Source organism: Paramormyrops kingsleyae, chromosome 25 (genome assembly GCF_048594095.1).
Source record: "Paramormyrops kingsleyae isolate MSU_618 chromosome 25, PKINGS_0.4, whole genome shotgun sequence".
Lineage (NCBI taxonomy): Eukaryota > Metazoa > Chordata > Actinopteri > Osteoglossiformes > Mormyridae > Paramormyrops > Paramormyrops kingsleyae.
Window position 1 is genome coordinate 17,584,249 of NC_132821.1, and position 72,089 is coordinate 17,656,337.

Here is a 72,089-nt window from a genome sequence, read left to right on the forward strand (position 1 = left end):
TCCGGACCGAATCCTAAAAAATTCGAGTTCTGATCGAATTTTTCCCATAAAAAATAATGCAAAACCAATTAATTGGTTCCCGGCCCCCCAAAATTACACCTAAATTTTTGTAAATTTTTTTTAGCATTTAAACACAAAATGAACAGGGTAAAACAATAAGAGCATTTTTTCTTAATGGCTTCCAAAACGATAAAGATCGTATCCCAACATTACCCCTCTCCTGCCCCGATCGTCCGCTCCTTCCGTGTGCCACGCCCCCTCGTTAACCTCGTGTGGGATCCCCTTGTGATCAGCTGTTTCTGTTTGTTGTCATTAGTCCTCATTATTAAGTCCGCGTTTCGGTTTGTTTCCCCAGTCCGGTGCGTTCGACTTGCTTACAGCGCTGGCTTAAAGCAACGCATTCTGATCCTGACGCAATGCATTACGGTTAGATGCATTGCGAGCTCTCACCCGGCTGCACAAACTGGAACCGCCTCCCTGACGACACACCTTTGCCCTTATTGCGAGAAGGGTCCAGCTGCAGACGCCTGTAGAGTGGAGCTCCACCAAGAAATACGTCACCTCCACAGGAAATACGTGATTTTAAGGGGCGTAAAGTGGATCTATCTTTACGGACGTAAAGTGGAGCTCCACAGGAAACACGTGACCAAACTGTGTGTTACAGCGGAATTTCAGTTGTAAAATTCTCAAAAAGTATGTTTTTGTTCATTTATACGCTAGAGAAATTATATATAGGCTATATATATACACACATATATATATATATATATATATATGGTCTGATCTAGTTTGTGGAATATATATATTGGTCATAAGATGAGCAGTTATAAACATACCATACATACGCAATTGCTATTATGTTACTTTCCATACACATTACTAATATATATATTGGTCTTGCCTTAACTGTTATAAACATATACTATATACGATTGCTGGAACAGCGCAAATGCGTACGTATTTTATGTGCATTTGCGCTGATATGACAAGAAATTATTGTGCATTTTAACCTGTATATGCTAATTCGTACTTCATTTGCGGTATATAGGTTGAAATGCATGGTATTTTCATGTCATATCAGCGCAAATGCACATAAAATACGTACGCATTTACACTGTCACAGCAATCGATTGGCGCACGTATCGCTTTTAAAGGTGAATGCGTACTTGCGTACCAGTTATCAATATGTAACAATTATATTCAATCAACTGCTAAATTTATTTAGACAGCAACAACAAACAGAATGAAATAAAAAAAAATAAATCAATCAACACACTCATATGCCAGTAATTTAATCTTTCTCATAACAGACAGCATTAACCCGGAAGCCCCGCTGGTCAACACAGGCCTGTAAAAATAATTCCATGTCCTCTTGGATCTGAAAACCAAAGAAGAATGGCTCCTTGGATTCTATCTTGTCTCTTTTCGCTAACAGAGTGGTACTTTCCGGTAGAGGTCACGTGTTTCCTGTGGAGCTCCACTTTACGTCCGTAAAGATGAGATCCACTTTACGCCCCTTAAAATCACGTATTTCCTGTGGAGATGACGTATTTCTGGTGGAGCTCCACTCTACAGGTGTCTGCAGCTGGACACTCTTGCTTATTGCCTGAAGAGTTTAGTTACACGCATGACATTTGTATCCCAGGAAGTTCCGATGCGTAATCTGCTACTTCTATCGAATATCACATAAAGCAGTGAGAACCGGTTTTCAGTTAATTTACCTGGTAAAATAAAATTTAAATAAATGACATAAATGCTCTAATAGTACACATAAGTTAGTGGTTTATTTATTGTTATTTACTGTAATGTTGCGCTGCTTTATTAGGTTAATTGTCCAGTCTGTGAAGAAGGCATTCAAGTAAGAATTGCATTGTAGTATGACTCATTTCCTTGCGTGTACAATTTATATTAGATCGGCGTTCACGGTTTGACTCTGATATTCAGATCTAGTTCTACGTAAAACTGGTTTGTTCGACTTTCAAGAAATTCGAGTTCTAGTGAGTTCGAGAACCGAGGTACCACTGTATTTATTTTTTTAAGTGTACCGGTGATTGACAGAAGTTATATGTCGTGTTGGGCTGCACAAAATGGGCTCTAACTGTTTGCGAAAGGGGAGAGGGAAGGAAATAACAAATGCTAAATACTCAGGGCAAACATCTGCTTATCAGCTCAGCTATGTGCAAGGTAAGTGGACGACGAAGCAGCATTATGATGGCCTTCCAAGCTGCTGGCCTGTGGGAATGTGCACTGTGTGTATGTATGGAAAACTTAGTGATAAAAATTTTGGAAAAAGATTTATTACATTTTTATAGCCAAAATGACACAAAACCTTTATTTGAAGTTCTAACTGTGGAAGTCAAAAAATTTGTCAAAGTTTCTCTATTAATATTATTACTAATAAACTGAGCTTTGTCCCTTTGTAGTCAAAGTTCCTGAAAATGACTTAAGTCAAGACCTGGTAAAGTTTCTTTAACAGGCAAAACAGCAGGTGAAATGATCAGAGTTTCCCCATCCCAAACACCCACAGAGTGAGTAAAAGCAGCGGTTTATATACTTTTTCCAAGCTTCCTCAAAAAACATGCTGATGTCATAATTGGCTATTCTGCTGAAAAGCAATTCTCTTATCAAAAAGCTTATTAATGATGATTGGTTAACTAAGTATTAATTGTATTTGGTTGCTACCCCAAAAAGCACATTTTTCTTGCACGTGTCTGCATCAATTATGCAATTGCCTTGGTTAACCCCTTAGATACTCCATCCCATAATTGTCACCCTCACCTGCTGACATATACCTTGTGTCAGAGTGTGTTTGCGCAGCTATTCCCTTCCATCCTTTAGCACAACGTGTATCACAAAGCCTTCTTTTGTTCAAACCATAGCTCCTTTGTTTAATACTACAAATTCTATTGTCATCATAAGTAAATATTTCCTCCTGAGACCCCACCCATTCATTTATGTCCGTTGTAGTGGACATTTTATTTTTGCATCTATCTTTTCACTGATGTAAGGAAACATATTTATTCCTGTTGTACACTAAAGAGGACATGCTGTGAAATTAAAAATAAAAATAAATTTCAAAAGAATTTAAATTGTAAGATGTCTTATTTCCTCCAAAGACAAATAACCGACAATTGAAGGACACTTTTTTCCTTGGCTCTCAGGAGGATATATCTTATGCATACTAAATCTTATGCATACTAAATCTTTTGCAGTTGCACAGCTTATAATATTGCAAATGCAATTACATATCATATTGTCAGTGCAAATAACAAGTGCTTCTCAGAGCTCTGGACCACCTTCTCAGAAGTCCTGCACCCTCTCTTCCACCTCAAGCAGCTTGACAGACTCCAGGCTCAACCGCAGGTTTCTCACTGTCTAATTTTGCTAGGCCACCTGCCTCAATGCAACCCAATGGCCTGCAGCTGAAGCCTAGAGTACATGCTGAGGAACAAAAGCCCATATATAGACACAGTTGTACATCCTCTTCATGCCTAAGATATTGACATCGATCCCATAACACCTCCCTCTGTCCTAACCCATCAATTTACCTTCCACATAACCATTTAAAGAATAAATCTCAGAGGAAGCAGGAAATTAACTACATAAATATCCTGTATATAATGAAAAACAAATTTGCATTTTTGTCCCTTATCGGATAACAAAACAAAATTGACCCCTAATATCTCCCACATTTCACTTAAAATGTAAATCATACATAAAATTGAGTAAAGATCAGCTCTAACTTTAATATGAATAGATTTTCTTCATTTCAGTAATATTTTTTGATTATTATCAGCAACATTTGAAGCATATATAGCACTTAAAATTTAGTTAATATACAACAATTTATAATTCTAATAATTATTGCATAGTGATAGATTATATTATAATTATATACAGCTGTGGAAAAAATTAAGAAGGCTATTCTGAGCTGCATCCAGGGTCAAAATAGAGTACACAAGAACGATGTAGAACGAGACACTGGGAATGACGAGAAACCATCCAGGTAAAGGCCATAAGCGACATTCTATTGCCATAGATCAACAGTTTCTTATGAATCGTAGGATGGCATCAAGTGGACCTGTAAAATGGGACATATTAAGTGCAGGTGTAAAGTGCACTACTCGGACAGTTCATATCAGGCCCTTAGAAGCAGGATTGAAGTCCCATAAAGCAACAAAGATACCCTTCATTAATGAGACGCGGAGAAGAACCAAGCAGCAAAAAAATATACATTATTCACAGTTGCACACCCATAAATTGAGAAATTAGTAAAAAAAATCTGCTATTGTCTCTTTATTTTGTCCACAGCTGTATATAATAAAGAACACCTGATGCTATTTATAAAAATGAATTGGTCTATCAGAAACCTGAGATACTATGTTGTGTAAAGGGCAATACCAGAATAATAATGCTTCACCATACATTTTCCTCAATGTGAGACTAATTAACAAGAAAACAATGGCCCTTTTCCTTCCCCTGCTCTAATATGCAAATGAGGGATCACCAATTAGTAGTTTACAGGCACTTGATCAATTTGTTATATCGGTAACTTGATGGGAAGAAATACTTAATAATATCATGAATAAATAAAATCATGAATAAATCCTGAACAAAGATAGTCACTACTTGAGATAAGATTCATCACAATTCATTAATGATGAACAAACATGTGATCAGCATTTCACTTGTGTTATTTAGTACTTGTTCCTTCAGTCGTTCCTTCAGTAGTTCACAAACGTTTACAGAATTAACTGATATAGTGTAACAAATATAGTAACTGCTTGAGAAGAAAGATGAATCATGATTCATTAATGATGAACAAACATGTGATCAGTATTTCACGTGTTATTTATGTGTCATGTCTTATGAGAGGTTCTCTGAGCTGAATCTGTTTCGTCTTCAGCAAAGAAGACTAAGGGGGGGACATGATCCAGATATGTAAGATTCTAACAGGTCTGGATGCTGTTCAGCCAAATGGCTACTTCAATATTAGTTCAAATATTAGAACTCGTGGCCATAAGTGTAAATTAGCGGGAGAACATTTCAAAAATATTAGTTAAGTTCTCGCCAAATGAGCTTGATGGGCCGAATGGCGTCTTCTCGTTTGTAAATTTCTTGTTTTTATGTTCCTTCATAGTTGCTTCAGTAGTTCAGAAAAGTTTACAGAATTAACAGATACATTAACAACTATAGTTACTGCTAGAGATTAAACATGCATTATTATTCATTAATGATGAATTAACATGAGATCAGTATGTAACTGACTTTGTGGTTAATTCATAAGTAATAGTATAATACTATTTTATTTGTGTTCCATATGGTAAAGGGTTGCTGTTATACCTTTAAAATAAATCTCAGAAGTTAAGGCATTGACTTCCCGAGTCAGAGCTTCTGGTTGGGGTACAGATTGAGAGAAGATTGGAAGAGCCTCTGGCCACAGAGTTTGTCTTGACTGATTGCAGTACTCATTTGTTGCACAGCGGCCATATTAAGGTGCTGAGCTTGGCTAAAGGACAGTGCTGACATGAGAAAGAATTCAATGCCGAAAGTCAATGTGATCGGGGAAGCTGCCGCCCTTTCTAGCAATCAGCCCATTCCTGTGGCAGAAATGAGCTAGAAAAGGGGTTTTATCTGAAACTGGGACGACGACTCTGTCAGACTGACATGCTGAAAAAGACGTGAAATCTGATAAGTGGGCTGTGGTGTTTCAATGCGCCTGGGAATCGGTTTGATATATTCTAATGGAAATGGGAGTGGGGGGCCCTTAGCCACATAAATGGGAGGTAAACTATCGGCCCCGCCGGAGCTGTGCTGTAGGAGTAGTGTCATTAAGGCTGTATCCTCATTTCCTCTCTTGTCAGAGACAACGACATGAGAAACAGAGTCTACCTTCTTGTTCAGTCAAAGAACAGAATGGTACATTCTTTTAAGCAGAAAAAATTACAGATAACAAGATCCCCATCAGAATATTAATGCATGAATATCGCTATTGATTTATGCTTATTTAGTAGATATAAATTTTCAAATATGTTGAGACATTTAATATTACAGGTCCATTCTGTGCGGCTCTGTGCAATAAAGGACATGAAAGAAGAAGCAAATTGTGGAGTTTTGATTTAGCTGATGGACTTGTAGTATGTAGTTCTGCTACAGTTGTACTGTCTGAGGCCTATTATACACTTTGGCCAGGCCTGATTTTAAAGGATCATTATACATAAAAAGGATGCTTATCACTGCTTATAATCAAATCATTTATGAGTGAAGCATACTTCTAAAAAATATATTTGTTACATGGATTCAAGCTTAAGGAGAAATCAGAGGCATACTGTATTAACAGCGGCAGCAGCCCCTGGGCTATGTGAGAAGGCCTCCTACCAATTTGTATGATGATGTAGCTGCTGACTGTGTGGGGGGTCCCAGCAATAACATTTTTGATAAGATTTCAAAAAATGTTAGGGGATCGGTTGAGTGGTCCAGATTTATTTTTTTCGCCACCCAAAATGGGATACAACATTTTATTTTTAAATATAGGACAGGTGTCAACTCTAGATTTCAAATTTTATTAAACATGCTTAGTTGAGGTTCCTATTTAGTGCAGGCCCCAGGGCTTTGGCCTGGGTAAGCCTGTCTCTTAAAGCATCCCAAGATGCAATGTGTGAAATCAAGACCATAGCCATGGAGACAATATTATGTAATAGAGAGAACACTCACACACGGACTGAGAGGATAAGAGGAGGGGGTCCAGACACTTCCGAGGGCGGTTGTGTCAGGCTGTAACAGACAGGCTTGAGAAGAGGCATATGGATAGACAGGGAGATACGATACATTCAAGGTAACTATAAATGGTAGATAGGCCCCAGTCGTTTCAGAACATGGAATGGGCCAATATACTGTACACTATATAGCCAAAAGTATTGGGACACTTGCCTTTACACACACATGAACTTTAATGACATCCCATTCTTAATATATAGGCTTTAATATGGAGTTGGCCCACACTTTGCAGCTAAAAATGCTTATACTCTTCTGGGAAGGCTGTCCGCAAGGTTTAGGAGTGTGTTTATGGGAGTGTGTGACCATTCTTCCAGGAGAGTATTTGTGAGGTCAGGCACTGATGTTGGATGAGAAGGCTTGGTTTGCAGTCTCTACTCTTATTCATCCCAAAGGTGTTCTATCAGGTTGAGGTCAGGGTTCTGTGCAGGCCAGTCAAGTTCCTCCACCCCAGACTCGCTCACCCATGTCCTTTTGGACCTTGCTTTGTGCACTGGTGAGCTATCATATTGGATAAGAAAGGGACCATCCCCAAACTGTTCCCACAAATTTGGCAGCATGAAATTGTCCAAAATGGCTTTGAATGCTGCAGCGTTAATGAATTGTGTGATCATGCCCCCGTCAGTGAAAGTGTGTTCCCTACCCCTAGACCCCAGAGGGTTAATTCCGCGTGGAAAAGTTGTGACATTGGCTGGAGGGGGCCCTACACCCCTTCCAAGTGCTTACCAATCACCGGAACCTGAAGTACTCTGCAGCACCAAAACGATGAATTCATGCTCTTCTTCCCTCGCTTTGACTTCCAAGTAAGTTATGTCCCTAAGAACCCAAAGGCTAATGCTCTCATATGCCTGTACAACACTCCCAGAGCTTCCAATAAACCCATTCCCATTTTTCCTCTGTTGTGTTTTGTATCACCTGGGCTCTGGAGGAGCAATTGATCAATTAACAATATCCTCCTCCTGCTGATTTGTTCCTCAGGGAGGATGTTCATCTCGTCCCAGCACAACAAGATGGTGCTCCAGTGGGTTCACACCTCCTTGGGGTCTGGGCATCCAAGGTATGGCCGCGACCACCTGACTGGTCTCCCAGAGATACAGGTGGTCTGGCTGGCGACACGAGGTGAAGCAATATGTCAGCTCTGCCCCGTGTGTGCTCATAACAAGGTACCTATTTGGCCTCTTTACCAGATAGCCTCCTGCAACCCCTTCCCACAGGGTACTGGTCCTAGACTTTATCATTGACCTGTCGCACTCCTAAGGTTGCACCACCATCTTCACGGTAGTAGATCATTTTTTAAAGTTGTGTAGACTAGTTGTCCTGTCCAAGTCTCCATCCACTTCTGATCTAGGTGACCTGTTGTTCACCTGGGTGTTTTCGTACTACAGGCCCCTGTGGATCGCGGACCTTCACTTCCAAGGTATTCTACTCTCTCTGTACCCGCTTGATAGTTACTCTGAGCCTTACCTTGGCATATCATCTCCAGTGCAATGGCCTCGCAGAAAGGACTAACCGGGAGTTTGGGAAGATGCTCCAGCTGATGTGCACCTCCCAACCTACTGAATGGTCTCAGTACTTACCGTAGACAGAGTACACCAGGAACTCCCTGTCCCAGCCCTTCATGAGCCTTTCTCCCTTTCAGTGCATACTTTGCTATCAGCCCCCACTCTAACCATAGGATTCCACCCCGGCTAACGGGTTTCGCTCTCCAAAACCTCCAACCTGCCCTTTGGCCCCGAAGTATACTATATTTTCAAAATTATTGGGACATCCCTCCAAATCATTGAATTCAGGTGTTCCAATCACTTCAGTAGTCACAGGTGTATAAAGTCAAACACCTATGGTAGGCATGCAGACTGCTTCTACAAACATTTGTGAAAGAATGGGTCGCTCTCAGGAGCTCAGTGAATTTAAGCGTGGTACTGTGATAGGGTGCCACCTGTGCAATAAGTCCATTCCTGAATTTTCCTCACTGGTAAATATTCCACGGTCAACTGTTAGTGGTATTATAACAAAGTGGAAGCAATTGGGAACAACAGCAAGGCCATGTAAAATCACAGACTGCGCACAACTCATGCTGAGGAGCACAGTGTGCAGAAGTCGCCAACTGTCTGCAGAGTCACTATAGACTTCAAAAGTTTGCGTGGCCTTCAGATTAGATCAAGAACAGTGTGTCTTACATCACCAAGTGCAATGCAAAGTGTTGAATGCAGTGGTGTAAATCACACTGCCACTGAACTCTAGAGCAGTGGAGACATGTTCTCTGGAGTGATGAATCATGCTTCTCTATCTGGCAATCCGATGGACCAGTCTGGGTTTGGCAGCTGCCAGGAGAACAGTACTTGCCTGACTGCATTATGCCAAGTGTAGTTTGGTGGAGGGGGTATTATGGTGTGGGGTTTTTCATGGGTTGCATTTGGCCCCTTAGTTCCAGTGGAAGGAACTCTTAAGAGCTCCCCCACGAAGGACTAGAATATGGAAGGACTATTTGCCAACCCGTATTGCATCACCAGGCACTCGTAATGACCAGTAACATAAGAAATATAAGAAATTTACAAATGAGAGGAGGCCATTCGGCCTATCAAGCTCATTTGGGGAGAACTTAATAGCTTAGAGTTGTTAAAATATTACCTAGCTCTGATTTAAAGGAACCCAAGGTTTTAACTTGCACTCCACTAACAGGAAGGCTATTCCATACTCTAAGTACACACTGTGTAAAGAAGTGCTTTCTCAAATCCATTTTAAAATGTTCTCCTGCTAATTTCTACTAATGGCCACGAGTTCTACTGATTAAACTAATATTGAAGTAGCCATTTGACTGAACAGCATCCAGACCAGTAAGAATCCTATATACCTGGATCATGTCCCCCCTTAGTCTCCTTTGATCGAGGCTGAACAGGTTCCTCATATGATATTCCTTATACCAGGAATCATTCTTGTAGCCCTACATTGAACCCTTTGGGCAGTGGTGTCTTAATAGCTAGGAAAGCGCACTTCTAATTGAAAGATTGCTGGTTCGAATCCCCGACTAGCAAGACACCACTGAGGTACCCTGAGCAAGGTACCGCCCCCAAGCATTTCTCCCCGGGCACTGAATTAGCTGCCCCCTGGTATGTCTCATTGTCACATACGGGTTAAATGCAGAGGTCACATTTCAATGTTGTGCATTATGTGCTGTGGTGTGTCAACAATGACCACTGATCACCAAATTCTAAAATTCTAAATTTCCAGGGCAGCCAGGGGCGGATTGGCCATCTGGCAATTCTGGCAAATGCCAGAAGGGCCGGACCATTTTTTCAATGTGGGCCGGTCAGTTTTTTAAAAGTTTTTATTTATTTATTTATTTTTATTATTTATTTATTTTTTATTTAATGTATTGTTTTTACATGCAGGCAGCTTTTATCTCTTGCAAGATGTGGTGATGATGATGATGATGATGATGATGATGATGATAATAGTAATAATAATAATAATAATAAATGTTAAGCATTTGGACCAATCGGCGACAGCCGGCTGGTTTCGAGATGGGCCGACCCAATCAGAGGTTACGCGGACGTAATCAAAATCTGGCAAGAATGTCAAACAGTAAGTGCAACACAAGCTAATTGTCAGAGATGGACCGTAAGAAAAGGAAAGGCGGTGCCGAAAAGCTCAGAGAAAGCAAAAAAAAGGCTCTAAAATCAGACGCTGCCAAATGCATAAAATTAACTGAAAAATTCTCCAAAGGTTTAAATTCGGCTGCTGCATCGGAGGACAGTAGCGCGGTAGAGGAGGTAAGAAGAAAACAGAAAATATACTTCTAAGTCATTATACTAAAATATACTAAGTCATTTTCACACCATTCACGCTACTTCTGACAGTTTTTGACAGTAACCTACACTGTGTTTAACAGTTGTAAGCTTAGCGTAGAACTCCCGTACATTTTAAAATGCCATTATAAGCAGATAACGTGGGATTTAGGGTATACAGACTGCTGTATGCTACTAGCAATATAGTCTAACATGCAAAAGAACCTATAGCTATAGCCATAGTACTGTAGGCATTTGTAGTGAACTCTGAATACATAGCTAGTCTTTAAAGTAAAACATTAAATACATGCATAGGTTACAGTATGTAATTAATCCTTAGGTAGGGTGGAACATAGACTTGTATTACAGGCATTAGTGTAATATATCTATGCAATAGTTAGACAATGTATTAAAATTGCAGAGTTACAGAGTTAAAATGGATGAGATGTAGAATCAGACAGACAATGTGTACAATGTCAACATAGAAACAAGGAGAAGCGAACATATAGACAGTGGCAATAAAGAATAACACTGCAGAGAATGACATATATAGTTATTTGTGAATAAAAGTATGCTGAAGTGTTGCTAGTGCTGCATGTCCATTTGTGTGTAAAGGTGTGTGTGTGTGTGTGTGTGTGTGTGTGTGTGATACACATTCACAGGTTACTCCTATCATAAGTAATAGCAGACAAACGGCATAAACAGACAGCACACGGACTCTACAAGATTCACAGATTGTTTTTTATTTAGTTTTTACTGTATGTATAAATTTGTTATAAACGGGTTATTTTTGTTCCAGTCACATACATTACATGTTTAAATATCTATTACATATGGTACTGCTTATATTATTTCACCATCTGTACACCAATATAAGTAGTGAATGTGCGTGTCCGTGGGTGGGGCTGTGTCAGTGTGGTAATGTGGGCTGGTGTGGCTACAGTGCCAGGGCTGAATTTTTGTCCCAGTCCGCCCCTGAGGGCAGCAATATCCTTTTTAAGGTATGGTGACCAAAGCTGCACCCAATATTCTAGGTGGGGTCGTATGTAGTAGATGCAATAAACAAAATTTTACATTCATCCCCCGGTCACATTATAGGCAGTTTGCCAGTCCAGCTTGGTGAAAATCCACACCGATAGAAGCTGCTCCAGGGCCGAGGGGATGAGTGGAAGCAGCTCTCGGTTCTTCTTTGTTATGGCATGCAGGGGTGTACTTCATAACGAAGAAGAAACCAGAGGTTACAGGAGAGCTTAATGGACAAATTATCCCTTGCTTCAGCGACTCTTGGACATAAAATCACATTGCCTCCTCCTCAGGACGGGAGAGGGAGTACAAGCTCCCCCTAGGGAGCACTGCTCCCTCCATCAGCTTGATGGAACAAGCTGAAGGACAGTGTGGAGGGAAGCCAAACAACTTCAACTTACAGACCACTAAGGCAGAATGGTAGACACATCCTCCATTTGGAGGCTCTCCACTGATGACACTCTGCATGGCAACACAAGACACTTCTCAAAACACTCATTGGACCAGGATCGAATCTCCCCTACCTTCCAGTCTAGGTGGGGATTGTGCTCCCGCAACCAAGGGTGTCCTAGGATGACCTGGATCTTCAAAGAGGTGGTTTGATGAGTGACCCAACCGGAGGTGAGCAGAGACCCATCAACATCTTGAACGGTAAAGGGGGCTGGCAACAGTTCGAGGGGGAACGCTGTGCTGGGCCGCAAACTTGGTGTCAATAAAGTTTCCAGCTGTTCCCAAGTTGAGCAGGGCACATTGCCTCACCAGCCCCCCTCCCAACCTAGAGAAACTGGCACTAACTGACTTTGGGTTATCATAGTAGAAGTGAGGGTTCCTACCAGGGTGGATATCAATATCAATATATAGCCCACACTGCATCGAAGGCCCGGCAGGTTTTGGGGTTGCCGTTGTACTGATTTGGTATCACCACCGAAATGGCAGAAGATTGTTGGTAGCAAAGCAGCGGCGGGAGCTGTCCAACCAGATCTGTGAGCTTAGTGATCTGGAACAGCACGGTAATTTGTAGCTGGGTCTGCATCTAGTGTTTTAGTACTCAAGACTGGTCTGGGTCTCGAGACCGGTCTTGATAACACTTTTTTTGCTGTCTTGCTCTCATCTCGGAATCGACTTTATTTATATATATATATATTGATGTAGACTGTAGAGGATGCAAGGTTTTATTTCAAGACTTGTCAAAGCTACTCATCAAAATGCCTCAATATTTATTACAATGGCTTAATATTCATCTGTTGGTTAACCATTAGAACCCGACAAATGCAAAGTGTGTTCATTTTCACACCCATTAATCTCTGGCTTGTGACTTTGTATAGGTATAACGCACAGATATGAATACTATATCTGCAATCAAGAGAACTTACTCAATCCGGTTGTCCAAGTTGCAGCATTGTGTGCTAAAATAATCCAGAATAACCCTGTGGACAATATATTTTAAACATTTTCAAAGAAAAATCACCCCTAAAAATCCATACAAAAACAATAAAAGTACATAAAGGCATAGAAAAACACTTAAAATGAGCTGAAGTTTTACTAGAAAAGACATCAAAATGTTGAATTCTATTTATTAGGAAGACAGTTTATTGATATTTTCACAATATTTATTCATAAGTATGTATATGTATTTTTAATGTTGAGCTCCGTTGACATAGAACGTGTAACTGGAACATCTCTCACTTGTAAAACCATGACGTGCTACAGCTCTCTGTCAGATAACTTCAACAAGTTACAAAATGGATGCAAAATCAAAGACATAGAATAGAATAGAATAGAATAGAAAGCCTTTATTCTCATTATACTGGAGCACGGTTGCTACATGTATAACGAAATTGCAGTAGCCACTTCTAAAGTGCAGACATATATGGACATTACGTTTACATACAAACAGCATTCTGAAATAGACTGTCATATAACAGACAAAGTAAGTAGTAAATAGTGATGCAATAACATGCAGTGTTAAGTATTATAGTATAGTATATTAGTATATAGTATACTATAGTGTAGTATAATAAAATATTCACATTGTCCTTGTGTGGACGTGTTGCGTGTTGTATGTGTGTGTTCAGTGCAGTGATGGCTTGTGGGAAAAACCTGTCTCTGAGCCTATTGGTCCTGGCCCTAATGGCCCTGTAGCGCCTGCCAGAAGACAACTGGCAAAACAGGTGATAAACAGGGTTTGTGCTGTCTCTGATGATTCCCTCAGCTCTGCTGAGGCAGCGGGATGCGTAAATGTCCTCTAGTGACAGGAGAGGGCAGGTGATGATTTTCTTTTAAGTCTTGACCACTCTCTGCGGTCTATCCAGTCTGCTTTAGTGCAGTGGGAAAACCATACTGTGATACAGTATGTTAGGATGATGTCAATGGTGAAGCAGTAGAAGATCACCAGCAGCTTCTCACTGATGTTGTTCTACCTGAGCACTCTCAGGAAATGCAGACGCTGCTGTGCCTTCTTGATGGCAGCTGTGGTGTTTGCAGTCCAGGAGAGGTCGGAAGAGATTGTGGTGCCCAGGAAGGTAGACGTGTCCACACAGTCAGCCTTGATGTAGAGGGGAAGTGAACCTGCCCTGTTTTTCCTGAAGTCCAGGATGATCTCCTTTGTCTTGGTGGTGTTCAGAGCTAGCTTGTTTGCTCAGCACCATTTGAACAATTCCTGGACCTCATCCCTGTAGGCAGACTCATCTCCACCTGAGATCAACCCCACCACCGTTGTGTTGTCAGCAAACTTCACAAGGATGTTACTGTTGTGGGCCGATCTGCAGTCAGAGGTGTACAGGATGTTGAGTACTGGGCTCAGCACTCAGCCTTTGGGGGAGCCTGTGCTCAGTGCCCGGGTGGAGGAGAGATTGGGTCCGAGTCTTACTGTCTGGGGCCAATTTGTGAAGAAGTCCATGATCCAGGAGCAGGTGAGTGGGGGGAGTCCCAGGTTATGCACTTTGGTGATCAAGAGGTCGGGGATGATGGTATTAAAGGCAGAGCTGAAGTCAATGATGAGCATTCTGACATAGCTCTCCCGACGCTCTAGGTGGCTCAGTGCGGTGTGGTGGGTGATCGCTATGATGTCCTCGGTTGACCTGTTCATTCTGTCTCTAAACACTTGGTGATGCTGAGAAGTCATTTAGACTGTTTGTGGCTGATTTTTTGGGTATCGGGATGATGGTGGCGGACTTGGGATGGTGGCCTGTTTCAGGCATACAGGTAGATTGAAAATGATGGTGAAGACCAGTGAGCTGGTCAGCACAGGCTCTGAGCACCTTCCCAGGAACACCGTCAGGTCAGGTAGCTTTCCTGGGGTTCACCCTGCTGAGCACCTGCTTCACTTCCTGTTCCTGTACAGTCCATGAATGAGAGCAGGGGACTAGTTGAGGCTGGGATGGAGTCGCTGGTGACTGTAGGGTTGGAGTATCGAAGCTGAGTCCATGGCTGCAGTGTTCTGTCCAGTGTTTATGGGAGTGTTTATGGGAGGTTTTCTATGTTTCTCCTGTAGTCAGACTTGGCTTTCCTGATTTCCCTCTTCAGGTCAGCTATAGCAGCATTTCTGCCTGGCACTAACCATACAGTATATTCCTTCACAATACTAAGCCATAGAAAGGTCCCCAATGAAGCCCCTGCATTTCCAACTCATAAAGATTCTAATCTCAACATTTATAAGATTATATTTGCAATACCTGCAAATTTGTATTAGATGTAACTAAAATTGAGAAATTTCAATAGGCTTGAGTAGTTTTTCCTTATAAAAAGGATGATAAAGAATGTTAGCATTTACACATCAAATTATGACATATCCAAGTAGCCCAGAAAATCTTGAAAACAAAACCATAAAGCATGTGTGGCTAACTTATGTACATACAATGTAATAAGGAAACTAACTGTAGGCAGAAAAAAAAGCAGGAATAAATCTTAAACCTACCAAAACTTGTAGCTACCGCTTAACCAACCGTAACAAAGGCACTGCATGGACAACACACCAACCCATGTTCAGCTATGAGCATACAAAGAAGGTGTTAAAGCTCAACACAAACTAAAAAAAAAAGAATACACCAAACACCAATGCCTACCTGTAACAAATGAGGGGCAAGTGCTACAATGTAGGCAGGAACAGCGAATAAGCGGCAAGCTTACAGCGAACTCGCGGACAGAGTAAGACTCCCCCTGAACCCTATACTGATGACCATCAGCCATTGGCACTGAATGACTGCGCTCCCTCACACCCCCAGGTATGCCCTCCCGCTCCCATCATAGAGCCCCACTATGTACCTCTAATAGGGTAGCTGCGGGCTGGCGCCGTACCAATTGCCTAAGCTCCCTGCAAAGGGACCCATCATAAACATGCTCAATAAATTGATCACGTAATATTACCTCTGCATTTGGTATAGCAGGCAGGGCAGCCTGCTTAACCCTCCCCATGAGATTCATCAAGGCTAGGGAAAACTCCAGAAGACCCTCACCATCCTGCTGCTTTCTTCAGAAAAGCGGGTTGCACAGGTGGAGCTGGTTCATCTGAAGAGGCAAAATCATTAGTTCCCATGACAGTCCTCTCTTGATGCAATTGTTCATTATCTGCCTTAAGTTGAACAAACTTTGCACTTTTTCCTCCATCTTGACCAAAACTTCCTTTTATCAAAGATGACGAAGAAAGGGCATGGTGAGAAGACTACCAGCCAGAAAACCCAGACTGCAGAAACTTCCTAAACTATTTTCAGGTCGACTGCTGTCTTATCTTTTGTCGTAACTACTAAATGCAAGCATAAAAATAAAATGCACAAAATAAATATTCTGTTCCCCAAGAAACCCCCCCAAAAATGCAATTCACGTCTGCAATTTTATTGTGCTGTCCTGCCGACTGTACCAAATTGTGGCAGGGGCGGTGAGGGGAAAGGTCTAGGGCCAATCACTGTAGCCTGACTACGCCACCCTGGACCTAATGCCCAGGGACACCTAAACTAAATTACCCCTAAAGTGGACATAGCCACACCTTCACAGGTCCAAATACAGCACCAAAGACATGAATTCCCAGGTAGCAAAAACAAAAAACATATAGACATTTACAGCAGAACTGTTTTTCGTAAAAACCCATAAAATTGACGAAAAGGCTATAACAGTGGTATCTACATATGAATAAGGTACCAGTGATTAGTGTTACATCCACAGTAATTAACTGAATTAAATCCAAATTTACATGTTTATTTCCATTTCTGGCTACCCTACATGAGCATATGGTCACACCAAATGATGAGAGGACTACCTGAGGTTCAATAATTAGTCAAAAAGCTACAATTTATCAAATAAATACTATGCTAAAAAGCCAAAAAAGACATTTAAATTATTTAATGATGTTGGTAATATAAATAAGGTCCAAATAAATTTACACAAGAAATGTTTTATAGACTGCAACAGACAGATCAGACTGAATACTTAAACATTATGTTTCAGAATAATGAACATCAAAATACATCAACACAGCTGCTGATGGCAGTGGAATACGTGTTTTCCTTGTTACTTCAACTGTGTTAGTCTACCCCATGTATTGCTCAAAAAAACCTCTTGAACTCACATCTGCATCCTGGTTTCCCTTCATCTGTTACTGGTTGTGATAGTAATTTAGGTCAAATTTCAAATTTAGTAAGAATTTAGATGTACCTAAATGAAATGTGCCCTTTTCCCAAAAAAGATTATGATCAAACATATAACCAGAGGTGTAAAGAGTACCTGAAAACCATACTTGAGTAAGAGTACAGATACCTTACTGTATAAATTACTCCATTACAAGTTACAAGTCACCAATTCCAATAAGACTTGAGTAAAAGTCGTAAAGTATCCAATTTTAAAAGAACTTAAGTATTTTACTCGTACTGAATGTAGGCTCAAAGAACACCAAGAAATGTGGAAAACAAGGAACTATTATTTATGAGGCTTTATTTCCTAATATAGACATTAAATTGAACACCTCAATGTTTCAAAATGGCAGAAGAAGAAAATAGAACAAAAAGTCAGTCTCAGTCAAACTCAAATGTTCAAAAAAAAGGTAAAACAATAAAAAAACTAATAAAAAAACAAATTCAGAGCTGACTTTAATGGTGTCTTAAGGGCAATTCTTAAGGGCAATTCTTAAGGGTATTTCAAGCAAAAATGGAGCACTCCTAGTAATAAAATAATGACTTGAATTACACCATGATAATTATCAATATCGTTTGATATGATCATGATAAAAATATTTTTGCTATATCGCACAACCTTAATGGATGCTACCACAGTGGCTTTGCTAACTAGCTAATAACTAGTAACCCATAGGAAGCAAGCTGAACAGTCGTTTGAGCAGACAGTAATATCTGATGACGCACAAAGTCTTTAAGTGTCAAGTCTTGTTAACTACATGGAAGCTATATTATCAGCAAGAAGGTCTTTACCTAGTTACCATAGTTTTGGTAGTGAGTCGGCTAGATAGTCAGCTAACTGATGGAAACGTTTAACCAGCAGCAAAACAACCACAAACAACCATGCGGGTCCCACAGTAAAATCTTTGTGCAGTAATTGACAGTCAATAGTGTGTCTAGCAGAAACATTAACAAACAAAATAATAAATAATAGATAGCACTGTTATTACACTGGGATACTAAAGATTTTTAACTTAATGACATAACAGGTACTACAACGATTCCGTTCTGCGAGTTCGCTTTGGCTTCCGCATTAAGACGTGTTGGACAAGGGCGTGGCTTTCGCGGTACGAATGGGCCGGGTTGGATGTGGGCGGGGTTGGATGTCCAACCCCGCCCTCCTGCAGGCTGCAGCCAGACATACTTGAAGAAATTAGCCGTGGTAGATAAAGATCCTGACTTGTCGCACGCAATCACAATGTAGCGAGTAACGGTAAGCGTCCGTTCAAATGTAGTGGAGTAAAGAGTACATATATTCAGTCACAAATGTAGTGGAGTAGAGAGTAAAAGTTGCTTATATTTTTGATACTCAGTACAAGTACAAAGTAGCCAAAAAAATACTTAAGTACAGTAACGAAGTCCATTTACTCAAGTACTTTACACCACTGCATATAACCACATGATGCATTTTTATAAGAAATGGTAATGTTGCAACAATGTATCAGCAGTCAAACGGTGATTCCCCCCCCCCCCAAATTTAAAAGACAGTCATTGATTCTCTACATGTATCCAGGGCCCATCATCATGTTGCTCTGTGATGTCACTTTTAGTTCTTGATGGTTTTTTAAAAATTAAAGTTCCTAAATTGGCCTCTTCTTCACAGTTGCGCCAAATGATTTTGCACATTTACGTATTATTATATGCTTAAAAATGTAAATGCTTTCCACTGTTACCCAGACATACAAATTCATTCTGAATTTATACCAGATACAGCAGACTTCTAAAAGTTAGAAAGTTAGAAAAGGTTTATCTGGTGTCATATACTGAACAGTTGTTATATAGTACTTAACTTTAGAGGACAAAAATCAGTTGTACATAAAAAAGAAGGTTACATCATTGATCCATTAACAAAGAAATAAAAATGCTACTATTAATTGATACTTAAAAAATAGATAAAATAGATAAAATTGTCACATGTCCTCTGCCAGGTGCCTGCTGTTAATCTGTGCCGGTCTTAGAGGACATGGTCCAAGGACAAGTATCCTCAGCCTATGCAAGCACAATTAGGCTGGATATAACAGCAGCACATTTAAGAGTCAGTCTTCCTTTCGACGTCTGCACTTGCTTCAGCATCATTTGAATCATGTCCACTTGGATACAGGCTTAAGTCTCCAGTACCCAGTCCTCAGGGAACCCTAGATAGTCCACATTTCTGAGAAACTGGGTTGAGAAAATATTTGTTCTGGCTACATGTTTCTGTGAGTATTAATAAAATACACAATGTATCTCATAAGACACATGAAATTCAGTTACCATCCATTGCTGAGAGTAACTTTAATTTGCTTTAGAATATCAAATCTGGCTATAAATGCCAGCAGAGAATGGCTCAGAGGCTTTGCATCTCCCCAGGCAGTTGTTAATGCATACACTCCTGCTTGGTTTGGCCTAGCATCCTCTAGGCACAAACGTAGTCTCTACCCCAAAGCAGCCTTTCCAGAGCATTAGCCATCCATGTGCATTTTGCATTATGGGCTAAAAGTGACCATTAGCACTATAAATAGCTGTTTTTCATTTACCTGCTATTAATAAAATCTACCAAAACTTCTTTGTGTCTTGTTGACACACATTTGTGACACTTTTGTGAATAGTGCTTCCTTCTGTTCCCTGTGTACCATAATAGTCATAGGTAAGTCAGAAATACTGAGAAGTGTCTTCATTTTAATACTTGATAGGCTGCCAAGAGTAAAGCCTTTTCCCACATTTATATGCATTATGTTTATTATATCATCCCACCCAGGGGATGCCCCTCCCTCATGCCCTGTACCACAGGGACAAGTGTCCCAGGAAGCTGACCTGCATGAGCGGTTAGAAGATGGATAGATAGATGCTCGTTTATTACATGTATAGCATAAATGTTATAGCATCTAAGGATGATAAATAGTACTAACAACAACTTTGCACAGCATTTTTTTTCATATCAGCTACAGAGCAGCTTTTTACCTTACAACAAATGATAAAACCAAAACAAAATCACAGTGTAGCAGCTCAGGGAAAGTGTTCCTATCCACAAATTCCTTCTTATGTTCCTTTCAAAACAAAGAGGCAAAACCCAGGAAAATCATCCCTCCAGGATAACATGTTCACGTCACTTCATAACATATGCTTTCCTGTGCCCAACAGTACTGTAAAGTTACATTTTTCCATGATTTTTTTTTTTTAACTGCATCCCAAATAATATTTTTTTTCTTTACTGTCATTACCGTTTCTTTGAGATGTAAATCACAATCTTAATGTTCTCTCTCCAGTTTCACTTTTAAAACTTACTAGTTCAAATATATCATATTCCAGTACTACTAAAACATTCCAAGCTTCTTACAAACAGTTTAAAGTATCTAACATGCCATTTGAACTAAAAATATACTAAGCTGGATACAAATCATTACTTGAATTGGCATATCACATCTTTTTTGTAGTGGAGACCGTATTGTGCGAGTATTGTATCATCAGGAATCTAACACTATATGAATCATCAGGTTGATTTGTTCGTCATATTGTTACTTGGCTTGGCTCGTGGCTCTCACTTTTTCTACCCAGGGGAGCTCTTCAGAGTGTCCTACTTTTAATCTGACAAGAACAGACAGAATGCCGGGCACCTGCGGCCTATTACTATGACAAAACATCAGTCGTCTCGCTTGTTCCACTTACTGGGTTTAGACCCCCTTGCTCGAAATGAAAATAACTGACGAATGAACCCAAGTTATTTCTCAAAGCTAAGGTGATGTGCTGGCTTGATGTGATTATTTTGATTTATGAGATGACTGAGGACAAAACAGAGCTGTGAGTATACATTAGAAATGGTCTCCTCAACCCTCATATGACTATCTCTTGAAGTTAAAAAAGATCTTGCATAATTTTACCCTAACTGATATTAAATGGCATAACAAAATTTGCTGGCAGAAGTAAAATGTTTTTTCATGTAAAAGAATTGCTTCAGGTCTGGAGAAAGTGCAGGCCACTCCATTCGAGGTACCCCAGTCTCCAGCAGCCATTCCCTAATGATGCGACCTCGATGAGATGGAGCATTGTCGTCCATGAAGATGAAATTAGGCCTGTGTTGTTCATGCAGGAGCACAATGACTGGATTAATGATGTTATTCAGGTAGTGTTGGCTTGTCACTGTACCATTCACAAAATGTAGGGCAGTTCTGTATTGACTAGACACACCTTCCCACACTGTAACTCCACCACCACCAAAGGCTCGTCTGGTGACAACAGTGGCTGATGCATAGCGCTATCCTTGATGTCCCCAATATCGTTGGCGGCCAACATTTCTGCTCAACGTGAATCAACTTTCATCAGAGAATAGCACTGGGGCCCACTGGTCCCTCGTCCAGCTTAAATGCTCCCTGGCCCATGCAAGACGATGATGCCTGTGCCTGGTGGTGTGGTCAGGTACCCTTGCAGGTCGTCTAGCACGCAGACCACGCTGATGTAAATTGTTTCTAATGGTCTGACGTGACACTTGGGTGCCTCTCACCTCCCTTAAATGTGCCTGGAGTTGAGTGGCATTCATCATCCGATTCTGCAGCGCACTGTTCACAATGAAGTGGTCATCAGTATGGGATTTGGCCAAAGGACGTCCACTTCTATGCCTTTCTGTGACTCTTCCAGTCTCTTTGTATCTCTGTTGCAACCTGCTGATGACACTCTGTGACACTCTAACCTCAGTGGCCACTTCCGTCTGAGAACATCCTGTTTGAAGCTTCGCAATGGCGAGGTACTGTTGCTCAATTGTTAGGTGTTGTCTTGGTCTCATGATGTCAAAATGTGAACAGCATAATGAGGAGGACTGTTTAAATACCAGTTCTGATTGAACTAGGAAATTTATTGGTCGATTCATGGATCAAATACCTGTTGTGAATTTTGCTGTTAAGCTCCTTATTAGAGTTGTGTAAAAAGTACTGAAACATTGAACAGTTGGACATGTGCATTCAAAAGTTTAGGTTAGGTCACATTAAGTTCACCTGTGTTAAGGTTATATTGCATAGCCGAATATCCCTAACGTTTTGTGAGTAGTGTGTGTATATATATATATATATCCATCCATTGTCCAACCCGCTTATCCTACTGGGCCGTGGGGGGTCCGGAGCCTAACCCAGAAGCAATGGGCACGAGGCAGGGAACAACCCGGACTCACACACCATTCACTCACACATGCACACCTATGGGCAATTTAGTAACTCCAATTAGCCTCAGCATGTCTTTGGACTGTGGGGGGAAACCGGAGTGCCTGGAGGAAACCCGACGACGACACGGGGAGAACATGCAAACTCCACACACATGTAACCCAGGCAGAGACTTGAACCTGGGTCCCAGAGGTATGAGGCAACAGTGCTAACCACTGCACCGGCATAAAAAGACAGACAGACAGGCAGACAGACAGACAGATGCACGCACGCACACACACACGCACTCTCTCTCTCTCTCTCTCTCTCTCTCTCTCTCTCTCTCTCTCTCTCTCTCTCTCTCTCTCTCTCTCTCACACACACACACACACACACACACACACACACACACACACACACACACACGGACACTAGCTGAATACATATAGACAATGATAGACAGTAACAGTAATTGTTATTATATAATAAAACAAATAAAAAAATAAAGATTTATTAATTATTTTTATATTAATAATAAACCATTAATACATTTAATTATAATAATATTGTCTTGCCGAGCGGGGACGGAATGGAGACAAAGGCGCAGACGTCAGGGTATCGGGGAATACGGGGTTTAATTACAGGAAAGGCAGGCAAAACGCAGACGGACAATACAATGACCGGACAGGGGAAACAAACTGAAACGCGGACGAAATACAGAGGACTAATGACAACAACCAGAAACAGCTGATCACACGGGGATTCCACACAGGGTTAACGAGGGGGCGTGGCACACGGAAGGATCGGACGATCGGGGCAGGACACATTGTTTTTTTTTTAAACTTTACACATTGTTAGGATACATGTGTGTTCAGTACTGTCAGTACTGTCTTAGGCTGTAAAAGAAAATGTTAAAAGTTAAAATTAAGCAATAGAATACATGTGAATACACAGTAACACAATTAGGAAATAAAAATAAAAAAACAAGAATTTCTTCTATTGTTATAAAAATTCTAAAAGTTATTGTTAGTTGGATGATTAAAAGAATGCTTGAAAAGAGTGTTTGAAAAGTTCACTGTCATCAACTGAGCTAGGTGTAGAAATAAGTATTACCAAGTTGGTTTTTATTAATCTGACTAGTTTACTATGTTATTTTTTTTTTTCTCAACCACTTTGAGATGTGCGGTTATATGAAAATAATTAACCTGGTTAGTGCTTCTCATTGACCTGCATTACCCCAATTTGTCATTGATTATTTTTGTATAACCACACACCTTGTCATGGTTTATAACTTGCATATATATACATTCAATATGTGTTGTTACTTTCTGAGACATATACTTCACCTGAAGCAGAAAACAGAGGTGATAATCATAAGAGAATGGTTTGGCACATACATGTATGTTAAAGGTCAGCTAAGGAAATGAAAATATTCAATGCAGAGCAAAGACATTCTCTGCTGGCACAGAAGCAGGTCAAGATCTTCTGTATGTTCAATGATGTTCTTCTGTATGTTACTGTAGATTGTGACAGAACATGTAACCCTTCTAGGAGTGAGTATCTATCTATCTATCTATCTATCTATCTATGCAATAATAAATGATATGGCTGACCCTTATATATCGGGGAGGTTAGGGGCACTGTACATATATGTTATGCGTTTATTAGTTATTAAACTTTTTTACCATTGTCAGTGTCATTTCATGGCCTTCAGGTGTCGTCTGCAGCTTTCACAGAACTCCCAAAAACTCCCAACATATTACTAATTCATTTCTTATGCTGACCTTGTGATATATCGAAACAATAACAGGGAAAGTTGCTATGCAGAAGGGTCGACTGTAATTACAATTTAACAAGCATGATGAACCATAACAGTGCAATGGAATGCATAATTACAGGCATCTAAATTACAGTTCAATGTACCCTCCTGAGCAAAAAAATGGGCCAAACCTTAACTGCACGACATTAAGCTTTGTCCTATGATTTTTTGCCCAGGGCCTGTTTTCGCAAAGCGTCTTAATGCTAAAAGTAGCTCCTAATTTGCTTATATAGGACAAACTCCTAAAAATTATGGGCATATCACTCTTAAATTTCACTTAATTTTTTCACTAAGAGTAATTCACAAACCAGTTTAGCAATAAAAGTAGCTCCTAAGTCCGGCAGAACTTATAAGTTATCCAGAGGACTCCTAACTCACTAAGACCAACTCATAAAGAATCCCAGAATGGCTGAGATCAATCCATGCCACAATACTTTGGAGGTACTTAATGACACCAAAATACTAAAGAGGTACCATTTAAATCATGAGGGAATGCCATAACATATCCAACCAATCAGAATAATCCGATTAGTGCCAAAATTAAGTGTTTTGCAACAGGCAAAATGCAACTCTGTAACGCTGTTAACTTGGGGATCTCCAGGGCATCTGTAAGTCGTTGCATTCACCAAACAATAAATGTGCTCTGTAGACCTCATATTATTTCACAATTCATTTGTTTCCCTTTGGTGATTTGCCAGCTGCAAAAAAACAAAACCAACTCCATGGCAATTCTTTTCCTTTTGGAAAAACAAGCTTCTTTCTTCCCTACTTGTTTGTATGACATACAACTTATTCTTCAAAAAGTTACTACCTAAAATATGTATACAGTACCTACATTTTAATTGTTGACCTCACTTCAGTCTGTGTTCTTCAAACTAGCGTAGTTTTTCCAAAAGGAAAAGAATGCCAAAAACCATTGAGAACAGTAGCATATACGTCCCAGTTAGTCCAAAAAAAAACACTGTTCATTTGACGAGTAATGAACTAGTAGTTATTAGAAATAATCCATATGTGGCTGAGAGAGTTTTGTTCATGTTGGAATATATTGTGAACTTCATCAAAACTCGGGCGTATTAGTAATGTCCAAACTGTTTATTTACGTTAAGAAGCACTGTGGGTTTTCTTTTCCATTTTAATGTAATTGTGCGTGAGGATGCAAATTTTGGTTCCATGCTGTTTGTTGAGTCAGGGCCGTATTAGCGGCGCACCCTATAGCTTCTGCGCGCGGCGAGGCTCGTCTTCGCGCCAGTGCGCTACGGAACCTAAGACGGGTAAGGCGTGCGGAGTGCTCTCTGTCCTATCCTATCCTGTATTGAATGTGCATTTTAAGTCATAAATGTCTAGCTATTACGTGTAATGTAAGTTTGTAAACTAGTGTTTTATGTTTAACTCCATATTCTGTCCCGTGTGAAAAAAGTTTTAGTTTCCATGTGTGCGCTGTTACTTAGCCCCATTTTCTTTTTAGGATGTTAGAGAGCTTCGTCATGCGTGTGCTGCCGCTAATTGTGCTTACTGTGTTTAAACAGACTGAATAAAGCGTCCACAATTCAGACTCCTGTGTACCGTGTGAGTCGATACCGGCTGAAGTCTGCTACACATAGTTAGTAGATAATTCCCAATAAGGTCTGCAATACTCAATAGTTCCTAATGAAGTACTAGCGAATTACTGCAATTATTAGTTCACTATTACCTATTGAGTAATTAAGCATAACTCCTTAGTAGTGAATAATTTAGGTGTTAATGAAGCACTACTCATTTGTTGCTGCTTAGTTCCTACATATTTACCTGTTAACTACGGAACTATTTTAAAGTGTTACCTTTCTGTGTCCTGCATGGAGAAATTCAACTTTGCCCAGAGAGGGCAAGTTGAGTAATAACTGTATGTGCCCTTCTGCACAACCTGTGTCAACAATGGAACATTGAAGTGAGTGAAACATCATTAATTTTAAGTCATATTTGTTATTGTGTGGAGGAGGTTCATTAAAGATCACAATTCAATTCACTTTTGTTATGACTGCAGTCATTACAGAAACATACCCATGCATCTCAAAAACAAACTGCATTGTAGATCAATGCATCCCTCCTGCCCTATGATGCTTGTATCCAACCCCAGGATATTATGCATCACTAAAGCAGTAGGTAACAGGGGTTTTGGTGTGCTGTGCATCCACATTAACAAATGCATCATCATTTACGAGAAGCACTTATAGATTATGTGCCAGTAGCACATGATAGCCAGTGTAATTTAAAGAAAGCAATGTTCTTTCACCTACCTGTTACAGTAGCTGCTTTCCTGAAGGCTGCATTCTCAGCTCTTGACCAAGACTGCAGCACAATTTATCTTGCAGTCACCCGGAGACCATTTAATTTGCAGCAATGCCACGTTTATTTCTAAAGCAATGGCTTCCCATGCTTCGCGTTTGCTTTTTGATGTTACACCAGTGCCAAACGTTCCTTTGATAATACATTTACGCTCTAACACCAACTGGGCAAGGAGCAGTAACTGGTCCTGTGCCCACTTGGGTTTTCTCCTCCTTCTATCCATGACGAATCCAAGGTGATGAATTTTGGCTCAGCCTAGTTAAATTCTATTTAGTTCATTAATTCCTGAGTTGCCAGACATTCCTATTAACAGGTTGGCAATCACATTTAGCTAAATAACCTATACAGGTGAGTTGTTTTTTCTGTAATTGACTTTTGAACATTGTTTTTTATTACTGCAAACAGGTTTATAGGCATCACAATATCATACATTTTTTAAAATATTGTGAAGGTGCTTAGTCCATCACTTGCATATTCTGGCATTTTATTTGTATTGTTTTCTTTGTCATTTGCATTTTTTTGTATTTGTGTTTCTTGTTCTTTTTTTTGTTGTTTTTGCGGTAGTCTTTTCACACCTGCCTGCTTATAGGATCCAACCTGTCATTCTTCAACTAATCATAGAAGTGGTTTCAACCAAGGTCTTGCATGAGGACTGACGTCAGCCATAGAAACTGGGTCTTTTAGCTTAGGAGTCGGCTGTTTTCCCAACTAAAAGTTGCTATCAGCTACTTTGTGAATAGGTTTTAGGGGAAAAAAATCTTAGTTAAGAACTTCTAGTGCGATTTAGGAGTATTCTTAGTAGGGGTGCACCGATTGCAGTTTTCTGGCCGATCAACGATCACCGATCCTTAGGCAACCTTACCTGCCGATCTCGATTTTTTTTTGCCGATCTTGTTTCTTTCATAACTAAAAGACAGTTACTTCAATGTTTCCATTTTTATTGAGTAAATTGATATGAATACTCACAAAACACGAGGTAGTGTCCTCAAATATAAATGAACATATAAATGAGCATTGCTGTTTGAACTACAAAATCATATTTTTTCTTCCAGACTTCAATTTCTCTAATTTTGTAAAAAAAAAAAATATATATATATAGCTGTTATGACACACTTGTCCAAAAAATAGGGAGGGAGGCAGCCTGCACTGCACCTCTCTCGGGAATGGGAGAAAAGGCTGATTTAACCCTCTGGGGCCTAGGGGTAGGAAACACACTTTCACTGACTGGGGCATGATCACACATTTCATCACACTTAATTCATGGCAAATAAATTATTTCTTATATATTTGTTTTGCCATTACACTCATCTTTATTTTAATATATATTGTAAATATGTCAGATTTTTGTTAAGTTTGAAATTTGACATCAAAGTATAGACATTGCAAAATGCAGTTTGGAACACTTGCAGAAACATTATAAAAGTACATAGTAAGCAATGCTGGCAGTTTGTTTTGATCCCAGATATCTGATCACCAGTCTTGGCTACATGAAGATGACTAAATGGTGTAGATGCAACATTAATTTGGATAAATAAATAAGAAAAACCTAACTCATGTAACTATTTCTGGCTCCTTTCATTGAATATGTAGCAACTTTCATGTGTATGAATGAGCCATTGTCACCTGGCCACGTCCCCAACCCCCTTTTATGGCGCTGAAGGGGATGTATCTGGATCGCGTTTCACCGTTGCGCTGTTAATCAAATTACCATGCGAATGCGATTTGAATACGCGCTAATGCGGCTATTTAGAATGTGAATAGCGATCTTCGGGTGAGAGCGGTACTACACGCCCCCGATGCAGGTAAAACAAAGTAAGATGACATGGTTTACTTTTTTGCCGATTTAACCTAATTAAAAAAACTTCAATACTTCCGACAATGGACGTTTTGAAAAGAAGACAGATTACGGATTTAGCCAGCGTTTTTTTCATGATTATACATTAAGATTTCAGCGAGATATTTATAAACTGAAATAGACGCGAAAAGTACGCGATGTCGTCGACGACATACTCGACCCCAAAGAGTTAAAAGCATATAACTAAGATCGGTGGATCTCATGGGAATATGGTCGATTTCTGATCCCCTCAAATTAACGTGATCGAGGCCGATCGATCGGTGCGCCGATCGATCGGTGCACCCCTAATTCTTAGTGGTAAGATAAAACGCTTTGTGAATATGGGCCCTGGAGTGTATATTGTGAATGGACTGCATTCAGATTCAGTGCCTTCTCCCTGCAGCAATCCAAAACAGGCCCGATATCTGGTCTGCATGAACATTTATCACTCATTTCTTATTCCATGTTTAAGCAGTTCTTAGACTTGTTAGTGAATTCCTAATAACTGACTTGATTCAGCCCCAGGCTAAATAAAATGCAGACCTTTTTTATATTGGTGTTTAGCATGACTCAGTGATTTAGGGATATGTGCCGGTATCAGAACAGTCATTTATCCAAATCCAAGGGCAGGTACAGCAATCCTATCTCTGTTGGTCCCTTGAGCAATTACTCCTTTATTTTATTTTTTCACAGCTGTAGCACTGAGGGTTGGAACACCACCACTATTTTCTGTGTGTGGAGTTTTCATGCTGTTACTTGTGCTTTGTGGGAATGCCGCAGTGTCCTCCTGCAATCCAAAGACATGCAGTCTCTCAGCTGCCTACAGTGCATGCGGGTGAGTGTGGGCGCATAAATCCCTGTGCCTTGTAATGGACTGGCACTTGGTCCACTGTGTATCACAGCCTTGTGCCTTATGCTGTCTGCAATAAGCTTTAGCCCACCCACCCAGAAGCAGTTACAATAGGGACAGATGATTTTTGTCATTATTATTATTATTATTTATTTGCAATTTACATCCATGCACGGATGGGGGTCTGGAGCATATCCAGGAAGCTATGGGCACAAGGCAAGGAATAACCCAGGTTGGGGCCCCAGCCCATTTCAGGGCACAGACATTCTGGTAACGCCAATTCACCTTAGCACGTTTTGGAAAACCAGAGCACCTGGACGAAACCCTACATGCAAACTCCACACATACTACTGTTTGGCTTGTGGCCCTTACATTGCAGTTTTCTTGGATATGCACACTTTGACCTACTGTATGACCAAGCAGCATCTGAAGTGCGCTGTTCAGGATTCCTCTGGCTGATTCGGTTGCTCTCTGTGTGCATTGTGCGTTCACCTAGCGTTGAGCACTTTCTTTCTGCTCTTGAATATCTGCACTATGCAGTGCTTTTTCTAGGCCTAGCGCTGGTAGCTTTCAGGAATGATGTTTTTTGTTTCTTACCACTCTGCCAAAGTGTCAAGCAGAGATCTGGTACTCCCATCACTGTGAGGGAAAGTTGCACCTCTTTCTTGGGCCTGTTGTTCTGAAAGCTCTGTTTTTACTCAGGATGGCAGATGAAAGGGAGGCGTGTAGGTCTGAGGCTCAGACACTCTTTGAAGGATCTCCCTGGAGTTCACTTCTTAGGGACACAACTCAGTACATCAGACACAATAACGCTTGATCTTGCAAAAGGAAAATCTTTAAAAGAAGTGGCAGAAAAGACCCTGGAGGGGGTGGAGGACAAGGGTTTTTTTCCCAACTCCTCACACTTTCTCTGACTGGGGATCTCTGCAGTGGAGGTTTTGAAGAACATTTAAGAACACGCCCAGCGCATGAGTAAATTGAAAGTCTGATATATAGTCTAAAGTTGGCACAAAAATGTGTGTGAAACAAAATAAATGACTGTGTTCAGATAAAAAGAATTATAAATGCTTTTATTTCTGGACTGGGCTTCAATAAATTAACTCCTGAATAACATGTACATTTTTCTCTGTTTCAAATTACTAATAAAAACGATTATAGTAGTTTTATATAATTACAAAGATGTACAGACAGTCCCTGAGAACTTACAGGCAGCTCATACTTTCAAACAGACCGCTATGAAGCCTGTCATATTTTAAAAATTGGGTTAAATACAATGGTTCATAATAACAAATGCACACACTACTTTGTGATGTTTGTGAAATCATTGTGTGGTTTCAGTGGTTCATCAGTTACAGTACAATATATGTAGCTACTTTTTCAATTATTATTATTATAGTTATCATTATTATCATTATTAATTATTAGGGGTGCACCGATCGATCGGCGCACCGATCGATCGGCCTCGATCACGTTAATTTGAGGGGATCAGAAATCGACCATATTCCCATGAGATCCACCGATCTTAGTTATATGCTTTTAACTCTTTGGGGTCGAGTATGTCGTCGACGACATCGCGTACTTTTCGCGTCTATTTCAGTTTATAAATATCTCGCTGAAATCTTAATGTATAATCATGAAAAAAACGCTGGCTAAATCCGTAATCTGTCTTCTTTTCAAAACGTCCATTGTCGGAAGTATTAAAGTTTTTTTAATTAGGTTAAATCGGCAAAAAAGTAAACCATGTCATCTTACTTTGTTTTACCTGCATCGGGGGCGTGTAGTACCGCTCTCACCCGAAGATCGCTATTCACATTCTAAATAGCCGCATTAGCGCGTATTCAAATCGCATTCGCATGGTAATTTGATTAACAGCGCAACGGTGAAACGCGATCCAGATACATCCCCTTCAGCGCCATAAAAGGGGGTTGGGGACGTGGCCAGGTGACAATGGCTCATTCATACACATGAAAGTTGCTACATATTCAATGAAAGGAGCCAGAAATAGTTACATGAGTTAGGTTTTTCTTATTTATTTATCCAAATTAATGTTGCATCTACACCATTTAGTCATCTTCATGTAGCCAAGACTGGTGATCAGATATCTGGGATCAAAACAAACTGCCAGCATTGCTTACTATGTACTTTTATAATGTTTCTGCAAGTGTTCCAAACTGCATTTTGCAATGTCTATACTTTGATGTCAAATTTCAAACTTAACAAAAATCTGACATATTTACAATATATATTAAAATAAAGATGAGTGTAATGGCAAAACAAATATATAAGAAATAATTTATTTGCCATGAATTAAGTGTGATGAAATGTGTGATCATGCCCCAGTCAGTGAAAGTGTGTTTCCTACCCCTAGGCCCCAGAGGGTTAAATCAGCCTTTTCTCCCATTCCCGAGAGAGGTGCAGTGCAGGCTGCCTCCCTCCCTATTTTTTGGACAAGTGTGTCATAACAGCTATATATATATTTTTTTTTTACAAAATTAGAGAAATTGAAGTCTGGAAGAAAAAATATGATTTTGTAGTTCAAACAGCAATGCTCATTTATATGTTCATTTATATTTGAGGACACTACCTCGTGTTTTGTGAGTATTCATATCAATTTACTCAATAAAAATGGAAACATTGAAGTAACTGTCTTTTAGTTATGAAAGAAACAAGATCGGCAAAAAAAAATCGAGATCGGCAGGTAAGGTTGCCTAAGGATCGGTGATCGTTGATCGGCCAGAAAACTGCAATCGGTGCACCCCTATTAATTATTATTATCATCTACTTTATTTTTATTCTCCAGGCTTAGCTACTGAGTGGCTCAGTGGGCTAAGTTGCTGTACTTGTGGTTAGAAGATTGCCAGTTTGAGGCCTGGCCTCAGCAGAACAGTCACATGTCTGTGGGTCCTTGAGTAAGGTTCAGGGGTACTGCATGTTAGCTGACCCTGTGTTGTGAGCCTCCCCCCCCCCAGCTATGGAGAGTATGGGTGAAGGGGTTGGTGAAGACAAGCATTCCAATGTACTAGTGCAAATGGCAAATAAAAGGGTGTTTGCTCATAAACTTGATCAAAAGACAAACTTAGGGAACAGATCTCACTGATAACCCAGGGACTGGCTGTATTGTTATATTTGTCACACACTTTAAAAGACGGGGTCTGAAATTTGTTTGCATATTCCCAAAATATGCAGTACTGTACTATTACTGTCCGGGAGAAGGAGGGACAGCCCTCAGGACCTCACAATAAGCCAGAAGTCCCAGGTCTAGGCTTTGGTATAAGCAGAGCAGTGATCTTTGCTTGCTGCTCAGTTTTGTATCTCTGGTGCTGCCAGCCTTGACGTTTGTTTCTTTATAGCAAGGTTACTCTGGCACTTTAGTCTTTCTGGCTCATTTTTGCTTAGCTGTATTTTCGAAGTCGCCTGTCGTTTTGCTTTTTGGGGTGTCTGTGCTCTTTTTTCCTAGTTCCTGTTCTGTCTCTGTGTCTTGTCTCCTGCTGGTTCCTTATGCTCTTCCCCATCTCGTCTCCCAGTTCTCATATCCTGTTTTCACCTGTTCTCCGCTCTTCCACCTGCACATTTTGTTCCAGAGCTGTAGCAGTCAGCAGCTGCAAGCCCCATCAACTGCCTGCTTCATGGTGACTTTTTTTTCAGCTGACTCCTTGAGGCGGGAAACCTGACAGTTTGATGGGATATTTATATTCCACATTTGGTAACTGAGATAATTAGATGAGTTGCACCCAGTCCTTTGAGTCCAGGATAATACATAGCTTATCTGTAATAGGACTGAGTTATATAACATAATGTTACACAAGTATTTAACTCTTAAATAATTTATAGGGTAAATGCAATTACATTTTATATAGTGCCAGTTTATAGCTCAGTAGGTCCTTATAGTTGCCTTAAGCACTATATCATTCATAAATCTATTTCCTCCAAAACCAGGATTGGTAACTTGTGAGTATAACATTTATATAGATGAAATGAAATATGGATTAATATCCTTGTGACCCTGAACAGGAGAAGCCATTAGAAAATGAATGAATGAATGGATGGATGGATTTTGACTTATATTTAAAATTTATAATCAGTTGGAAGAATATAACCATTAAACAAAGTCCCACTATTTGACTTTTGGGCTCACATGAATAGCACTGTGTATTATGTTACAATTGAATGTACTAGTCGGTATGTATGTGCATATATCAGCTAGTATATGTCATATAATCCCCACTTTGTAAGGTACAGTTAGTACCAATAAGGACCCAAACTGTCTCTAGAACTACTTAATTGGCAGTTGAGCTCATTCACAGAAGTTGTTCTGCACACCACTGTGGTACAGAGCTGCTATTTTTGCACTTGTGGCCTTCCTGATAGTATTAACGCTGTGTGATGTATAAGCATATAAGCATACTTCAGGGCATACACTGTTCTTAAACACTCAGTAAAACACTGAAGAATGTGATTAGTGTCAATTAGTGTGACATAATATTATTGTCTTAATCCAACATAGTTATTTATGTGCTCTGAACACGGCATATAAACTAATGTCAGAAAGTCATGGTCCGACCTCATTTCCAAAAATGTTGGAACGCTGTATAAAATGTAAATAAAAACAATGCAGTGATTTGCAAATCATATAAACACATATGTAACTGAAAACAGAACAAAGGCAACATATCAAATGTTATTGTTTTACAACAAATATATGCTCAATTTAATGCCAGCAACACTTTTCAAAAAAGTTGGGACAGGAGTAATAAAAGACTGGAAAAGTTGTGTAATGCTAAAACAAAACACCTGGTTGAATATCTCACAACTAATTAGGTTAATTGGTAGCAGGTGAGTAAGATGATTGGGTATAAAAAGCCTCCCAGAAAGGCAGAGTCTCTGTATAGTGAAGATGGGAAGAGGTTCACCACTCTGAATGACTGTGTGGGCAAATAGTGCAACAATAAAGAGTGCGAAAGGAGAAGGACCATTCAGTTTGTCAGTGGATAGTTCAAATCCGTGATTGTATGGGGGTGCGTTAGTGCCCATGGCTTGGGTAGTTTGCACATCTGCTGAATGATATACACAGGTTTTGGAGCAACATATGCTGCCATTCAGATGTCTTTTTCAGAGAAGCCCTTGTATACTTCAGCAAGACAATGCTAAACTATATTCTGTGCATATTACAGCAGCATGGCTCCATAGTAGAAGAGTCTGGGTGCTATATTGGACTGCCTAGAGTACAGACCTGTCACTCCTTGAAAACATTTGGCATATCATGAAACAAAAAATATGACAAAGGAGATCACAAACTGTTGAGCAGTTGAAATCCTATATCAAGCAAGAATGGTACAACATTACTGTTATCGTGCAACGGCATGGTGCAGACGGAAAGAAGGTGATGATCCACATGACTCTGGGACAAAGGGGTTTATTAATAAAAAAAAACAACAAAGGGGAAACAACAAAATAAAAGGGGTCAGAAACAAATAGGAAGAAATAAGGAATTAACTGAAAAGCATAGAATAAACATGACTATGGGATTAAGCAAAACACAGGGAACATGATTGGGCAATAGAGCATGGTAACATGCAATAACATTCACAGTAGCATAAATACAGTACACAATCACTCACTAATGAATGGAATACAGGCAGGCACTTAAATGCAACCCAGTAAGCTACTTGTTTAATAAATAGCTACATATGGTATTGTACTGTAACTTGAACCAGGCTACCTAGGGGGCAGGTGTGGCACATGAAGCAAAACAACCAGCAGAGACACAGGACAATAAGCAACAGGTGAAGTAACTTAACAATAAATGAGTACCAAACTAGAAAACCTTAAAAAACACAGGAAATAAGAAAACACACACTCAGAGTATATGCTGTTCAGCCAAATGGCTATTTCAATATTAGTTTAAATACTAGAACTTGTGGCCATAAGTGGAAATGAGCGGGAGAACATTTTAAAACAAATTTGAGGAAGCACTTCTTTACACAGTGTGTAGTTAAGTCTTCCTGCTAGTGTAGCGGAAGCTTAAAACCCTGGGTTCCTTTAAATCAGAGCTAGATAAGAACAGCTCTGAGCTATTAGTTAAGTTCTCCCAAAACGAGCTTGATGGGCCGAATGCCCCCCTTTCGTTTGTAAATTTCTTATGTTCTTATTATAATACAGAACAAAAGTACGAGGAGACCCAAACAGGGAAGCAATGATAACTAATAACAAACATTAGGGAACGGGAAACCAAAAATATAAACAACAGGCAAAGCTGTCCTAGAACCCATGATAGGAGGGTTCTCAGCCTCCAAGCCACCCACTGAGCTATTGAAAAAAACACTGGGAGATTACAACTAAGACAGACAAGAGAGCAGCATGGTCAGCAACACCTGCTGGCCAAACAGGGACCAGAGACATAGGGTGCGTTTGACTTCATGCAGATGCTTACAGCGCTGGCTTAAAGCAAATCATTCTGGTCCTGACGCAATGCAACATGGTTATATTTTTTTGTCCGACTTAAGCCGGCGCTGCAAAACGTCACCACGCGTCACTATGTCACATGATACAAAAAACTCGCAAGAGCAAGACGACTTAAGACAGATCGTGCAGCACCTCTCACCCGGCTGCACAAACTGGAACCGCCTCCGTGATAACACAACTTTGCCCTTATTGGCTGAAGAGTTTAGTCACACGCATGACGTTTGTCTCCCAGGAAGTTCCGATGCGTTATCTGCTATTTCTCCCGAATATCACGTAAAGCAGTGAGAACTGGTTTTCAGTTAATTTCCTTGGTAAAATAAAGTTTAAATAAATGACATAAATGATCTAATAGTACACGTAAGTTAGTGGTTTAGTTATTGTTAGTTACTGTAATGTTGCACTGCTTTATTTGTTTAATCATCTAGTCAGTGAAGAAGGTTTTCAAATAAGAATTGCATTGTACTCTGTACATGACAATAAAAACTGAATCCTTGAAATACGTGTACGGTATTTGGTCTTTTTCCTGGCAGCTATCTTTTTATACGGGGCCACTATACACAATAGTTTATTTTTTTCCCACCGCTAACATTTCGGATCAGGAGTTGGTTATTGTAAAAGAAGTAATGTGCATAAGGTAAGTAAGTAAGGTGATATTTGTAGGCTATAGATTTATCTACACCCTTCTGGCAGTGCTGCCATTGCAGTCAGGTCTCGCACACTACGAGAATATAGTTTAGAAGTTGTCCGACTTGACTGCAGACAGTTTATACTCCACCCCTGCAGCCCTCGGCAGATCTTGCTCCACGTCCCGTCAGCTGCAGACAGACCTAAGCCCAAGTCGAACGCACCCATAGACAGAGATGGACTATTTGACATAGAGGGGGAAAGGCAGAATGACCAGCAATGCCTGCTGGCCAAATGAGGAAAGGCCACAGAGGGCAGGGTTCTCAGTTCCCAAATGTTTACAGAGTGTTGTTAAAATAAGAGGTGATGCAACACAGTAGAAACATGCTCCTGTCCCAAATTTATTGAAACTGTTGCTGGCAAAATTCAAATTGAGCATATATTTGTCATAAAACAATAACATTTCTCAGTTTCAACATTTGATATGTTGTAGTAGTAGTAATTTTCCCCCAAAATTTTTGTTTTTTAGCCTTATTGTTACATGAAACTAGAAAAACCCAGAGGAAGCATTTGGTTAGCACAGTACTACTAGAGATATTACTACTGCACAAATCTGCAGATGTGAGTTGCTTGGCTTTTATTACACTTGACTCTGTAGCTTGCACTTTTATCATGTTCCTTTTATGTAAATTTACTTTATGTTTTATGAAGTAGCTAACAGCTAAAATAGAGATTCTTTTTTCTTATTGAAATGGCAGCAGAATTCTAATTTGGAATGTAAAACAGGCACTGCAAGTTTCACAGGCACTGAGTAAACTGTGTGCTATGCAGGTCATCTCTGTACTCTGGGGTTCTCCCTCAGTCCAAAGAACCTCCTCTCCCCATTTCAGCTCCTCGCTTCCAGCACTTTTGCCATTTTCCTGTTACAAATTTCTTCAAGTACAACCAAATGCCAAAATTTGGCAGCTACAGATGAGCTGAAGATGGATTTGAGGGAAAAGGCAGTTATTTGTTAGGCTTGTGTTGAGTACCACTCGGTTCTGCATTTTCTGTGCATCTACTAGATACTGGGTTCAGTTTTCCCAGCATAGTGGCCCACCCATTGTCACATGTCCCTGGGAATCCTACCAGCTGATTATCATCAGCAGTTTGGAGATCAACAAACCTCCATGTGGATATCACTGTTTCTTAGGACACATCACCTCAGACAGCTCTACACTTCTCAAATCAGTCAATTGATTGAAGGTCTCTATTGAACAGCATTTTGTCTTAAGGGAGCACTATTATTATAAGAGATGAGTTTCATCTTTGAATGTACAAAAGCGTCTATACTATTTTTGAAGTTGTACTGTAGATTTCATTGTATCACTAGTAGCTCTAGTGCTGCTAACTTTGAATACTAATGAAGTTTAAATATCCGCCAACATGTTGTGGGAATTTGATGGATCAGAAACTTTCACAAATAATATCATGTTTTTCTATGTATTATTTATTCCATCTCCCTTAAAGTAATACGTAATGCAAAATTAATTAAAGAAATATACTGTTTAAGAAAAAGTGAGTAAAAAGAGTGAAAATTTACCCAGAATTGTGCAACCCTATTCCTTTTACTGTATATGTTTCTGTTGTAGACATAATGAGGCAAAAAAAAAGTAACGTTAACCAAATTATGTCTAAATGCCAAGGGTATGCACAGTGGGTACAGGCGTACAGCTGCAGGCGTCCATGCTGAGGTTTGCATATGATTATGTGTGGGTACACATGAGTGTTTGTGCTCTTCACTCTACTGGCAGCCCCTTTGGGGTTGTCCCACATCCTGTGCTTCCCACCTTAGGCTCCAGAGTAAAGACTGTTTCACACAAAGCCCAATTATTTCACATGGTAAAACCAAACAATGTCATTCTCAAATGAACAAACCTACAGTAGAAAGTCTTGCATATGAAGTTGCATTGTCATGACTTTTTTTTTGGAGAGAGCTCAATTTCTGCAGTTTTTAGATGCATTAAAAATGTTTGACCAATAGGATGTCAGTTTTTACATGTGTGATCAGTTTACTTTTTAAAAGGAAGAAAATATTTATTTTGGTTGATACTGGTCATGTTATGGCAGGGCGTGGGGCAGGCAGGAAAAGAAGGTGACAATCTACTTATGGCTCATAGGACAGCAAAGGGATTTATGGAAGAGCAGAGAACGCTAACAAAAACCAAAAGGAACAAGAATAGGCAAGAGAACAGCACTTCCAACACATGGTAACATGAACAATGAATAGAACAAAGGCAGGCACTTGCATGCACTGATCACAATGACTATAACAATTTCAGTCAATTAATGACGGGAATAATGTGAGAACACATTATTTACTTGGTAACATTATGTGCGCCTTCACAATGCATTCATAGAACATTCAGTGCACCTTAACATTTTAACATGCCCTAAAAGCTTTATCATATATGAATAACAAATGTAATATGAATATATGATTATAATGTCTGTTGCTATCAAAATATGTTTGTTATTAATGTATTCCACAGCCGTTAAAGCTATGTTAGAATGTTAAGGCATTATGAAGGTGCACTTAATGTAAAGCGTCAACAAATATCTAACTGGATTTTAACTGGATATTTATTGTATGCAGATAGGTTTACAAATCAAGTAAAATCAAAAAAATAAACAGCCACAGTTTAATACTAGAAAAGGGGATGTCGGAAATGACAGCATGGGAAAAGATCGATGTAATATGTTTAGAAGGCAACCGACTGTGTTTACATGATGGCAGCTGCAAGCTCCATTTTCACTCTTGGATGCCCTCCTTCCTGCAGTTCTCAATTTGGAGAGATTTGGGATCTGGTCAGTTGCAGACTTTCAGGTGTAGATTTTCTTCCATATATAACGATTTTGTAAAGTGGTTATAAGATTCACAATAAGGTCCCAAAAACATTTGTACTCCCAGTCTAAGAGGCAAAATATAAAACCTTAAAAAAAATATGTAAAAAACAGCATAAAGCAACCAGAACAGCTACAAACAGCTTAAATTGTCCCTTGTAATCAAATAAGACAGAGCTGTCAGGATCAGTGCCCGTCTGGTCCTGCCCTATGTGTCTTGGTCCCATTTGGCCAGCAGGTGTCACTGGCCATCCTGTTCACTCCTCTGTCTTGTAGTCCCGTTGGCCCTAGTGTGTTTGCTTACTCCCTGCACTGCTGTGTGGCTTAACTGGCTGAGTCATTAGTTACTGTTCCTACCTTCCCCTTTTGTGGATGTGGATTCGAGGCTGGCCAGAGGCCATTCTCAACTAATTCATGTTTGTTGTTTTTTTTGAGTTCTCCTGGTTTAATGTTTGTACAGTAAAATCCTGTTATAGTGAACTTGCTTATAACGGAATATCGTCTATAACGTTCCAAAGATCTTGGCCGTGCACCTTTAAGAACATGCAGAAAAAGCGTCAGATATAGTGGACTCGCATATAACGGAATTTTGCTGACAATGGACAAACAATTTGGTCCCCCCCCAGGGCCGCTTTTAGCTGTAGTTTTTGCTATAATGGACATGCAGGCTCCGCCTACAAGGCGCGTGGCGTGCCAGTGATATCCAGCACAGACACGCAGTCTGAATTATTAATAGTCACGCTCTATAAAGTTAGATATAATTATAAAATTAGATATAGTTATAAAGTTGGATTACTACATGTACAATATAATAATCTATACCACAAGTGTGTCTGCTGGGGTGTGGCATGAGTAAATGGTGTCCTGTAGTTGTTGTTCTGGCCATACAGCAACTCTGAATACAACGGACTTTGGATATAACGGACTGTTTTACCAGGTCCCTTGAAGTCCGTTATAACGGGATTTTACTGTATAGGTATTTCAGTTGCAATTCATTGTCTTGTTCCTTGTTTCCTGTTCGTTCAGTAATCCTAGTTTAATTCCCTTAGTGTTTGGTCCTTTTTCCCCTATCTGTTAATTCACCTCTCGGTGCCTGTTAATGGTACTACCCCACCTGTGCCTGGTTGCTCCATGCCCTTAATGATCAGTTGATTTGATTGTCCTCATCTGCTCTTCATTTCCCTAATGTTCTGTGTAGCCACACTTGCCACTTATAATAGATGACATTGCTGTCATACTATCAATATAAATTATGCTTATCCTGAAGTTCTGAAATAGTTATTGTAAAGTTTAAGCTCTCATACTTGCCAGTGGAATTCTACGTGTTCTTGACTATTTTTAGAATTGGATGTATTCAGTGTCTGCTTTTTTCCTTTCACTTATTTGTTCAAAAGAAATTAGAAAAGCTCACTGTTACTGTTGCTAGTGCTCGTCGCCATTTGGATTCTTTCGGTATGTGAACCATTCTCAATCAGTTCTGAAAATATTCCATCGTGTTTGGTATGAGAGTTTTTGATCCATCAGATTGCCATCTGAATATTTTGCAGATTTGTGTCGTTTTTTCAAGTCACGTTCAGTGTGAAACGACCTTAATCCTACATTTCTTTTTTTTTGGACAAGATGTTGGAATATTAATGGACATTTAATCATAATGGTCATCATAAAAGAATCACAATCAATGTGTGCTTAAATTTCATATTTTAATAACATTTTCTTAAGTGTGACTGTGAGTGTGCCTGAAGCTATTCAAGAAATGTACTCACTCATTTATAGTTCTCATGGGCAAACAGTTTCCTGTGGAAGACATCTGCCCAGCCACTTTCTTTAGTGAGAATGCTTTACAGTATTAAATACGAAGGTTTACTGCAGTGCATTAAGTGCTAGTGCTTCAAGGTGAAATTGCATAGAAAACAACCTGAACATTTCTTGGGGGAGCAGTTTTACAGTGGTTCTGCAGAACATGAGGTTTATCGCTGCTACTCATCTCATTACTTTAAACCCACAAGTACCATTTGGGCCTGTTTAGTTTGCTCTAATTCACACTGGTTCTTTTTACCTCTCAAAATGCAGTACTTTTTCACAGTGTATGTGTTCCGCAAGGTGGACTTCTCCATTGTTCGTTCCAGAATGTGAATTTGCATTGTAGACTCTCCTTTGATTGCTGGTGTGGCTATGAAATATGCAAATATTTCGTTTAACTCTGAATAACTTGGGAATTTTACAGTGCCAGTCCAGACCCAGGTCTTTTTCAGATGGTGCAGGTTTTGAAAGTATTTTGAAAGAAACTTGAATAAGGGAAAGCAGTGAAGCTTTAAAGGACTGTGAGGTATGTGTGAAAAGGCAGGGCAATATGGTGCTTATTCTTCAATGTGCATATCCATATCTGATACTCTTCTACCTTTTATTCGCACTTTTAAGTTACACTTAAAAAATCACTCAAAGTACGTTCCACCTGGGCAGGGGTTAAGCCGCATGCAGCTCTTTGGCTGTTTCCTTGCAGCTCCAAAGCAAATTGTTGTGTCTGTACATCTTTGGATGGTTTCTTAATGTCTGGACTATATGAAGATACTATGATTTTCAAGGCTAGACTGCAAGCTTTCTTTGTTCAGATGGCAGAGTGTAGCACAGTAGCTGCCAGCTTTGTGGCATCTCAGGAAAGGATAAAACATGGGAATCCCTTCACCGATGCTCAATACATCAAAGAGTGTCTTATCAAAGTAGCAGAACACTTGTTTGCCAATTTCAAAACTAAAAACAGTATAATTAAGAGAATTAGGGACACTGCATTTTCGTTCTGAAGTCCACAAAACACTGAAAATAATGTATTGTTTGTTTACACTTTGTTAGTGTAATATCAGGTGTTGAGAGCGCTAAGTAGGCTTCATCAAGGGAAGGCGGCAGGGCCAGACAGCATCAGCGCTAAGGTGCTGAAGCTGTGCACTAAGCTCTCTCTAATGCATATTCAATCTGAGCCTGAGCCAGGAGAGAGTCCCAGTGGTGTGGAAGACAAAGCTGGCTGCGCCGTGAGGATCATGTTTTTTGATTTTTCAAGAGCGTTCAACACCATACAGACAGTGTTGTTAAGGGAGAAACTGTCTCATGCAGGTGGAGACACCCATTGTCTCCTGGATTGTGAATTACATGACGGGCAGACCGCAGTTTGTGAGACTCCACGGCTGTGTCTCTGACATGGCTGTGAGCAGCACAGGGGCGCCCAGGGGGACGATCTTGTCTCACTTCCTGTTCACACTCTATACGGCTGACTGCTGTACAACATGGCGACCTGTCACATGCAGAAATTTTCTGATGACATGGCCATAGTTGGTTGCATTAGGGGACGTCAGGAGGGGGAATTCAGGAAACTGGTGAAGGCCTTTGTTGAGTAGTGCAAGAGAAACCAGCTGCAGCTCAACATTGGAAAGACCAGAGATGGTGGGTGATTTCAGGAGATCAAAAAGCCCGTCTTCAATCACTACTGATGGAGAGGAAGTGGAAGAGGTGGGCACATACAGGTACTTAGGAGTGCACCTGGATAACAGGCTGGAGTGGACTGTGAACACAGAGGCCCTGTATAAAAAGGCATTGGACTGCCTCTACTTCCTGAGGAGACTCCGGTCCTTTTGAGTCTGCAGGTCTCTGTTACAGCAGTTCTACCAGTTTGTGGTTGCAGGAGCGATTTTCTATGCCGCGGTGTGTTGGGGCTACAATGCTACAAGAAGGGACTCAAACAAACTCAATAAACTGATTACGAAGGTTGCCTCTGTTCTGGGAATCCACTTGGATTCCTTTGAAACAACCGTCCGAAAGGGAACACTCAAGAAGATTTTCTCCATACTGGACAATGCCTCACACCCCCTGCATCACACCCTGATCAAGCAGAGAAGCACATTCAGGAATAGACTCACACAGCCGTGCTGCTGCAGTGAGCCCCATCCAAGGTCTTTTCTCCCAGGGGCCATTAACTGCTACATAAGGTTCCCCCCCAGACCCCTCTCTCCACTCAGTCACCAGCCCTCAAGAATAGAATAGTATTTAAAGGTTGCACACTTTATTTTGCACAAAGCAAATTAATATAATATTGTGTCTTTTGTATATGTACAGTGATGTCACTTTTTGTGTGTGCTGCTGTAACTTTTGGAATTTCCTTCAGGATCAGTAAAGTACTACTACTACAACAAAATGCTGCTAAACTGTTTAGAATAAATTTCTGATTCTAGTAAAATCCTGCGTCTCCAATGCTGTTCTGTTTTTTTTATTTATTTATCTTTTAATATTCCTGAATATTACTCTTGAATCTGTTGCCAACCCCTGTCGGCTAGGGTCACTAGGAAATTGCGGATTGTTGACAAAATTGCTACTGAATAGTTATGAAGACTGAACATATTAAACAAAAAAAAAATGACAGTAAAGGTGAAACTGACTACATCTATGCAGCTAGTACACATACATGTATCCTGATAGACCTACCTTTTAAGGATTAAAAATACACTTTAATTCCATTCCCATCTCATTATTCTGGAATTTTATCACACAGTCTTCCTCCCATTTTGTTAGTCCTGTCTGATTCACTAGGGCCCTTACTCTCTGTGTCTGCCTCTTCACTGCTCTCGAAAGAAAGGAAACACAGCTCATGGTGACAAGACCACAGGTGATTTATACAGAAAAGATTCTGTATATCAGTTCCTGAGTCTGTTAGATGCAATGAAATGTCCTGATTCAGTACTAAGCAAAATGTGGCCTGTTTTTGAGAGCCTACTCCAAGGAGAGACCACAACATGATTGGTATATCTCCCATTCTGGCCTTTTGTGGGGGAAAATATGAGTTCAAAGAAAATATCCTTGGGAACAATGAATAATGAATGATTCGAAGAAGCATTTCTCTGGAACATCTATCTGAGATATTAACTCAGAGTACAGAGGGATGAAAAATATCTCTTTATGCATAAGAAAGTATGTTTTCAAAATATATCAAAATGTGCTGCCTCTATAGTTTTAAAAAGAACAAAAAATTAATTAAAAGGAAGAAAATCTTTGAATTTGTTGTACAAAAAGCTGGTTGTGTTATTACTGCTGACCGTTTTCAAAGTTACATTTAGGCGACTAAGATAAGCATTTATTTATTATTACTGGGTGCCATCGACTCCTGATGACCAGGTACAAAGTATTCCTCTAGAACAGTGTTTCGCAATCCTCGGGGACCCAGAGACAGTCCATGTTTTTGCAAAAATGTGGACTGTCGGTCAGGGAGCTTGGAGGGAGCAAAAGAATGGACCGAGGACCAGACTTGGAAACAGTGCTGTACAACACCCAGATATCTAGAACATCTTTAGCATTAGGCTTCCTGATGACATGTTCAGTTATTTAAATCTTTTATGTTTATTTTTAAGTGACTTACATACATAGAATATTACTTTCCGACTGCATCATACCACATTCATGTAATATTTAATATGTAACTGTGCTGTATGGATTGCAGGTTTAAACCTTATTCCCACAACCAAAATTCCAGAGAGACTGTGTTTGCTACCTCCCTCCTCTTTGAGGTTTATTCCCCTACACATGAACAAGTCATTAAAGTGTAAATCGCAGAGATGGTATGTCAGGCACACATGAGGAGCACATGCTTATTAGGAGCCTCGCTTGGCAGAAAAGGGAGCTTCAGACGGGACATGTGAAGGGGACAACGAGAGCTGTGCTGATAACACTAAAGCTGTATCAGGATTCCAGTGTTATAGCATGGCTCCAAATCCTTTTATCTGTTAGAGGACATAAAAATATGATCAGTCCATCTCTACAGCTACACGAGAGAACATGATATGCTGACTGTTACAGTATGCTTATGGTCCTGAAGGCATTGCAAGGGAAATGGGGAGCTGGAATGATCCCGCGTCAGTCTGAGCCTTGCTGCAAAGCCAGAAACATGCTAACGTTCGGGATTTCATTGCATCCCAAAGGCCTTATAAATAAAAATCAGGCTTCTTGTATCATCGCCATCGCAGTTTGTCATGATATCCTTTGTGAAATATTCTTTCATTACCCGCAAAGAGCATTTGAAAATGCTCTGTAATTGTTTTAAAGCTCTGGATTGAGATTATACAATTGGACAGATCTCGTTCCACCTCACCAGAGTACTAAACACAACTGTAGCTCATCACCTGGTTAACCCCATCCCCCCCGTCCCCACAAACTCTGCCACATAAGAGAAACATGCTGTAGCTGCTGTTATGCTCACAGCGAAAGGTCTGTTATATTGTCAGGCACATGTGGCACGGAAAGTTAAGTCCTCCCTGATATGTACGATACCAAATCATCCATATTTTGATGTCTATAATGCAAGTTCCCAGCTTGCTTTTCATTCTAATAGACATGCTTTTTCACCAGTAGCACTAGCATACAATACCTTGCAAAAGTCTTAGACAGGCAAAGAAAATTATGTTTAAATGATCTACATGTTGATGCTAAACAACATCTGTCAAAGTGTATCAGCCTCTTCTCAAGTCAACCAAGTACTTGCAGTACTCATCCAATATACTCATGTATTTGTTGCACATCATATTTGGCTAATCAATACCTCATCGCAATTATTTAACTAATTAAGCTAATTAATTGAGTGAGCTGATGGTAAAATTCAATGGCTGTAGTGACCCAGAAGAGAAGAACTAAAGTGATGGTGTTCTAGATATCCAACAGAAGACATTCTTGTTACTTTCTGTTTAATTTGCGTATATTCTGATTGTATTTTTTTTTTCTTTCATGGCCTTCTGGTTAGTACTCATGGGCGTCGCCGCCATTAAATCATAATTATTCGTTTGGACCCCTCCACAATTAACATAAAATATTAGTTTTATGCCAGTGTGCCAACACATTCAAAATGCTTCTGACGCCCTTGTTAGTACTGTATGTCTGATTAAACACCATTGATTAACATATACTACTGATTAGCTTTTACCAATAACACATATCACAGCTCTAAACCTGCTGGTTCAGGATCAAAAATTTGTCCATGATCTTGTCTTTTTACTAAAGGGCAGTTTGCAAATTGTCAAACATACATAGCCTAACGTACACGAATGAGCGGTCTTATTCTCGGAAATAATTTTATTTTTATGAAAACGCCAGCTTGTTTTTCCCAGTTCACCATGTTTGGTATTTATTCTCCCCTTAATTACTTCACTCCCAGAGTAGTATCCGGCTCCTTGTGCATCTCATCATCGAGTTTCTCACGTCCTACTGATCAGCCACACGTTACAGCACATTTGCTCAGCTCTGAATATGCTGCCTTTGGATAGATCCACAGCTGCAGCATGCTGTGAATGCAGGTCACTGTTACCTCTGATTAAACCTTCTACCTTGTCCCTTTTAGCAGTCAGGTCTGGGAAGGAGGATTTAAAGGACTAAACAGAAGATGTCTGGATCACATGACAGCCCCAGATGGTTGCAATCTCTACAGGTAGGTTTTAACAATCATTAACCTCAAGGCTGAAAGAAGTAGGGGAAGCATGAGAGAGAGGTCTGACGTATCAATCTCAAGGCTGTCCTTGCTGAGCCTCACTCTCCTGTGGGGTTTGACCTTTACAATCTGGAAATGGAATTGATTTCAGGTCCCAGCCACAAACAAATTCTCAATCACACAGAGGAAGCTGGGGTGGGTGAGTTTTTAAGACTGTTGGCAATGGATGGGCAGCTATTGATTAATCAGGAAAGGTTCTGCACTATGTGGATTGTTCACATTCCAGGCCCATGGAGGTCCCATTCTGCAATTAGTTCTGCATTATCATAAAAACACCATCTTAGCTCTCTCTGGGACAAACATTGCACACATAGCATCCTTAATATACTAAAAACAAAATATGAGCAGAGTGTTTGTTGCTGTATTTTATGAGCAAAAGTATATTTAGTTCTTGCTGACAGCTGCTAACATTAGTATACTGTTGCAGAGCTGTTCCCCTGAGAGACTGACAGGTGCTTCTGCCATTCTGCAGTGTGCATAGAGTTCATTTCATCAAATTTATTCTAAAGCATAGTAAATGTTAATTATGTATATACCTACTGTATGTATGCCTTTATTTTTCCCAACATAGCATTTTTCTAAATAGTTACTTTATTCCTACTAAGTAGAGCATTATTGTGAAAAACGCAGAGCTAGTTTCTGTTTCTATCTTTTTCTGAAGCATGTCTTTTGAATACAGGTCTCTGCTATTGTACTTTCAGCTAAAACAGCACTGAGGGACTCCTGCAAAGCTGTTATATATATCCTCCCCAACACGACTTATCTGTGTCGCCAGGAAACTGCTGCAGACTCAATTCGGTTTGATAAACTGAGCTGCGGAGCCTTAAGCTTGTTGCCATGGATGCAACAATGTTTAAATCTCTTTTCAGCGCCACCATTGAAAAAGTTTGTTCTTATGCAGGATTGTAATAATGAATGATATGCCACAGTCTTGGCCTTGTCAAGTGAAGCTTAGAGCTGCCCTACTTTATATGTTGTGAGGTACAGTAGCCCAATGTATTGTACACCCAGAGCACTGAATGGCCTGAAAATGTGTGTATGGTGAAAGCAGCGGCACTCTATGTATCAGTATGAGGGTAACTACTACGAAGTTTTGTTTCGCTTGTGATTACACCCACAGCGTTCTAATACTAGGATCAACACCACTGACTTTTAATCAGTCAAATAAACAAACTTTGCTTACACTTAATCCTCTTTTAAAAATTTGTGCTAATAAGTTGTGTTAATCAATAATGTGCTGTACTGTGTTTTTGATGTTGTGGGTACCCCTGACGGCAGAAACATTTGTTTTGCCACTGTGTAACAATGGCATCCCATGCATATATAATTATGGTATTTGTCATCATCGTGGCCAGCCTGTTTTGAATGAAAGAGGTAGGTAAAATTGGTTGTAGCGATCTGAGCTGCGTCTTATGTCACCCACTGAAAGACTACTGTTTTTCTGCTGAGTTATCAGTCTTATGATATTCAAGCTATGCTTTTCATATCCCTGATTTTCTGCCTCTTTTTTTGGCTACCACTTTTCGTTAGGGTATTTTTTTCCCTCTTTCTTTTGTCTCCATGGCGCTGACACAACGTTTTGTTCAGCAAATCGCTGTAGCTGAAGTCAATTGGAAAGCAGGGGTTCGAAAGTAAGCTACGCTGTGCCAGTATTGTATCCCGCGGCTCTGCAAGCTGTTTTATCCCGACCTGAGGGGCATTTCAGTCAGCAGTTTCCATCTCGTTGGCACTGTTTATTTTTGTAAGATATGGAGCTGAATAGACATTAATACCAAATGCAGGTCTGGAGTTATCTAGGCCTGTCACAACATGTTAATTATATAAGAATGAGGTATGCCCCTCTACCCCCCCAGCCCAGAACTCTGCCTTCACTCCTGGTGCAATAACTGCCCACTCTCTTCAGGCATTGCCGTAGCCACAGAGAGTGAGCTATGATGTTCATAAATACATGCGATGACTGTCAGACTCAAGGACCCTGAATACAATAGCAGGCAAATTATACTTATTTAATTTCAAAAGAAATGGTTATTTGGCACGTTACATTTCAACTGGATAAATGTGATGTCAGACCAAAAACAGCTTTAAATCAGCAAAGCAGAATAATAGCAAAACATTATGAAGTAAAAGGAAAACAGGAATCTGAGGCATAGAAGATTAAATTTGTAACACTTCCTATGAATGCCATGTCTATAAGAATCTATAAACACATACATAACACTTTATAATGCATTCATAAAGCATTATAAATATCTATATATCCATCCATTTTTCACTGCTTTTCTGAGGTCAGGTTGCGGGGGCAGCAATCTTAGCAGGGATTTCTAGACCTCCAGCTCCACTTGGGGAATACCAAGGCATTCCCAGGCCAGCCCAGAGATATAATCTATCCAGCGTGTCCTGGGTCTGCCCCGGGGCCTCCTCCTGCCTGGATATGCCCAAATCATCATCCCAGGTAGCCATCCTGAAGGCACCCTAGATAGATGCCTGAACCACCTCAACTGGCTCCTTTTGATGCGGAGGAGCAGCAGCCCTACTTTGAGCCCCTCCTGAATCTCCTCACCCTATCTCTAAGGTTGATCCCAGACACCCTGCGGAGAAAACACATTTCGGCTACTTGTGCCTGTGATCTCATTTTTTCGGTCACTACTCAGAGATCATGACTATAGGTGAGGGTAGGGACGCAGATCGACTGGTAAATTGAGAGCTTTGCCTTCCAGCTCAACTAACGCTGCACCGATCAATCTGTCAATCTCCTGCTCCCTTGTTCCCTCACTCATGAACAAGACCCTGAGATACTTAAACTCATCTGCTTGAGGCAGCAACTCATCCCCCAAAAGGAGAGGGGAATGCACCCTTTTCCAGTTAAGTTCCATGGCCTCAGACTTGAAGGTGCTGATCCTGGCTACCACTCAGCTGCAAACCACCCTAGTGCATGCTGCAGGTCACAGCCCAATGACACAAAAGGACCACATCATCTGCAAAAAGCAAAGATCCGGATCCCCTCCGACCCTTGGCTGCAGCTATAAATTCTCTCCATAAATGTTATGAACAAAATCGATGCCAAGGGGCCGCTCTGGCGAAGTCCAACACCCAGCGGGAATGAGTCTGACTTACTGCTGGCAATGCGAACCAAACTCTCGTTTCGTTTGTCCAGGGACCTGATGACCCATAAAAGCAGACCCTGTACCCCATACTCCTGAAGCATCCCCCACAGGACCCCTCAAGAGATACGATCATATGCCTTTTCCAAGTCCACGAAACACATGTAGACTGGTTGGGCAAACTCCCATGAACCCTCAAGTGTAGTGACATGTGAAGAGATGGTCCAGTGTTTCACGACCAGGATGGATTCTGCATTGTTTGTCTTGGATCGGAGGTTCGACAAACGCGTGGATTCTCCTCTCCAGTACCCTGGCTTAGACCTTTCCCAGGGAGTCTGAGGAAAGTAATTCCCCTAAGGTTAGAATACATCCGTTGGTCCCCTTTCTTAAAGATTGGGACCACCACCCCAGCCTGCCAATCTAAAGGCACTGTTCCCACCGTCCACACAAGGTTGAAGAGGCATGTCAGCCAAGACCCACAACATCAAGAGCTTTCAAGAACTCAGGGCAAATCTCATCCATCCCTGGAGCCCTACCACTGAGTAGTTAAATGACTACTTCATTGACCTCAACCCCAGAGATGGGCAAGTCTTCCTCTGAGTCTTACAGCTCTACTTCCTCCAAGGAAGGCACATACTGTAAGTGGGATTTAGGAGATCCTTGAAATACTCCTTCCACTGCCTGACTATATCCCCAGTTGAGGTCAACAGCTCTGCATCCCAGCTATAAATAGCATTGGTGAAGCTCTGCTTCCCCCTCCTGAGTCACCTGATGATTTGCCAGGCTGACAAAAAGTCCTTCTCCAAAGCCTCACCAAACTCCTCCCACACCTGAGATTTTGCTTCAGCAACTGTTAGATCTGCTTCCTGCTTTGCTTGCCAGTTCCTGTCTGCTGCTTATGGACCACTGGTGCCCACCACCAGGTTCGAGGATTGCCACCGTGGCTGGCACCAACAACCTTATGACCACAGGTCTGCACCACCGCCTCAGCAATGGGGTCCCGGAACATGGCTCATTCAGACTCCATGTCACTCAGGAGAGAAGAGAAGTTCTGCTGGTGGTGTGAGTTGAAGATCTCCTGGACAGGGGCCTCCACCAGACAATCCCAACACAATCTTACTATGCGTTTGGGTCTACCAGGTCTATCCAGCATCTTCCCCCGCCATTGGATCCAACTAACCACCAGGTGATCAGTTGACAGCTCCGCTCTTTTCTTCACCCGAGAGTCCAAAACATATGGACGCAGATCCATCGATATGATTACAAAATCTATCATCGAATTGTGGCCTTGGGTGCTCTGGTGCCAGGTGCCCTTATGAACACCCTTATGCTCGAACATGGTGTTCCTTATAGACAAACTGTGATTAGCACAGAAGTCAAATAACAGGGAGGCGACCCTGTCATCCACCGGGGTACACTCCGACACAATGGCACTGAACTAGGGGGCTATAAGTAGCCCCACCCCTGCCCGGTGCCTCTCACTCTGGGCAAGTCCAGAATGGAATAGTGTCCAGTCCCTCTCCAGGAGTTTGGTTCCAGAGTCCAAACCATGCATTGAAGTGAGCCCAACTATATCTATTCTGTATCTCTTCACCTCCCACACCAGCTCAGGCTCCTTTCCCACCAGAGGTTACATTCCATGTAGGACCAGTTTTGGTAGCTGACAGTCTGTCCACTGAGGCTCCTGTCTTCGACTGCCACCCGATTTACATTGCACCTGACCTCCACGGCTCCCCCTGCGGGTGGTGGGCCCATAGGAGGGCAGGCCCATGTTATTTCTTCGGGCTTTGCCTGGCCGGGCCCCATGGGTGGAGACCTGGCCAGTAGGCCTGGGGAGGGAACTCCAGGGCAAAGCCCCGGTCTCCCCAATTCCAGAGGGGTAATATAGTCCCTTGTATTTTCCATCATGGGCTTTTTCTGCATCGCACTTAGTCTGGCTGCTTACCAAGGACCAGTTTGCCTTGGGAGACCCTACCAGTATAATGCATCATGAAGGTATCTATAATGCATTACAGATGAAAGCTTTAAGTAAAGTGTGACCCTTGCGTTACATAATAACCTAACTTTGTTTTGTGTTCAAAGAATAAACAAATACTTTATCATTGTCTGTGTTTGATCCTGGCATCAAAAATCCTAACACTTTCCTCTGAACTACAATTCACTCAGATACTTCTGCAAGACTTTTGATGTGAATGTGTGCCTATAGACACCTATCACTCCCTGAGCAGGACTTTCTTAAGGAAAACTGTTCATAAAGTTTCTGACACACAGAGATGAACTTTGCAGAGGAGATAAATCATCAGCACCTGAAAAAATCCATTCAGCAACAAGTCAATAGGTAGAACCCCCAGGGACACTCAGACGTTACCTGGACTTGTCAAACTGTCAGCCTTTCACACCTTGTGACAGACAGTGAAAGAGGAGATGCCGAGATGGTACCATTTTTTAACAGGCTCAGCAGTGACAGTAAGGCCATGATTTTACATTTAGTAGCTCAGGTTAGTTGATCTGGCTGTAATATGCCAAAGACAAACAAACCCCTTCATTCAGGTCTGATATTTTCAAAAGCTCTGATTTTTCAGGGACCCCCGACCAGTTGTTCTCAAACTTTTGGGTCAAAAGTCTGCATCAGATTTTTGTTCGAAGTCAGAGACCTGGAAAAATTTTCAATAACAAAACAACATTTCACGAACTTTAATGAATTAATAAAAAACTTTCCATATAAACATCAATATATAACAATAATGGGACCTTATTAATGCTCACTAATCATTTTGACTGTCATTGTTGGGGGGCAAGATTATGACAAGTTATGTGTCTGCAAAATTTGGTGGTTTTTTATTGTATTTTTTATTTCAAACCACATTAAGCCCTTTTATGTTAACCATATTGATTCATAAGGTGCATTATCAGCTGGGTCCAGATTAACTTGCGGTTTGGTCCGCATCTGGACTATGGCCTGGACCTTGAGAAGCCCTGTCTAGGCACAGCTCTACTTGGGAGGACCTAGAAAATTGATGGTCATTTCACTTCATTCACAACAGAAGTAATTCAAGGACAGGCAGGTTGTGTGTTTTTTGATTATTATTATACTCTGATTGGACCATTTGACACTGCAGTTGTTAACTGTCTGTTTTACCTATAGCTAGATATGTCTGACCTTTTGTTAAAAGCTTGTTATTTGTTGTGAATATTAATGTTACTAGGATCCTCAGTATGATTGCGATCTCTCAGTTTAAATAAAAAAATCACAGAGCATTCTCAGAACCACATCATGTTATCAGGTAGAGTAGACATAACATCAGATTGAATGCTAAACATTTAAAATTTCCAAATAAACAATCTGCATATGCAATTAAGGGAATATGAGCCTATCACCGTCCACATTTCAAGCAGTCGTTTCAAGAGTTTTTCAGAGGTGACAGTAGAATCCATCACATAACACTATACTTTATATTCAACCTACAGTATGTGGTTTTACCATCATTTTCTGATTAGCTTCCCCATGCCTAGCTGCGATTACATGATGGACAGACATTTTTTTTCCTTTAAACATGAGCTGTGGCAAAAAGGTCAACTTGTGTAGTTTTGTAAGCCCAGAGTACAATGAATATTCCCAAACCTTTTTGGAATATCTGTAGAGTCCAGGGGCCACCCTCCTACTTACGCTGCTATCGCCATATCTGCCGGAGCTTACATACTGCACTCACCTAACTGTTTGCACTGCCTCTAGTCTCACCTACTTTGGCTAATTGCACATTTTATCTCCCCTACCCCTCCTGGGTCATGCTTCCTGGAGACCCCAAATTATCAAGATATTCTACCTACCCTGCTGTCAACGACATCTCCACTACCTGAGACGTCTTTCCGACCTGCTCGCCCTTCTGCCTGTGACGTCTCTCCTTCATGCCCTGCTGCTGTACCACTGTTCGTCCTGCCATCAGAAGCAGCACCAGCATCTTCCTGCCATCACCTGCCTGGACCCCCCCCCCCCGCTTTGAGACTCAAATCTTAAAATTTGGACAGTGTCAATTGTGATTTTTGCCCTGGAAGATGGGATCCCACTTTGAGTCTAGTTCCTCCCAAGGTTTCTTCCTTCTAGGGTGCTCTTGCTTGCCACTTTCGCCTCTGGCTTGCTCACTGGGGGCTTTGGGCAGGGATAATGTAATGTTCTTTGAGACAATGTAATGTTGTGAAAATGTGCTATACAAATAAAACTGAATTGAACCTGTGCTATCTGGAACAATATCACATGATCTGTTACAGGCTCAGGCACTGCAGTGTAAATTCATATATGTATTCCAAAAAAAATGTCAGTTTCTTGACACTACAGTGAAACTCATTGCGTTATGATAAAGTTAGCACAATAATAAGTATGCTGACTTTTAATTGCTGTCACGCCCCACATGCCTTCCCTCCATGTTCCCTCTGGTGTGGCGTTAACGAGCCTCACCTGTGCCTTGTTTAACCCTTCCTCTTCTTTCAGCCATCATATGGATGATCCCAGGTGCCTCTTGTCTGCTCTCTCATGTGTGGCGTATATAGTGCCTCCTCGTCCTGAGCTCCCCAGTCCGGTAATTGTAGTGTTGCGTTATGTTCTGCTACTGGCTGCATGTACAGTACTCCTTTGCTTACCCTGTGCCCTGTGTCTCTCCCCTGCTCTCCTTGCCTAGTTTTGACCCCTTGTGGTCCATTTACTTTAGCCCTTTGTGTTTCAGTTTCGTTTGCTTTTCCCCGACCTCTGCCTTCGCCTCTGTCCTTCCTGCACCGTGTCAATTGTTGTTATTTCCCGTATCTTTGGCGCCAGTGACTCCCTATTCAAGCTAATAGAATGTTGCATACTGGTGGCTTGGGGTGCATATTGAAATGTTTAAAACTCATTCCGTGACTTTGTGAAAATGATCTCCATCCATCCACCTTCTTATTGTTACTGAGGTGAAATCAATCTCTTTATTTACTTTTGTAAATAATAAGCATGATTAACTAATAGTATAAAGAGAACTTTTGCATTGGGAAACAACTCACTGGTTTATGGAAGCTGATACCGAAAAAAAATATGATGTTCAGATTTTGTATCATATTCCTGTGAAGGTTATGCCTACAAAGGGGCAAGACTTAAAATAAATAATAAATAAAATTATAAAAACAGTACATTACGGATTGTATTGTGTATTTTTGTGTGACGCCTGTGAACACTTTTAAGGTAAAACCCAAAACCATGCTCTTTCACTAAGCTATCTGCGGTTGCTATTTGTGTCACAAAAGCAGCAAAAGAGCCACTTGAGTTGTCTGCTGAGGCCTAGCTGTACCCAGAAAGGATGTTAACAGAGTGAAAAAAACCCTAGGAGAGATCTCTCTGCAGTTTTCAGAAATTCAAGAAATGGGGGTTTGATATGTAGGACTTGTGTTACAGTGGACATGAATCATTCAATCAAATGCCCTGAATTTATGTATAGTAAATATATAGGTAACACTTTTATGAATGCCATATCTATAAGAATCTATGAATACATTCAGAACACATTATAATCCATTCATAAAGCATAACAACATGACAATAAATATTTATAAAAAGGCATCACACATTATAGCCATGTGTATTATGCATTATTAATGCACCATAGAATAAACTTTATGAAGCTCTCATCTATAATGCACCATATATACCTTCATAATGTAGTACATGTATAATTTTTATATGGACCATTATACAGACCAAGCCAGACCATCTCTGCCAAGACATTATTTCTTCCTACCAGTCAAAACACCATGGCCTGAGAGACAGAAGATCAACACGTTGTCCTGAAATGTATTTTTACTCTGGGTTTCCTAGCACAATGCCCATAAACTCATTATTTATCATACCAAATCTTATGGAAAAACTTTTTGGGAGCCATTCCATATAGGTTATAAAACTTGTCGAATCTATAAGCGGAACCCTCCCTGTTTAATGTTTTGTGTTATTTGCTGTTATGTAATTTCTATTTATTGCTGGGAAGCCTGGATTCACAATTTCTCCTTGAAACAGAATATGAATATACTGCTATTAATATACCACTCTTATTCATTCTCTTTGGAAAGCAATATCATTTGTGGTCATTACTGCGATATAGTAGATATTCTTTTATTGTTCACGATTACATTTAACAAAAGTAAAGCAAGCCGATAGCCATAACACCAGCACAAAAGTCAATGCTTCTAAAAACTATTTACTAATGCATAGGATTTTAGAGATACAGACAGCTCTTTGGGCATGATGGGGGCATGGGATCAGAGTCACAGTAAACTTAATATTAACGAGGATTTAACAAGGTTGGATAACAGACAGCACATAAAATCTGTCGTGTGCAGGCATAGGCAGCAGGCACGGACTGGGTAAGCAAGAACAGGGAAACGTAAAATCGGGAAATGAGGGATTTATTGGCGCACAGACTCATGAGAACGCCTGAAATACACCAGACTAATAACAGGAACAAGAAACAGCTGGGAAACATGATCGGGGCAGGCCACATCCATCCTAGGCCTCCATTTATTGGTTCCCTGTTAGTTGCAGAATTAATTTCGAATTTTATTATTTATTTTCAAAGCTTTCAATGGACTGGCCCCAGCAGACCATTCTGACCTGTTATTACCTTATTCTGAGACTAGATCTTCGAGGTCAGCTGATAAGCTGCTTAAACTTGCTCCAAAACACATTTTAAAATAAACGGGCCTTTTCCGAGGTCAGTGCCAGAGTTTGGAATGGTCCCCCCCCCCACCCTGTCAGTTAGGTTTGCTTCTTCTATAGATAATTTATATCTAAGCTTAAGACGTATCCCTATGCCTTACCCTACCCTGGGTTGTACTATATCTTATTGGTTCTTGAGCTTTTTATACTATTGATATTTGTTTACTTTTTGTGTATTTACTATTTATATTTGTTATTTTTCATTTGTATGAGACATTTTTGTTTTATGGTGCCATGTCTTTTTTGTTGTTATGTAATATGTTTTGATTTTGCCAAATTGTACAGCACTTTTGTCATCTGGGGCTGTTCTTAAATGTGCCAAATAAATAAATACTGATTTGACTTGACTTAATGGTAAGCCGGGTAGAAAATAACAATACAGCAATACTATTCACTGTCCTTGGTCATGATTGAGGACATTTTCCACTCAAGTCCTTCGCTTCTGTTCCCATATGTCTAGGAGTTTGGCAAACAAAGGGTCTAATAAAGCAACTAGAAACAACCTGTTACAACTTTATTTACGGGTCAAAAAATTTGCCCTGTAACTCAGTAGCTTTACAATGTAAGCAGATCAGGGACTTTGTCAGCTACAATCAGAAGCATATTCTACAGAAGAGTGAGAGAGGGAAGTGGAGCCACGGTTCCCACTGCTCAAATGAGCGAGTGCAACTCAGACTGGACTTGTTTTTATAATTAAATATTTGGTTCTAACACAGCCTTTTTCACTTTTGAGTCTACAAAACATCTTACCTTGCACCAGAATTAAGTTTTAAGTCTACATAGTAACACATTTATTAGAGTCCCCCCAAATAAAACAAAAATATAAATACAATCATCAAGCTGAAAAAATGCAGTTTATTTTCTTATTAACAAAATGAATTCAATTCAATTTTCTGTCAGTATTCCTGCACCACTGGACTTGTCAGCAGAATGCCTCCAACTGGTAGCAACATTTTTTCATGCTAGTGAAAAGCTCACAGTAACCAAGCCCATGCACTGACTCAGTACTATGATAATAAATCAGTCCATAAATCAATAGTATAATCTGAGGTGGAGAATTCCGAAAGTAAAAATCCAGACCAAGATTTTATTTCAACCAACCAGATGAGTACTCTGTGACTGTGACATATACTCAGCTAATTGGCTGGTTATGTTTGTTATTAACATATAATATTTGTTATAAATGTATATTAAAGTTGATAAGGTATGTTAGGATGTCAAGTTATACCTATGAATGCATTATAAATACATGTGAAGGTGCAGGTAGTGTAAAGTGTCACAATATGTTTAAAATCACAACACAAGGTTGAGTAGAAGAGGGAGAAAGGTACGTGCATGACTGGGGCATGATGCGACGGAAAATATCCTGCACTAAGGGAGCAGTGTCCAGTGATGTTCCATGGCTAAGCTATTTGACTAGGATATGCTGCAGGTAACAAGGATGGTCTCCACAGTGCACCAGTGTAAGAATCTGAGGACTGTAAGCAACATTGGGGCCTTTCCCAGAAGCCTGAGGGTGTACGGTAAGGGTTCCGGTGGGTCTTCCCCAGAAGCCTCGGGGTGTACGGTAAGGGTTCTGGTGGGCCTTCCTGTCAGCAGCTGCAGCCTTATGACCACTTAAGGTCACCTGGTGACTACAGTAATTTAGTCATACTCTGACTCTTACAAGGCTTTCCAAAAAAAATAAATAAAATAAAATAATAATAATAATTAAAAAAAAAAAACAGCGAACACTTTCACGTGTTTTTATTGTTGTGGTCAGGTTCGTTGCACCCTTGATTGCTGGTTGGCAGACACCAGTGACGTGTTTCATCACCCAAATCGATGCAGTCAGGCCACTCACCAGGCAGTTACATCTTCTCAGGACAGACATCTCAACCAGCATGCACATTGATATTGGACTTGAACTAAACCAATTTGCAGAAGAGCATAAGCTTATTGAGTTACAGAGGCCGCACATTCAGGGCGTCTCTCTATCCATTCATTTTCACTCCAGCTCTCCTGGTGGGCGCTGGCAGCAGATTTTGCAGGACTGTCCAAGACCTCCCTTTCTCCAGTAACTGGTTCCAATACCTCCTGTGGGACACTCCGGAGTTCCCAAGCCAACTGAGACATGTAATTCCTCCACTTTGTCTGTGAAAATGCTTTAAGACATTTAAGAAAACGCCAATAGACAATCTTTATTTTATACAGAGCAAGTCACAGGATATTCTCTGTGAAAAATGCTTTTTTCATTACCCTAATTTCTCATTAAAAACAACTAAGATATTTAAATCTAGCCTTTTGTTGTGCTGTCCTTATTCTTCTGCTATTTTTGAAACTGCAGGGATTATTGCAGCTTAAGCAGAGATGAAGGTTTTGGAGCGATTTTGTCTGCAGAACGGCGAACGTGTCCCAGCATGAGTCGAACTTGCTTGATTGTGCTTGTCAGCACCCTATATTTACACGTCACTGAACACGAGTAGATTCTTACAAGCTCTTCTCTTTGAGGTCCAGCCGTCTCACATGCTCGCAATTATTCAAACAAAGAAGCACTCACTGCAAATCATGCACATTTTGCACATCTCTCTCTCTCTCTCTGGACATCAGTATGCCTGCAGATTACGTTCTTATGTGTCCATTTTCTACACTAAACATAGATGATTGCTCACTGGTAAGGTAATGCCCTGGTTTGGCACAACATTATTTAACTAACTGGAATGTTTTATAACTGGTGACCTTTTTTAACGTCGTTGAAGGATTCCTGCAGCCCTGTTAAATTCACGTTCCGCTACATTGCTGTCATCAAACAGGCACATAGGCATCAGCACAGACTCAGACTGTATCTTATGGGTGGTATGACGCCCCACGCTCACCTGCGCACAGATGGGGGCCTGCGTAACACCTGCACATGCCTGGCCGCTGGGGCACACGTCACTGATGACCATTACTCACAAAACTCTTCCCAGATGCCTGTGTATGACCTTTAGCAGTCCGTATGGTGCTGCACCAGAAGAGAGAGAGACCTTCCAGATGCTCCATACCACCATCCCCAACCCCCCAGCTCCTTCAATACGGCTTTAGCGAAAAATGTTGGACAGCTCTCCCACACACCCCCCCCCCCCCCACCCCACCCCCAGATTAATTCTGGAGAAGAGACAGCCGGCACCCAAGCGTGTAAAATCATCCTAATTGGCACTGCTCTGTGACTCCTTGGTTATGAAACAAGCTCATAAAGCCAGCCCCCAATTCCCCAGCCTGGGAGAACACGATGAGATGGCCCATTATTTGCACACGATAGGGATACTGGATTAGAGCCACCATCCCTCGCCCCGTCGCCCCATCCTGTGTAGCCATAGCTGAGAAGGGATGAAGGGACTCTCCATGCCCCTTTCAGCAAAAATCAGTCAAGCCTGAGCTCTTGAACAGCAAGATACAATGAGAACTCATTACAAACTGAGCTTGCTTTTCACCTCTACAAAGGAACCTTTATGTACCAATTATAGAAGTCAACATAAGCAATAAGAAGCAATAAGATCCATCAATGCTTAGATTAAACTTTCAGCCATCTTCTATACCAGTCTGCATGTGAAAGTAGACTCACAGTATTGTACCTGTGAACTTCCAGAGATACTGTAACACATGTACAGCAACAATCCTGTAGAGTAAGAGCTCTGATGCTGTGAGTGTGTTCATAGAGCCCCAAAGGGTGTATGACGCTTCATCAGAGCCACATTAGATAAGAAGGGTATATCTGGCACATTCAGAAAATGAAACATACACGGGTCTCAATGAGCCTGCCTGTCATTCATCAGAAGATGTGAGGCCTCATGCTGGTATCAAGGGCCGCGGCCATGATTCAGAGTAACCGCTGTTCAGAAGTAACGATTTGCAGTCAAGAGAAATTCATTAACGGAAAACAATCCTGTTCCTCGCCTTCACATTTCAGAGAAAAGAAACCCTTCTCTGTATCTAGCGTTTGGCACGGCAGCCAGTTCCCAGGGTGGAGATGCAAGCAGGCAGGCAGAGCTTGCTGGGGGAGCCTGTAAACTGGGTTATCACTGTCACCAGGCTGTGGGATGCCAGCTCCTATGAAGCAAAAGGCAACAAAGCATGACTAATGTTTGTGAGCTTAATGATCTGGATGAGAGACTTTTCACTGGAACACCAAAACAGATCATGAAAACAACAGGCTGAAGCACATTGTGAAAAATGACTGTAGCCTATTTTTTGCATGGAAACAACTGTGGTTTTGAAAAGAATCTTCACCGTTTGCAGTACAGTGGCAGCTGCTTTGAACAGTATTCTGAGAATGAGGACTTTTTGTAACCACATGTTGATGCCTATCTATTTGCACAGGTCTTGTCACAATAAATGAGCTAATACAGTGGTCGTCCCTTATCCACAGTCTTGTTTTCCGTGCATAACAACCAAAAATATTAAATGGAAAACTCCAGAAATGAGCAATTCATAAGTTTTAGTCCCCCCATTTTGATCCCTCGTGGACTGGCTCTATTCTACGCCCTGTTCCTTTTATGTCCGAATGAACCCTTCCATCCGCCGCAACCCCTGCCTCCTAGTCCTTCGTCTCTCCAGACACTATATTATGAAAGTATCTACAGTGCATGATAAATGAGAGCTTCAATGGAGCTCATGAAGTATTATGATGAACACTATAATGCCTTATGACTGTCAATAGAAGATGCTGTGATGCTTTATAAATTCTTATACTTACCATTATAATTCATTATGAAGGTATCTATAGTCCACTATAAATGACAGCTTTAAGTAAAGTCTTAAAGCTAGTGATATGTGATGTTTGCTATCCGCAGTAGGTCTTGGAATGTCTCCTCCGTAGATATGGGTGCACTGCTGTATTGCTAACCTGTTACATGATATGACTAGTTAATACTGTCAGTACTCACATTTTGAATTTGAGCAATATATTTTTCCATATTGTCTAATGTGTTATGAACATTATATGTTTGCAATTGCATTTAACTGCTGAAGCAAGATGTGTGATAAATTCACTGTCCTTTATAACATGTCCCAAATATGACAATAAGATGATTAGCTACGAAGTGCTGGGAACCAGTTATGAAGCCCTAATGTGCTCAACAGCTCTATTGCAAACTTCTGCCAGGACCTCAGCATTAACAATATTTTCTGTATTCTGCAGTTTCTCAAAATTTCATAATTAAACTTATCTAAGCAAAGTTAAGAAATGGCTGTATTTTATCACCAGCCTCGCCAAAATTTCCCATTTTCTTTTATGATTAATGGCAGTGCAGTTTGACATTTGCGTGGATCAAAACGTCAGGAAATAATCTCATAAAGTCTGAAATCTGGAAGCAGCCAAACCCAGTCTTAGCACAACTGGCAGAGCTTTCAGTCGAATCGACAAGCATCTCTTGCCGTAAGATCTGCTTGACTGGACTCTTGGAAGTGGTTCCAACTGGACATCAGAAGGCTTGGCTTTGCTTCTTAAAGATCTCTCAGCTACAGAAGCTAGTGAAGGACAGCTGGGGAGGATTGTGGGGGGTAGGAGAGTCAAAATGTCCTTGAATAACAAACAGGAGAAACTATCACCTCCTATATTTACATGTAACATCCCATTCACTTCCTTTAAAGGGTTTTAGAGGATGACATTGGATTGTTGGATTCCATTTAAAAGTGAAACATGATACAGAGATTAAAATGACTATCTATCTATCTACCTATCTATCTATCTATCTATCTATCTTGACTTTTTTCAGACCATACATTTCCTTTTTATACACGCTGAGACTAATAAAACTTTCGATTTCCACTGTAGTACTAATCTTTCACTAAAAGAAAATAATATTAACAAATAAAAGAGTAGGTAAACCAAGTCATTAATGTGCTAACACAGTTCCTCCTTTGTCAGCCGTGAATGTCAACATCTTTTTATCCATCGCCCCCCCGGCTGAAACCTTAAACCAGCAAACACCTGTTCTTTTGTAGCAGCTCGCCTTTTTGCGGCCTCTTCCCAGGCACAGGCAGAATGAGCAGTTTTCTCTGCTTCTGTAAGGGCTGGCAGAGGCCAGAGGTATCCTTCTGAAAGGCGCCCTTTGTGGCGTGTCCTGGAGCTGCCCCAGTCACTCACCACGGCTCAGGCACATTTCTCATCAAAAGATATTTTGAATGTGACTGCTCCTATTCATGGGCGGCCAGACTCGCCACTGCCAGGCTTGTATAAGACAGAGAAATGTGAAGAATCCAGAGTTGGTGAAGAGGAGCGCCGACTAGCTGCATGCTCCATGAATTGTTTTATTTTTTCGGCCTTTTCAATAGGAGGAGGTGCTGCTCGCATCTCACCTTCCTCCAGTTTTAATTCCACTTGAAATATGTTTTTCAGAACAACACACATGCCCCCGAGTAAAAAGTGTTATTTTGCATAAGCATAGTTGAAAAAGCTCTCAGTTTCCATGTAGATATATAGTAAGGCGCACACATATGCCGAATGGTAAATGCAAATACTGGGGTGACTTGAGCATTTAGTTTGAAACGGCTAAGCTGACACACTTTTGCAGACATAAAATGACAGTTTTACACTAAGAAAAACTTAAATGAAGCTATTACCTTTGGCCACTGCATGTGTATATATGTTGATGGTAAAGACACACGCAATGACATGTGACGACGGAGACCAGCTCTCTGTTCTGCCTCCAAGTTCTCTGGCAACTTTTGCTCACATTCCCAGGGTATCTGCTAGCTAGTTATTCACCTCTGTTCGCCTGCACAGGTCGGGGGGAGGGGAGGGCTGCTGAGACAGCCTTACACCTGCAACCTCCCTCTTCTGTAGAGACTAAACAAAGAAAGTAAACGCAGCTGGAAAAGCCTCTTTTGGCATCGATGCAAAGACTAATAGAGGCCCTCAGCTGCCACCATCTCCCTGCTGTCTGTCTTCTCGCTCACTGGTGGTAACACCTTATCTGTATGGGAGTGAGTCTAAGTACAGAACACACTGCGAGTAAATCATGGTGGGGGTGTTGGGTGGGGGTATACGTGCATTGGCATGTGTAATGAGCAAGAAAGAAGGCATCTGACTGAAGAAGCGTATAAAGGTCATCAGTAACAACAATAATCATAAAAACAAAGTAAACATGTCCCAAACAAAGTAAACATGTCGAATTTTATAAGGTCATCCATCCACAAATGATTCACCCTGAGCGTGTTAGCGCTGGACTAAAAAAAACAGCGTAAAGGAACTGCTTATCAAATGTTTGTTTCAGTGCATGAAAAGGAGCTATTTCTGAAACCTGAAAAATTTGGCTGCACCAGGTAATTGAAAGAGACATCTATCCTCATGCACCATAGATAATAAAGAGTGATTAGGTTAAAGGAATTTTAATCGAGAATGCTTTCTGGTCCATGTGATGTTAATAATGAATGAAAACCTTTACTGAACATCATTCTTTATCAAAGAAAAATACTTCCTAAAACTGGAATAACAGGATCAACTGTACACTTAATATGCTGACTTTAAAAATACAGTGACACAGTATACACATACAGTGACACACATACAGTGACGCAGTATGCACATACATTGACATAGTATACATCTTCTGCTACAGTATATGTTGCATATGTTGTACACTCAGTTGAAATATCGTTCCTCATTGGTCATAGTGCAAAAGAAAAAAAATAATAAATACAATATAAGTATGAGACATATATGTAAGGCATGTAATTAAGACGTGGGCATATGACAAAAAAGTCAGTTAAACACCTGATTTGGAGGGAAAACATTTTATAAATGGGCACTGAATTGGGAGAACAAGACTGTATGATAAATAAAACATATTGTAGCAAAGTGAGACAAGACCAGACCAGACTGCACTTCAAAAATAAAGTTGTTCTTTATTCACTGTCTTTCAAACGATGCACAAGTGACCTCACATAACAAGAAGACACACACAGAAATGTGGGAAAACCAGGGGCTGACAGATGTAACATATGCACGGACACATGGTGGGAAGGTACATGCTTGGAATAAAACTGAAACACAAGGAACAGTTCAGTTGGTCGACTGACGTGAGCAGGGATAAAGACATAATTCGAATGAAAAACCAGTATCGGGGCTAACATGCCAACTATGTGCACAACAAGCACAAGGCATGATGGGAAAATGCAATTTGGAATGCAGAAAGACAGCCGACCCACTGGTGCCACAAGTTTTCAGCATGTATACATTTCCTTTCACTTTAATGTTTAAAAAATGAAAATCAGTAGCAAAAATTACTGCTGAAATCAGTTAAAGCAACTTTAGAGTTAATGATCACACTGAATAATAGTTCAAATAATGTGGTAATTCATTAGTCTACTGCTGTTAAAAAGGAACAAATAAATGTTGCAATCTAAGTCATGAAAGTGACATCAAATGCTTTGGATATAATTCCGAGGGTAATATTATGCAGTGACATTGGGGGTCCGTATGAAAAATCATGTGAAAACAGTTGAAGCTCATGCCCCCCACCCCCCACCCAAGGCCTCCCCCAAAAAGCCATTGCCTGCAATGTCATCAGTACCTCTCCATAGTAGCTCGGCCTCTCGTGCTGGCAGGTCCTGGAAGCCTTCAGATGAGGAAGATGAAGGTGTGATGAAAGAGGCAGAAGCTACAAGGAGGAAGAGTGGGGGTTTAGGAAGGGAGGAGGTGGCCAGGCCACACATATACATCCATCCTGATAGTTCCATCACTGTCTATGAGAGAAACCATGAGAGAAAATTCATCAGCCAGCTGTGTCCTGCTCCTGCATCATTCGACCTTTAGCTAAATAAATAACATAAACATATTGTCACTTGTGAAAGATCACTGTGAACAACATAACGTAACATTATAGAGAGGACATGAGAGGAGAAAAAAAAATGTTACATTATCTCCCGAAAACCCAAGTGATCCATATAGGTCTTCTAGCGTGAATATCAGAGAGGTACTACAGAAAGCAGGTTCGAGTTTAAACCTCGGTAAAGTCCCATGTCTCCTATATAGCTTTTCTATTGAAAAAAAAAAGAGAAAAATGCAGCATTTTGTGACAAGCCAGAAGTTTCAAGGAGTGATTGACGGAATTGTTTACATTTAAATGTAATAAAAATTATAAATAAACAATTCTGATCACTTGTTATAGACCCAGTATTGTCTATGTTTGCAAAAGTAAGTTTTCTTACTGTTTCTTGCACAGTAAATCTGTCAGCAAAATTTAAAATTGACTATTATATATAACGTGAACAAAAGCAGCCGAACACTATAACCCTAGTATAACATAGTAATACTTTATTCAGCCCTACAGGGAAATAGTCTTTTCGCCTTTCCCATCCTGCTCCACAAGATATACACTGGGTGCATCATTACTAGCAAATATTCCTGAAGTTCATTTTTAGCAAAACTTCAAAGTGGATTGATGAGTTTTCTTTTGCTACAGGTATTTTTTTTTTTTTACTTAGAAAACGTTACAGTATTCTCCCCCAAACAAAAATAAAATATAAACACTTATCAGTGTGCACAATATTAGGCAATCAGAAACAGGAATAATATAAATTTATTTATTATTTATTTCTATTTATTCAGTCTATATGGAATGATATACTATTAGCTGTCCTATACAGTCTATATACTTTACCAAGCTTTATGCCCCATATAGCCACCTTTGTACTCAATGACCTTCATGAGCCTGTTGTCCATTGAACCAGTCAGGTTTCTGATTTGATCCCATCCTATATTAGCTGAGGCAGCTAGGACCACCTCCCAGACATTGCTCTGAGAAGTGTACTGCTTGCCATCTTGGTAAATCTCACACTTCAATAAGGCCCAGTAGTTCTTAATAGGGGTTAAGTCAGGCGGGGAAGGGGGTCTGGTCATAATTAAATCACCTTTCAAGCCATTCTTGGCTGATCTATGGAGTACTTTGTTGTATGGGAGGGGGCATTATCCTGCATGAACATCATAACCTTTTTGAAAACTCCTGACTGCTTCTTGTAACATTTTTTGAAGAAGGTATCTTCTAAATTGACAGTAGATCATGGGGTTACTTTTTACACCATCTGCAAATTGGAAAGGTCTTACAAGTTCATCACTGGTAACTGCAGTCCACGTTCTCCTTCACCACCTTGTTGGAGATTGAAGAAGGTGACCATCCATGGGCCCATCCACCTGCTCTGTCAAGAGTCATTCTCATCTCTTCTGTCCATCAAAGCTTTGTAAAATCAGTCTTGAGATGTATCCATGCCCAATTCTGATGTTTTAGCATGTTTGCTTTATGAGTGCAGGTCATGTTTCAGCCTTTGTGTCACGTAACACACTGTACCTAGTATTTCTGGAGATTCTGTTAAAATTTCAGTCTTAAAAAAGGTGGCATTTGATGCCAAAGAGTTTCTGAAAGTCTCCCCTTTAATTTCATGCAAATCTTTGGCAGTTAATTTGTGTCTTCTTCTCTCTCTCTACATCAGTGTTTCTCAACCCAGTCCTCAGCGAACTCCAGCCAGTCCACGTTTTTGCTCCCTCGCAGCTCCCAGCGCACCTGTACCAGCTATTCGGTGTTCCTGATTGGCTGGGAGCTGGGAGGGAGCAAAAACGTGGACTGGCTGGTGTTCGCGGAGGACTGGGTTGAGAAACACTGCTCTACATGCTTCTTCCATCTTCTTTGGTTGTTGGCCACAAACACTCAGTTAAATGGCAATGATGTTTTAAAAGCTTGGCAATTTTTATTGTTTTACATTCCTCTGACTGGCACTGTCACGTCCAGCTCCGTCCGATCCTTGTGTGTGCCACGCCCACCTCGTTACCTCCTGTTTCTGCCTGATTGTTCTCACCTGTTGCTCGTTACCCTCAGCTTGTCTTGTGTATTTAGTCCGAGTCTCAGTCAGTCTTCCCCAGATCAGTCATTGTGGTGTAATGTCATGTTCGATGTGTGTCGTCATTCTGCCCAGATTAAACCCCTTTTGCCCGTAAGTTCGGCTCTGTTCGCCTGCTTCCCGGCTCGCCAGCTTGCGAGCGTGACAGGCACTTTACTATTGTGTGTTTTTCCTGCTCTCTGCAAGGTCCTTTTTTGGCCCATTTCATTACTAATAGTAATTTGTTTAATAATTGTGCACAGGGAAGTACCTATAGTTTCGTCTTTTGTTCCCAATAAAAACTACTCAGCCCAAAATACTCAGAATGCTCTATTTTTAAACAGTCTATTGTTAACTGGAGATTTATCTGGACTGAAAGTATTGATTACAGGATAGATAGGATACAAATGAAATACATACTTCCCTAATAATTGTGCATGTGGTGAACAGGTGGGAGCAAGCATGGGGGTCACAGCACAGGGTCAGCCAGTGTGCATCACCCATGATGGTTCAGGGATGGTATAGGGCAAATGGTGACATAATTCAGCCAGCCCGGCAATCTGATCACAAGCACTGTCTGCTGAGCTGACTCCCCCCCCCACAACCACCACCACCTCTGCAACATAGAGAGTTTTGGATGATCTGTTAAGGGCCTGATCAATGAACTCAATCAAAATTAAGCATCGTCATTGGCAAGAACATAAATGTACAAATGGAAAAATGAGGAGAGTGTGAAGTTGTATGGATGGATCATAATTTGTTTTACAGTTGGTTGTTGAGTTTCACCTTTAATCTTATTTCAGTGTTTTTCGTGAAACAGTCAACTCTTTAACAATACTGTACTGGCAGCAAAAAATTCTCAGAGGACCCCCAGAAAGATCACGGGACACTTTCTGCATTATCTGTTTTGGGGGGGCGAGAGGGGGCGGGTTAGTGGCCTGTTGGGGAATTGTTCTGGAGATCACTGAGTGCTTTTACTTGTGCAGATAAAGCATTATCAGAAACAGCCAGCTGCTTGGTTGACTCATGCCTTCCTCATTCCAGATCATCCATGTCAGGAGATCCAGGTTGGTCCTTTATTCCTACAAAAGTTAATAATAGCATTGACCATTGTCTCCAAAATACCACAGACAGAGTCCAAAACCCATTAATCTGAATTCCAGGGAACCTGCGTCATAACAAATCGGCCTTAAGGTGTAACTGAATACATTTAGCTACAGACACTCACACACAGCATACTGTACATGCACATGAATTCCAGAATAAATAAGAAGCTGACCGTCCATACTAAGGACCGACAAGGAAAATGGTGCTCATTTGAAGCTTTGATCTCTTTGACTGGATTACGTCTACTATTGTAAAGATGGGGAGCTATGAAATTCCAACCTCTTCTCTATGTGGATGTTCTTTGGGCCAACCATCATATAATAAACAGCTTTTCAGTAAGTCTTGTGTATGTTTTGTGTTAATGAATGCAAGCTTTGAGTTTTTGTTTATAGTGATGGATGTTATATATGTCTTGAGAAAAAAAGGGTGAAGTTTTCAGATAAATGGAGAATAAGATCTAAATGAGCTCCTAGGCTTAGTGAATGTGACATTTGTGTTTAAAGGTACCTTTATTAAATTTACATAGGGCAGTGTGGTGAATCTGGCATGAATAACATGCTGCGTGTTTCATTGGAGTAGCACAGAGAGCAGTATGTAATTACTGTAGTGTGATAGCAGACAGCTGAAGTTATTAGAGTATCTACTGCTTTGTCGTTTTTTTCTATTATTTATTTGTTTTACTGCCTTTTTGGATGCTCAATCACATTCCCAGTCCCTTTCTGTCTGGCGAAGATAATAGCAGTGATATGAATGGTCATATGTTTTAAAAACATAAGAACATAAGAACTATACAAACGAGAGGAGGCCATTCGGCCCATCAAGCTCGCTTGGGGAGAACTTAACTAATAGCTCAGAGTTGTTAAAATCTTATCTAGCTCTGATTTAAAGGAACCCAAGGATTCAGCTTGCACTACGTTATCAGGAAGACTACCTGGATCCCAGATATGACGTCACAAAGTCAAACAACAAACAAAATGAGTAACATTCCTTTGACCACAGAGTGAATTGCAGTGTAATGTGTGCAGCTCAGTAGGTTAGAGGTTTGTGCCTCTTTCAGAAAGACATGGGTTTGTAACCACATCACCATAGGGCCCTTGAGCGAGACTCCTAAGACTTATTGCTCAAGGGACTAGCTGACAGTAATTTCTTTACTCCTGTACAGTCATTTATACAAAATGTCTGCTAATTAAGTAATATGTTTACGTGATAGGCGCATATATGCAATTTTATATGATACCAACAACAACACAGCTGTGTATTAGATTAAATTAGATGAATATTATTTATCCAAGAGGGAAATTCGTCTACTTAGTATTAAAATGATGTTTTAAATGCAAGAAATGTGATGTACTAAAATGTATCTTGTATATAACAGGGTTCTTGCAGGTTTCAGTAAGTGAAATTTAAGACCTTTTAAAGACCTTTTAAGACCATTATGAGTAAAATTTAAGACCAACACGATGCATTGCTAGACACATTCAAATGATACCAGAAATTCTCATATTTTATGTCACCCATATCCTTAGCCCAACATCCACATATCATATGTGTTTACAAAGTGCGTTTTAATAAGTTCACATATGTTTAAAGCATGTGGGAATGGTATTTTAAGGCTTAAACTATAAAAAAGTTTATGTATATGGCCTTTCTATATCGTGGAATTTCACCTATCGCTGATGGGTCTAGAACGTAACTTCCGCGATAGGCGGGGGATCACTATATATATATATATATATATATATATATATATATATATATATATATATATTAGGGCTGTCAAAAATAACGCGTTAACGACGTTAATTATTTTTTTGTTGTTAATTACGTCAATTTTTTTAACGCATTTCACGCATGCGCAGTGTGACGAATTATTTGTCAGGAAAGTGGTTGGGGAGCTAAAGGCGAGATGGAGCAAGGTCGGCCTATGGACGGATTCAAATATAAAAAGAATGATGACTGACAGTGCACGCAACATGGTTGCCGCAATTCGACTTACACGCTATGAACACATGAACTGTGTCGCTCACATGTTGCAGAGAAGTGTCACCGTGAGTCTTGCTGACAGCGGCTTTGTGAATGCTTTGGTCAAGGCTCGCAAAGTTGTCGGTCATTTTAAGCACAGCCCAGCAAATGCTGCGGAGCTTCAAGCACAACAAGTCAGCCTGGGAAAGAAGCAAGAGCCATTGATCCAGGATGTTCCAACACGTTGGAATTCGACGCTGGAAATGGTCAAGCGCTTGAGCAGCAATAAAGAGGCTGTCATCGCAGCCCTGGACAATCAGGAGCACAAACTCGTTTTGCCGACCGCAGCAGAGTGGGATAAACTGCAGAGGCTGGAGACACTTCTAGAGCCATGCAGGTAAATCAGTCTGTAGCCTATCAAATAACATTGCCTTGATTATTTTCTGGAATAAATTAAACCAAGTTAAATATCAATAACATGTATGTGTCACGTTGCGTGCTGACAGGCGAGCGGGGAAACAGGCGAGCACAGTCGGTGATACGGGCAAACGGGGTTTAATAGGACTAGCAGGGCAGACAATGAACACACACCAACTAGCATCACGAAACATCACAATACAATGACGGATCTGGGAGACAGTAGGAGACGCGGACTAATATACACTAGACAAGTCAAAAGGAACAGGACACAGGTGATGACAATCCGGGATTAACACAAGGTAACGAGGTGGGCGTGGCACACACGAGGATCGGACGGAGCTGGGCGTGACAGTATGTATGTAAAAAAATAATGTTAATAATAATAATAATAATAATAATAAGTATATGTTGCTAACCTCTGTTCTAATATTACACTGTCTCTGTCTGTGTGTGTGTGTGTGTGTGTAGGTATGTAACTGAGCTCCTGGGTGGGGAGGCCTATGTCTCCTGTTCTGTGGTACTACCTTCTCTCTGCCACTTGCGTCTCAAGATGGAAGCCTGTGATGAGGACCCTGCATATGTGGTGAGATTCAAGACCAAGTTCAAGGAGGACCTAGCATCCCGTCAAGAACAGCTCAACAATGCATGGCTCCAGATTGCTACAGTATTGGATCCTCGTTTCAAAGACTTGAAATGCCTGCCCAAGACAGACAGGGAAGAGGTGTGGACCACACTTGAAGGAATGCTGCAACAAGAATCACCCAGAAAGTCTTCACAGACACATGATGATGGCCCACCCAGGAAGAAAATCAGCCTTCTGCAAATGTGCTCAGATTCAGAACCAGAACATGAAGAGGTCCAACCTGCCATACACAGGTACAGAGCAGAGTCCACCATTAAATTGGAGGACTGCCCCTTGAGGTGGTGGGCATCTCATTCAGGAGCCCATGAGAAGCTGGCCTCACTAGCTCACAAATATCTAGCCTCTCCTGCAACCACTGTTCCCTGTGAACGACTTTTCTCAGTTGCAGGTCACATTGTGAACAAGAAAAGGTCAGCTTTACTTTCGGAAAATGTGAACAAGTTAGTTTGCCTCAGCAACTGGCTGAAAGATGATAAAGCTCAGTAGATTTGAAAGGTGATGTGCAAACAAAAAGACCAGTTTCAGTGCAACATGTTATAGTAGTTAGGCTTGCTTGAGCAACTGGATTAAAGAATGGAGGTAAAGGTAAAAGATTGTTCTTTTGGTTTGATTCAAAAGTTTTATTGAAAATATTTTTTTCCCACA

At 40.7% G+C, this 72,089-nt stretch overlaps 1 protein-coding gene and 1 long non-coding RNA gene across 2 annotated transcripts in view; both read left to right on the top strand.

The window, feature by feature from the left end:
• The first annotated feature begins 25,354 nt into the window (after positions 1-25,354).
• On the top strand, positions 25,355-54,796 carry LOC111845813 (uncharacterized). The gene is made up of 3 exons (XR_002838734.2): positions 25,355-25,437; positions 46,505-46,591; positions 53,552-54,796. It is a non-coding gene; the product is annotated as an uncharacterized lncRNA (long non-coding RNA).
• A 15,572-nt stretch (positions 54,797-70,368) lies between these two features.
• Positions 70,369-72,089, top strand: part of LOC140582844 (E3 SUMO-protein ligase ZBED1-like) — a 1,897-nt gene continuing 176 nt past the window's right edge. Inside the window, exons 1-2 of the mRNA XM_072707238.1 lie at positions 70,369-70,778; positions 71,270-72,089. The exon at positions 71,270-72,089 is cut by the window's right edge and continues 176 nt beyond it. Of these exons, the coding sequence (XP_072563339.1) occupies positions 70,369-70,778; positions 71,270-71,930 (1,071 nt within the window). The 3' untranslated portion in view covers positions 71,931-72,089. The remainder of the gene's footprint in view (positions 70,779-71,269) is intronic.